The sequence below is a fragment of the Oncorhynchus gorbuscha genome, linkage group LG09 (assembly GCF_021184085.1).
Source record: "Oncorhynchus gorbuscha isolate QuinsamMale2020 ecotype Even-year linkage group LG09, OgorEven_v1.0, whole genome shotgun sequence".
Lineage (NCBI taxonomy): Eukaryota > Metazoa > Chordata > Actinopteri > Salmoniformes > Salmonidae > Oncorhynchus > Oncorhynchus gorbuscha.
The window spans coordinates 19,305,261-19,376,198 of NC_060181.1; the positions used below are offsets into that span (position 1 = coordinate 19,305,261).

At 44.4% G+C, this 70,938-nt stretch overlaps 3 protein-coding genes across 7 annotated transcripts in view; 1 reads left to right on the forward strand and 2 right to left on the reverse strand.

Moving 5' to 3' along the window:
- LOC124043248 (epsilon-sarcoglycan-like) overlaps positions 1–2,978 on the forward strand; it is a 37,081-nt gene extending 34,103 nt beyond the window's left edge. For 2 of the 3 annotated variants that reach the window (XM_046361621.1, XM_046361620.1), the window contains 3 exons: positions 792–835; positions 1,684–1,727; positions 2,112–2,978. In XM_046361621.1, coding sequence (XP_046217577.1) covers positions 792–835; positions 1,684–1,727; positions 2,112–2,162 — 139 coding nt within the window. In that variant the 3' untranslated portion in view covers positions 2,163–2,978. The remainder of the gene's footprint in view (positions 1–791; positions 836–1,683; positions 1,728–2,111) is intronic. The other variant, XM_046361622.1, reaches the window with a different exon arrangement.
- A 5,377-nt stretch (positions 2,979–8,355) lies between these two features.
- LOC124043249 (N-acetylneuraminate 9-O-acetyltransferase-like) lies at positions 8,356–33,123 on the reverse strand. Its single transcript, XM_046361624.1, has 19 exons — positions 32,815–33,123; positions 31,463–31,559; positions 31,066–31,186; positions 29,023–29,067; positions 28,758–28,820; positions 20,900–20,944; positions 20,669–20,792; positions 20,221–20,435; positions 18,813–18,993; positions 16,518–16,774; positions 16,236–16,325; positions 15,865–15,984; positions 15,028–15,184; positions 14,769–14,848; positions 14,419–14,520; positions 13,722–13,862; positions 11,864–11,941; positions 9,508–9,600; positions 8,356–9,382 (listed from the first exon to the last, which is right to left on the reverse strand). The coding sequence occupies exons 1-19, from the start codon at positions 33,056–33,058 to the stop codon at positions 9,107–9,109; spliced, it is 2,529 nt and encodes an 842-aa protein (XP_046217580.1). The 5' UTR covers positions 33,059–33,123; the 3' UTR covers positions 8,356–9,106.
- Positions 33,124–52,398: 19,275 nt separating this feature from the next.
- LOC124043250 (collagen alpha-2(I) chain) overlaps positions 52,399–70,938 on the reverse strand; it is a 25,336-nt gene continuing 6,796 nt past the window's right edge. For 2 of the 3 annotated variants that reach the window (XM_046361626.1, XM_046361625.1), the window contains 40 exons: positions 70,861–70,914; positions 70,168–70,221; positions 69,691–69,735; positions 69,232–69,330; positions 68,896–68,949; positions 68,411–68,509; positions 68,173–68,217; positions 67,709–67,807; positions 67,526–67,579; positions 67,310–67,417; positions 67,131–67,184; positions 66,906–67,004; positions 66,710–66,763; positions 66,386–66,484; positions 66,047–66,100; positions 63,982–64,035; positions 63,769–63,876; positions 63,460–63,504; positions 63,110–63,208; positions 62,723–62,830; positions 62,383–62,436; positions 62,217–62,270; positions 61,284–61,337; positions 60,115–60,168; positions 59,664–59,771; positions 59,265–59,318; positions 59,111–59,164; positions 58,477–58,638; positions 58,047–58,154; positions 57,653–57,760; positions 57,464–57,517; positions 56,996–57,103; positions 56,562–56,615; positions 55,733–55,840; positions 55,392–55,445; positions 55,191–55,298; positions 54,800–55,046; positions 54,255–54,439; positions 53,716–53,958; positions 52,399–53,456 (listed from right to left, as the gene is read on the reverse strand). In XM_046361626.1, coding sequence (XP_046217582.1) covers positions 53,310–53,456; positions 53,716–53,958; positions 54,255–54,439; positions 54,800–55,046; positions 55,191–55,298; positions 55,392–55,445; positions 55,733–55,840; positions 56,562–56,615; positions 56,996–57,103; positions 57,464–57,517; positions 57,653–57,760; positions 58,047–58,154; positions 58,477–58,638; positions 59,111–59,164; positions 59,265–59,318; positions 59,664–59,771; positions 60,115–60,168; positions 61,284–61,337; positions 62,217–62,270; positions 62,383–62,436; positions 62,723–62,830; positions 63,110–63,208; positions 63,460–63,504; positions 63,769–63,876; positions 63,982–64,035; positions 66,047–66,100; positions 66,386–66,484; positions 66,710–66,763; positions 66,906–67,004; positions 67,131–67,184; positions 67,310–67,417; positions 67,526–67,579; positions 67,709–67,807; positions 68,173–68,217; positions 68,411–68,509; positions 68,896–68,949; positions 69,232–69,330; positions 69,691–69,735; positions 70,168–70,221; positions 70,861–70,914 — 3,603 coding nt within the window. In that variant the 3' untranslated portion in view covers positions 52,399–53,309. The remainder of the gene's footprint in view (positions 53,457–53,715; positions 53,959–54,254; positions 54,440–54,799; positions 55,047–55,190; positions 55,299–55,391; positions 55,446–55,732; positions 55,841–56,561; positions 56,616–56,995; positions 57,104–57,463; positions 57,518–57,652; positions 57,761–58,046; positions 58,155–58,476; positions 58,639–59,110; positions 59,165–59,264; positions 59,319–59,663; positions 59,772–60,114; positions 60,169–61,283; positions 61,338–62,216; positions 62,271–62,382; positions 62,437–62,722; positions 62,831–63,109; positions 63,209–63,459; positions 63,505–63,768; positions 63,877–63,981; positions 64,036–66,046; positions 66,101–66,385; positions 66,485–66,709; positions 66,764–66,905; positions 67,005–67,130; positions 67,185–67,309; positions 67,418–67,525; positions 67,580–67,708; positions 67,808–68,172; positions 68,218–68,410; positions 68,510–68,895; positions 68,950–69,231; positions 69,331–69,690; positions 69,736–70,167; positions 70,222–70,860; positions 70,915–70,938) is intronic. The other variant, XM_046361627.1, reaches the window with a different exon arrangement.

The following is a 70,938-nucleotide window of genomic DNA, read 5'->3' on the forward strand; positions in this document are numbered from 1 at the left end:
CACAGCCATGAATAAAGAATGGTACCAACACATTCTCAGAGAGCAACTTCTCACAACCATCCAGGAACAGTTTGGTGACAAACAATGCCTTTTCCAGCAAGATGGAGCACCTTGCCATAAAGCAAAAGTGATAACTAAGTGGCTTGGGGAACAAAACATTATATTTTGGGTCCATGGCCAGAAAACTCCCGAGACCTTAATCCCATTGAGAACTTGTGGTCAATCCTCAAGAGGCGGATGAACAAACAAAAACCCACAAATTCTGACAAACTCCAAGCATTTATTATGCAAGAATGTGCTGCCATCAGTCAGGATGTGGCCCAGAAGTTAATTGACAACATGCCTGGGCGGATTGCAGAGGTCTTGAAGAAGAAGGGTCAACACTGCAAATATTGACTATTTGCATCAACTTCATGTAATTGTCAATAAAAGCATTTGACACTTATGAAATGCTTGTAATTATACTTCAGTATTCCATAGTAACATCTGACAAAAATATCTAGACACTGAAACAGCAAACTTTGTGAAAATTAATGTGTCATACTCAAAACTTTTGGCCATGACTGTAGACCTTACCGTGAAATGCTTACTTACATACAAGCCCTTAACCAACAATGCAGTTCAAATAACCTAAAGTAAAAACAATTGGGGGGGGGTCAATGTAAATAGTCCAGTGGCCATTTGACTAGTTGTTCAGCAGTCTTATGGCTTGGGGGTAGAAGCTGTTAAGGAGCCTTTTGGTCCTAGACTTGGCGCAAATGTCCTTATAATCTGTTGACCTCTAATTTCAGAAACCTGCAGAACCAGATTCAGATACCACAGCAACAGCCATCAGGTTAGTATTGAGTTCTGCTTTAGTACGATTGGTCTATTATCTCATGGACCAATGAAAATGTATACAGTAAAGTCCTCACTAAGTAACATAACTACCTTGGACATAGATTAATCATGGTCATCCTCAATCATCTAACCTATCACATTTTAGATTAAATAACATGGAGGCTCACTTCTGATAACATAGTTAATGTTGACTGCAATAGTTTTCTTTCCTGATTTTTCCTTTTTATTCACCTCAATCAAATACATTCTTCCACCCACCTACTGTTCTGTAGTTACTGTGTCTAACTAGAATATGGCTCCCGCTTGTGTGCATGTCAATGAACTACAAGAGGGCCCTCTTAATTGCTCTGTCTAACTGCTCTGTCTAAATCATCGCTCTGTTTAACTAGCTACTCGGTCTAAACCACTGCTCTGTCTAAATATCTGTTCTTTCTAAATCACTGCTCTGTCTAACTAGCTACTCTGTCTAAATCACTGCTCTGTCTAACTGCTATCTAAATCACTGTTCTGTCTAAATATATGTTCTTTCTAAATCACTGCTGTCTAAATCACTGCTCTGTCTAACAGCTCTGTCTAACTAGCTACAGTGTTTAAACCACTGCTCTGTCTAAATATCTGTTCTTTCTAAACCACTGCTCTGCCTTAATCACTACTCTGTCTAAATCACTGCTCTGTCTAACTAGCTACTCTGTCTAAATCACTGCTCTGTCTAAATATCTGTTCTTTCTAAACCACTGCTCTGTCTAACAGCTCTGTCTAACTAACTACTCTGTCTAACTGCTCTGTCTTAATCACTACTCTGTCTAAACCACTGCTCTGTTGTTCTTTTTACTGCTAACAAAGGAGATAGAGAGAATTATTGTATGTCGACATTTCGGAGACTGGAGGCAAGTATACTGGTCTGGTTTTGTTTAAAGGAATCTCTGAACTATAGGAGAGAATATTTTATTTTGCACTTAATATAACAGTAGTAGACTAGTTGAAAAGGAGAAGGTGCTACGCTCGCTCAGCATTCAGATCATAATATTTTACTTAAACAACTATTATGAGTTGGACGTTCTGGCCTTCACTCAATGATCACATTTTTGGGTTGCACCTCGACTCAAGTAGTTTGAGTGCCCTCATCTTTCCACAGTTACAATATAGTGACCATATTCCCATGTAGTTACAATATTCCCTCTCAGAACCTGTAAACAGTCTATATTTATCTTATATCCCAATACATTATATTATGCAATATATTGATTCATGTATTTTATTCTCCATTCTAGGTAAATGGTATTCCTGAGGAGAGGAAAGTGGCTGAAGCAGTGAATTTGTGACGAGAGAAAACCCCCAGAGTGCTGGAGCTGCTGTCTGTCTCTATCCTTTTTAGCCAAGTGTTTTTCTATGTCTAAGTCCCAAATAGCACACCATTTCCTATATAGTGCACACTTCTGACCAGGGCCCATAGAGTAGTGCACTATGTAGGGAATAGGATGCCATTTGGAACAAACACTACATCTGTGCCAATCTGCATGCCCAAGCAGTGCTTTCATACTCAACGCTATTGTCTTTCCGTGTGCACTTATATATGTGAGTGAGTGTTGCAGAGTACAGTAGACTCCTGATAAGCGCACGTAGTATTGGTTAAAAAGATGACCAATTGATTGGGCCTGAAAAAACAATTACACTTCAGATCTTGCACTATATGATCTTTGGGGCAGCAGGCAGTCTATCAGTTAGAGTTGGGACCAGTAACCGAAAGGTTGCTGGGTCAAATACTTGAGCTGTCAAGGTGAAAAATCTGTTGATGTGCCCGTGAATAAGGCACTTCACCCTACTTTACGATACATATTTTTGTGCACACTTTCACCACAATGCCAAGCAGTTGCATTTATCAGTAGTCAACTATACATGTTGATGAGTTTATGAATGTGTGTATTCAAGCTTAATAAATATTAAAATGCTATGTTTATAGGATTTTATTTAAATATTTTGTTCTAGAAATGATATGCCATTAACGATATATCTGTATTTTTACTGGCCTTGTACTCTTTAGATGAAGAGACAGAGATGCTTTTATGTTTAATGTCTGACCATGTATGTGTAACTGTTCATTTTCTGTCACATAACAGTAAAAATACATTTGATTTAAATTTGCTGTTTGGTGTCAATTGTAGAACCAGGCCTGTGGCAGGCCAGGAGGACCCACTCTCTCTTCATCGTTCTCCAGCTTGTCGTATGAATTAGGTACTTCCTTAATCCTCTTAGTCCCGGGTCAGACATAAAACACTGGAGCCTGTCTTTCGCCACAGCTTGTGTCCTGTTCTATGAGAGACCCGTCTTCCAGCTCAGCCACCACTGTCCTTTTCTAAGAGAGACCAGTCTCTTCCAGCTCAGCCACCACTGTCACGCTTTAAGAGAGACCAATCTCTTCCAGCTCAGCCACCACTATCCCGTTCTAAGAGAGACCCGTCTCTTCCAGCTCAGCCACCACTGTCCCGTTCTAAGAGAGACCCATCTCTTCCAGCTCAGCCACCACTGTCCCGTTCTAAGAGAGACCAGTCTCTTCCAGCTCAGCCACCACTGTCCCGCTCTGAGACCCATCTCTTCCAGCTCAGCCACCACTGTCCCGTTCTAAGAGAGACCCATCTCTTCCAGCTCTGCCACCACTGTCCCGCTCTAAGAGAGACCCATCTCTTCCAGCTCAGCCACCACTGTCCCGTTCTAAGAGAGACCCGTCTCTTCCAGCTCAGCCACCACTGTCCCGCTCTGAGACCCATCTCTTCCAGCTCAGCCACCACTGTCCTGTTCTAAGAGAGACCCGTCTCTTCCAGCTCAGCCACCACTGTCCCGCTCTGAGACCCATCTCTTCCAGCTCAGCCACCACTGTCCCGTTCTAAGAGAGACCAGTCTCTTCCAGCTCAGCCACCACTGTCCCGTTCTGAGACCCATCTCTTCCAGCTCAGCCACCACTGTCCTGTTCTAAGAGAGACCCGTCTCTTCCAGCTCAGCCACCACTGTCCCGTTCTAAGAGAGACCCGTCTCTTCCTGGTGGGAGTTCCAGCTCAGACTATCCCTTCCTCCCCCTTCCAGCTCAGCCACCACTGTCCCGTTCTAAGAGAGACCCGTCTCTTCCAGCTCAGCCACCACTGTCCCGTTCTAAGAGAGACCCTTCTCTTCCAGCTCAGCTACCACTGTCCCTTTCTAAGAGAGACCCGTCTCTTCCAGCTCAGCCACCACTGTCCTGTTCTAAGAGAGACCCATCTCTTCCAGCTCAGCCACCACTGTCCCGTTCTAAGAGAGACCCGTCTCTTCCAGCTCAGCCACCACTGTCCTGTTCTAAGAGAGACCCATCTCTTCCAGCTCAGCCACCACTGTCCCGTTCTAAGAGAGACCCGTCTCTTCCAGCTCAGCCACCACTGTCCCGTTCTAAGAGAGACCCGTCTCTTCCAGCTCAGCCACCACTGTCCCGTTCTAAGAGAGACCCGTCTCTTCCAGCTCAGCCACCACTGTCCTGTTCTAAGAGAGACCCTTCTCTTCCAGCTCAGCCACCACTGTCCCGTTCTAAGAGAGACCCGTCTCTTCCAGCTCAGCCACCACTGTCCCGTTCTAAGAGAGACCCTTCTCTTCCAGCTCAGCCACCACTGTCCCGTTCTAAGAGAGACCCGTCTCTTCCAGCTCAGCCACCACTGTCCTGTTCTAAGAGAGACCCATCTCTTCCAGCTCAGCCACCACTGTCCCGTTCTAAGAGAGACCCGTCTCTTCCAGCTCAGCCACCACTGTCCTGTTCTAAGAGAGACCCATCTCTTCCAGCTCAGCCACCACTGTCCCGTTCTAAGAGAGACCCGTCTCTTCCAGCTCAGCCACCACTGTCCCGTTCTAAGAGAGACCCGTCTCTTCCAGCTCAGCCACCACTGTCCCGTTCTAAGAGAGACCCGTCTCTTCCAGCTCAGCCACCACTGTCCTGTTCTAAGAGAGACCCGTCTCTTCCAGCTCAGCCACCACTGTCCTGTTCTAAGAGAGACCCATCTCTTCCAGCTCAGCCACCACTGTCCCGTTCTAAGAGAGACCCGTCTCTTCCAGCTCAGCCACCACTGTCCCGTTCTAAGAGAGACCCGTCTCTTCCAGCTCAGCCACCACTGTCCCGCTCTGAGACCCATCTCTTCCAGCTCAGCCACCACTGTCCTGTTCTAAGAGAGACCCGTCTCTTCCAGCTCAGCCACCACTGTCCCGTTCTAAGAGAGACCCGTCTCTTCCAGCTCAGCCACCACTGTCCTGTTCTAAGAGAGACCCGTCTCTTCCAGCTCAGCCACCACTGTCCTGTTCTAAGAGAGACCCGTCTCTTCCAGCTCAGCCACCACTGTCCCGTTCTAAGAGAGACCCATCTCTTCCAGCTCAGCCACCACTGTCCTGTTCTAAGAGAGACCCATCTCTTCCAGCTCAGCCACCACTGTCCTGTTCTAAGAGAGACCCATCTCTTCCAGCTCAGCCACCACTGTCCCGTTCTAAGAGAGACCCATCTCTTCCAGCTCAGCCACCACTGTCCTGTTCTAAGAGACCCGTCTCTTCCAGCTCAGCCACCACTGTCCCGTTCTAAGAGAGACCCGTCTCTTCCAGCTCAGCCACCACTGTCCCGTTCTAAGAGAGACCCATCTCTTCCAGCTCAGCCACCACTGTCCTGTTCTAAGAGAGACCCATCTCTTCCAGCTCAGCCACCACTGTCCTGTTCTAAGAGAGACCCATCTCTTCCAGCTCAGCCACCACTGTCCCGTTCTAAGAGAGACCCATCTCTTCCAGCTCAGCCACCACTGTCCCGTTCTAAGAGAGACCCATCTCTTCCAGCTCAGCCACCACTGTCCCGTTCTAAGAGAGACCCGTCTCTTCCAGCTCAGCCACCGCTGTCCTGTTCTAAGAGAGACCCGTCTCTTCCAGCTCAGCCACCGCTGTCCCGCTCTGAGAGACCCATCTCTTCCAGCTCAGCCACCACTGTCCCGTTCTAAGAGAGACCCATCTCTTCCAGCTCAGCCACCACTGTCCCGTTCTAAGAGAGACCCATCTCTTCCAGCTCAGCCACCACTGTCCCGCTCTAAGAGAGACCCATCTCTTCCAGCTCAGCCACCACTGTCCCGCTCTGAGACCCATCTCTTCCAGCTCAGCCACCACTGTCCCGCTCTGAGACCCATCTCTTCCAGCTCAGCCACCACTGTCCCGCTCTGAGACCCATCTCTTCCAGCTCAGCCACCACTGTCCCGCTCTGAGACCCATCTCTTCCAGCTCAGCCACCACTGTCCCGTTCTAAGAGAGACCCGTCTCTTCCAGCTCAGCCACCACTGTCCTGTTCTAAGAGAGACCCATCTCTTCCAGCTCAGCCACCACTGTCCCGTTCTAAGAGAGACCCGTCTCTTCCAGCTCAGCCACCACTGTCCCGTTCTAAGAGAGACCCGTCTCTTCCAGCTCAGCCACCACTGTCCTGTTCTAAGAGAGACCCGTCTCTTCCAGCTCAGCCACCACTGTCCTGTTCTAAGAGAGACCCGTCTCTTCCAGCTCAGCCACCGCTGCCATGGTGTTTTTAGTCTGCCTCGCTTCCACTTTCTTGCTGGTGTCCACCTGAGGGCAATTTTAATAGTGTTAACATAAAGACCAAAAACGAAACAGTCGGGGCCGGCTTCCCGGACACAGATTAAGCCTAGTGATTAACCACACGGTGTTGACAAGGAAGGGACAAAGAAGTCAGACAATATTTTTATGAAGGTATGTATTATTGACAATGTACAACAGAATAAAGGCATTTATAAATAAAATGGGTACATTTCACATTTTTAAGACGTCACAAAATAATTTACATAAAACTTCTCTGGGTATATATAGTTGTTGCTTCTTTTAATTTGACCAAAACTAATTTAAACAGAAAAATCTAAAATTGTGAATAACATACTGTAAGATACTTTAAATCAAGGTAGATAACCATTTTCCTGACAACCAAATTCAGAACAATTGCCGTCCATTTCCAGTCGGTGCAATTTCCTTGATCAATCCAATTTTCAAAATGTGTAATGTTTTGACTTTCAAGCAAATCGTAACAAACAAATGGTACCCTATTCCCTGCAAAGTGTACTACTTTTGATCAGAGCTCTATGGGCTCAGGTTTAAGAGGTTTGCATTACATACGGAATAGGGTGCCGTTTGGGATACAGACTTCTGAATAGTGCCAAGACCTGTCAGACCAATCTATGGTATTGAATTAATTTAATTGAGAAGCTACATAAACCTGTAATAATTCTACAGTGTACACCCCATTCAGTTACCTTTCCACGGCACAGAAAATATACAGATAAAATTTATATGCGATTAAACTAAAATAACTAACTCATTTGCAGTCTTCTTAATGTACACTTACAATATCTGCTAAGTTGCCTTAACATCCAGCTTTAAGCAGGTGATTTACACATTGTGAAGGGTGTTAAATAATGGGCACTATAACGAATGGAGCAAAGTGGTATCTAAATGCTTCAACAACTGGATATGAAGCGATTCAGTGTTTCCTTAAATCCATACAATTTTGGCTGTTGTATTTAGGCTACCGCCAATGTGAGGTACAAAATGGATGAAGTAGCAGATATACAAAAATCTTAGTTTTACTATGCCATTTAAAATGTTTAATTAAATAACCTTCCCTTGTAAAAACCTTACATGGCAGAATTGGAAAATACACACAAAGAACATGGGTTTGACTCGTTGGCTGAAAGAAGGCTTAACGGTTGGTGTATATTGTCCATCTGTAGGTAAATGACAGGCTCAACATGAAGTACTGCTTTTTATTCTTTAGCAATAATTCCCATTCAACCCCCCTTTAAACTACATCATGAAGTATCATGACCAAGGATGGAAATTAAGCTAGCCCCGATGTTAGCGCTTTTCAGACTGGGCTAGTAGAAAATATGCTTAACTAGCCCGGCGGCGAGTGAAATTAGGTGTTTTACAATATAGCACAGAATACCAACCGGGATAGTAGAAATGACAGTCTACTAGCCCAGCAAGCCACTGCCCAAAATCCTTAAGTTCCAACCTTGATCACAACGCGTCAGATTTCAATGCAAACTTAGCACTGATGCTGTGTGGCAACTGAAGAGAAAACTGTAGGGAGTAGAACGAAGGCATTAAGTCAGGTGCATATCATCCACTCATTAGCAGTGGCTTCGTTATAGTGGTAAGTATGCTTTGACGGATGTCCTGCCACGGTATGTTAGATGTATTTACAAAGCAGTGCCTGTTCTGTTGTAGCTCTGAGAAGCCTGCTTTAAGATGACTAGCACAGAAACAACATCCACACTTCTCATTTAACATACTAGTAGAAATTGGTGAAACTGAACCTGCGCAAACGGATGCACACAGACACCAGTGGTTGTTCACCCGGATAGGATAGGCTCATGTCACACCCAGAATGCAACAGGATTCTGCAATGAAAATTCATTACTGCATCTTCTCCATGGCCTGGCTGTGGTCTGAGGTGGTGACAAAATAAACAGAAAATATCTAGGCAATACTTCATTCACAAACAAACAGCAGTCATGGGCACATACACAACAAATGGAAAAACAAAAGCAACAACAAAAATAACCCTGTATAAAATAGAAGCTTCATTTAAATAATTAAATAATGTGCATAAAACATAGATTTCAGAGCTAGGTGACTGCTGACCTCACTTTTCAGCACAAGGCAAACTTTATTTGTTTCTACCTGCATCCCAAATGGCACCCTTCTCTATATAGTGCACTACTTTAGACCAGAGCACAGTCAAAGCTAGTACACTGCATAGGGAGTCATCTGGGTAGCAATTTGTTTAAAAAATCCACACATCATCAAACCCACCATTACTCCCGATCCTCCACCCCCACCTCACCCTTCTTCCATTGTAAATGTCTATAGTATGGAGTCAGTACCTTATTAATGAGCTGTTCAGTGATGTGTGGGCCCAAGTTGGGACCTCGTCCTCTTCAGTGTATGACTTTCACCCCAGTACTCAGAGCAGAGCAGTCAAGAGAGACAGACAGCAGTGCCATATCCTTGACTTGGCCTGTTCAACTCTGTCGTATTCATTGATGCAAACCGTAGCAAAAGGTTTTAAAAGGTTTGCAATGGAACACATCTATCAGTCAATTTTCTTCAGTTTGGTGCCAAATGAATACGACCCTGGGGTCATGGAAGACTAACCAGTCAGTCACTCTTATTAGTCTAGAAATCAGTCTACCTCTCCCCCACAGTGATACCCCCTCCCCTCATCTCAGTGGCCTTCTCCCTGGTTCCCTTCAGCGCTCTTGGACATCAGAAGTAGACCCAGGGTGAAGACCCCGGCAGCCAGCAGCCTCTTGAGCAGGGCGGCCCCGTCCTTGGGGATGACCACCTGGGCCAGGTCGTTGGTAATCAGGGAGATCTCATGGGCCACACACACAAAGATGAAGGTGCTGAGAATTATGTTGAGCGAGGGGTTGCCTGGGATCAGCACCAGGATGCCCTTGGTGTCCGCCGCCAGCCAGATGTGGTACTGGCAGATGAACAGCTGGGGGTCGGAAAGAGAGGGAAAGGGAGGGAGTACGATGCAATAAATTAAATTTACAAGTATCATACAGAGATTCTGCTGATGAACAGTGAGTGCAGCATCCTTGCAAGTGGCATCCATCTTACCTCTAGGGAGATCTTCCCGAACCATGCGAAGAATGAGCTGTATAGAGAGCGGGCGTATCCGGGAATGTTTCTGATTAGGATGAAGGCTAGGATCTGAGAGGAGGAGAAAGACATTCCAGACAGTCAGTGCATGGCATGGACCAACTGTATTAAGGGTGGGGGGTGGGGGGTTAAGCACATGCCAATGCTAACAGGGGCTGGACCAAAAAGACGATCCAATACATAGAAACAAGAGAATGACGGCTCACTGTTTCATTTGGGAACAGCAAAGCATCTTTATTTGGCTGAGCTACAGTAAACTACACCCCTCCTGTTATTGTAGAAGGCAACTAATTCCATCGTCATTTTGGGCTATGTATCGTAAACTCAGCAAAAAAATAAATATCCTCTCACTGTCAACTGAGTTTATTTTCAGCAAACTTAACATGTGTAAATATTTGTATGAACATAACAAGATTCAACAACTGAGACAAAAAACGAACAAGTTCCACAGACATGTGACTAACAGAAATAGAATAATGTGTCCCCGAACAAAGGGAGGTCAAAATCAAAAGTAACAGTCTGTATCTGGTGTGGCCACCAGCTGCATTAAGTACTGCAGTGCATCTCCTCCTCATGGACTGCACCAGATTTGCCTCTTCTTGCTGTGAGATGTTACCCCACTCTTCCACCAAGGCACCTGCAAGTTCCCGGACATTTCTGTGGGGAATGGCCCTAGCCCTCACCCTCCGATCCAACAGATCCTAGACGTGCTCAATGGGATTGAGATCCGGGCTCTTTGCTGGCCATGGCAGAACACTGACATTCCTGTCTTGCAGGAAATCATGCACAGAACAAGCAGTATGGCTGGTGGCATTGTCATGCTGGAGGGTCATGTCAGGATGAGCCTGCAGGAAGAGTACCAGGAGGAGGAGGATGTCTTCCCTGTAACACACAGCGTTGAGATTGCCTGCAATGACAACAAGCTCAGTCTGATGATGCTGTGACACACCGCCTCAGACCATGAACCCTCCACCTCGAAATCGATCCCGCTCCAGAGTACAGGCCTCGGTGTAACGCTCATTCCTTCGACAGTAAACGCAAATCCGAACATCACCCCTGCTGAGACAAAACCGCGACTCGCCAGTGAAGAGCACTTTTTGCCAGTCCTGTCTGGTCCAGCGACGATGGGTTTGTGCCCATAGGCGACGTTGTTGCCGGTGATGTCTGGTGAGGACCTGCCTTACAACAGGCCTACAAGTCCTCAGTCCAGCCTCTCTCAGCCTATTACGGACAGTCTGAGCACTGATGGAGGGATTGTGCGTTCCTGGTGTAACTCGGCAGATGTTGTTGCCATCCTGTACTTGTCCCGCAGGTGTGATGTTCGGATGTACCGTTCCTGTGCAGGTGTTGTTACACGTGGTGTGCCACTGCGAGGATGATCAGGTGACCATCTATTTTATTGCCCTGGCCACATCTGCAGTCCTCGTGCCTCCTTGCAGCATGCCTAAGGCACGTTCACACAAATGAGCAGGGACCCTGGGCATCTTTCTTTTGGTGTTTTTCTGAGTCATTAGAAAGGCCTCTTTAGAGTCCTAAGTTTTCATTACTGTGACCTTATTTGCCTACCGTCTGTAAGCTGTTAGTGTCTTAGCGATTGTGCCACAGGTGCATGTTCATTAATTGTTTATGGTTCATGGGAAACAGTGTTTAAACCCTTTACAATGAAGATCTGTGAAGTTATTTAGATTTTTACTAATTATCGTTGAAAGACTGTCCTGAAAAACGGACATTTCTTTTTTTGCTGAGTTTATATCACAGTGTTGTGTTCGAGACCACCTAAAGCGAGACCGAAACAAGCCCAATACCAGAGCAAATCAAGTCAAGACCGGGAGGGAGAACCGAGTCAAGACCGAGACCAGAAGAATGCAAGCCCAATTCAAGACCATGATTGTAATTTTGTCAAATCACCACCATAAGAGTTGAAAATGTTCATTATTTCTGTGTTCATATTTCAGAACAACATCTGGATTCTTTAGACATTCAGAATAGTGAATAAATGCATGCTAGGGGAAAATATAGCCCCTCTACAAATGATTACTAACCCAAACACAGTTGGGAACAATGGGCCTTCAGTGAAGGGCTAAGGATTTATAAAATAATGAAATCCATGTCTGTGTCAACTACAGTACGTTCTGTACTGTTTAAAGGTAGAAGGTGTGCATTAACTGTTTAAAGATGTTCACTAACTCCTTAGCTTCGGGGTAACTGCCTGACAAGTAACAAAACTTAAATATGTGTATGGGAAAACTACTGTGAGCATGGCTTTGTCTGTGAGACCAACAGTAAGCAAGGCCTGACTTCCTGCTCCATTTACCTGGAGCCCTGAGATGTAGGGATGCATCTCGTTGCACTCTGTCTTGTTTTTACAGCTGCTGGCCCATATGGAGTAGGTCTGGAACAGATGAAACAAGGAGAGGTTAGGAAAGTGTTGTTCAAGGATCAATGTACAAGGAGAGGTTAGAAACGTGTTGTTCAAGGATCACAATGTACAAGGAGAGGTTAGGAAAGTGTTGTTCAAGGATCAATGTACAAGGAGAGGTTAGAAACATGTTGTTCAAGGATCACAATGTACAAGGAGAGTTTATGAAAGTGTTGTTCAAGGATCAATGTACAAGGAGAGGTTAGAAACTTGTTGTTCAAGGATCACAATGTACAAGGAGAGGTTAGAAATGTGTTGTTCAAGGATCACAATGTACAAGGAGAGGTTAGGAAAGTGTTGTTCAAGGATCAATGTACTAGGAGAGGTTAGGAAAGTGTTGTTCAAGGATCAATGTACAAGGAGAGGTTAGAAACGTGTTGTTCAAGGATCACAATGTACAAGGAGAGGTTAGGAAAGTGTTGTTCAAGGATCAATGTACAAGGAGAGGTTAGAAACGTGTTGTTCAAGGATCACAATGTACAAGGAGAGGTTAGGAAAGTGTTGTTCAAGGATCACAATGTACAAGGAGAGGTTAGGAAAGTGTTGTTCAAGGATCAATGTACAAGGAGAGGTTAGGAAAGTGTTGTTCAAGGATCAATGTACAAGGAGAGGTTAGGAAAGTGTTGTTCAAGGATCAATGTACAAGGAGAGGTTAGGAAAGTGTTGTTCAAGGATCAATGTACAAGGAGAGGTTATGAAAGTGTTGTTCAAGGATCACAATGTACAAGGAGAGGTTAGGAACGTGTTGTTCAAGGATCAATGTACAAGGAGAGGTTAGGAATGTGTTGTTCAAGGATCAATGTACAAGGAGAGTTTAGAAACGTGTTGTTCAAGGATCGATGTTCAAGGAGAGGTTAGGAAAGTGTTGTTCAAGGATCGATGTTCAAGGAGAGGTTAGGAAAGTGTTGTTCAAGGATCAATGTACAAGGAGAGGTTAGAAACGTGTTGTTCAAGGATCACAATGTACAAGGAGAGGTTAGGAAAGTGTTGTTCAAGGATCAATGTACAAGGAGAGGTTAGAAACGTGTTGTTCAAGGATCACAATGTACAAGGAGAGGTTAGGAAAGTGTTGTTCAAGGATCAATGTACAAGGAGAGGTTAGGAAAGTGTTGTTCAAGGATCAATGTACAAGGAGAGGTTAGGAAAGTGTTGTTCAAGGATCAATGTACAAGGAGAGGTTAGGAAAGTGTTGTTCAAGGATCAATGTACAAGGAGAGGTTAGGAAAGTGTTGTTCAAGGATCAATGTACAAGGAGAGGTTAGGAAAGTGTTGTTCAAGGATCAATGTACAAGGAGAGGTTAGGAAAGTGTTGTTCAAGGATCACATTGTACAAGGAGAGGTTAGGAAAGTGTTGTTCAAGGATCAATGTACAAGGAGAGGTTAGGAAAGTGTTGTTCAAGGAGTACAAGGTAAAAGCTAAGGTTAGTAACAAGGAGCACAATGTGCACCAGAAAGGGATAGAAGGGACATCTTCCATCTGAGATTTGCATTGACCTCAGAGTGTGAATGTTCACAAATAAAAAATAAATGAGGTTAACTTTATGAGAATAGGTGCTCAATACACTCACCTGACTGATTAAAATGAATACTACAAAAACACATCATCATGACAGTTTTTTACTCTTCAAAACTGGACTGCTGACAAGCACAATGGTTTGGAGATTGACGTACTAATAAAGTCAATACTAGAATATGGTTTTAGAGTGTAGTATTAGTAATGGTTAAATAAATACATCAAAAATGGTCTTCTTACCATGAATGAGACCACAGAGATGAGGAGTAGGATGTTGGAGATTGTTGTGGAGAAGAGAGACTCTCCTTTCCCCTCAGAGAGGACCTGGCACTTCTGCAGCAACAGGTAGACAAAGGCAAACAGCATCCCGTGGATAATGGCCTGAACGACACACACACACACACAAAGTCAAAACACACACATTCAGATACAAATATATATAATAATAACAATAAAAAATGCCATTTCACAGATTATTTTATGCTAAACAACTTAGTAGTGTGTGTATTCCAGTGGGAATCAAACCCACACTCTTGATGTTACAAGCACCCTGCTCTGCCGACTGAACCACACAGTACCACTTACTCACACTGACCAACCAATAGAACCATCTAGATCACCAACATTAAACATCAACCAACAGATTCATCTAGGGTGGCAGTTAGCTTAGCGGTTAGAGTGTTGGGCCAATAACCGAAAGTTTTCTGGTTCTAATACCAGCAACACCAAGTAGAAATGTACTACTATGGCTGACCCTACAAAACACATTTCACTGCACCTATCAGGTGTATGTGAGAATAAAAAAAAACATTTGACAAGTTATTGGTGCAACTTCCTAAAGAGATGTGATACTGTGATATTTTGATACCTTATCAAGAAAATCTGATAGGAGAGAGACACTTAAAGGGTGTAAAAACATGTTCAAATATCTACTTACAAATCGATCCAGCTTCCACCTAAACCACCACTCGTGAATGCTTCCGTTCAGCTCAAAGAGCTTGGAGACGGGCCAGACTGAGAAAATGTTCTCAAACAACCCCTGGAAGAGATAGACAGTTAAACATCCTCTGATTTAGGATCAGTTTAGCCTTTTAGATAAAATAAGGTAAGCTTACATGGACATGGGGGCCCTGATCCTAGATAACTATTCCTGCTCTGAGACGCTTTATGAATACAGCCATTGGTCTTAAACATTGACCCATACCAGTTGAGAACTTTTAGTTCCATTCAAAATATCAAGAGAGTTAAAGGCTCTAAATGAGTGAATAAACTGGATAATGAACTCACCTGTGAATACGCAAAGAAGCAGATGAACAGGAGTAGCCCAAGCAGCTTCACTAGAATTCCAATGTGCCACATCCCACTACCTGTAAAAAGACAAATGACTAAACACTCACTGTGCTGGACAGAAGTTCTTCACAATTCAACACTAGTATGAATCACTTCTGAATTAATCACTTTTAAAATCAAAGCATTTCTTAGCTTTTAAAACACTGGTTTATTTACTATCTTTACTTCTACCACTACTTGGCTGACCCATACGGACCATTGGCTTTCTTCTGCAGTATCTGGGGCCACATGGCCATGGTGGCGTAGATTATGACGAACCAGAAAGTGACCAGAGGCACAAAATAGTAGAACTGGTACGGCCGATCCATCACCAGACACAAAACTATGACCAGGAAGTTGAGACGGAATAGGACCTGGAAACAGACAGGAATACGGTGAAGTTGCACCTAAACGCTGATCTGTGGTAAGTTTTGCATTTATTTTTTATTTTACCTTTATTTATACAGGTTTTTTCCTCATTGAGATATCTCTTTTCCAAGAGAGACCAATAATTTCCCCCACTAATGGTAAAGGTTAGGATTGGGGGAAGGGAAGCTAATCCTTGTTCTGTACCTAGGGGAATCTTCACCCCGGAGATACAGATACAGGAAACAGGAAATGGCCATTCTCACTTTTAACAAAGCATTCTAAAAGAACAGACATGGAACGTGCTTAAAAAATAATGATATTTATGTAAATGAAATAGTTTGGCATGGTGGAACAGAATTGCTTTTAACAATGACACACAGAGGGTGACTTGAGATAAGGAACTTGATACTGCAGCATAACCAAAGTACAACCTGTGTGAAGTAAGCTTGGGCCAGACCATACCTCTTATCAAGGGGTTCCTTATCAATACCTCTACATATGTGATCAATACAGTTGTTGCTAACTATCCATGTTTTGGTTTTTGATTTAAAAAATGTGGTGCCATAGAAACAATGACATGTCAGCAGTTGTGTATTTTACGTTACATTTAGTCCCTTTGGGTCTAAGCAGCTCGAATCAGTATCACAGTAACATTTTATTAACTCTAATAAAACCTATTAGTTACCTGGCACACTCTGTAGAGTCCAAAGTCCCCTTTGAGCCAGAAGAAGGAGAAGTGTCCATATCCTGTCTGGAAGAGGTATGCTGCCACCAGGACCCGAACATGCATGTACACCGGGATGAACTGGGAAGGAAGATTGACTTTTAAAACACACCCCCCCTTCACTTGATCACACATCGCAGTAAATAAAAAAAATAAAAAAAATAAATAGGTTACATGGTCACAGCTAGCGCTGTGATGCAGTGCCCTAGACCACTGGGCCACCTGGGAGGCTGTAAATGCTTTCTAATGCAATTATACATGTGGTCAATGAGTTTATATCCATAGCGACAGTTAACACATCAATATAAATCAAAGGTAATGGTAAAACTCACGGCGCTGGCTCCAGATATGTGGTAGATGAGGATGACCAGCTGCATCCAGCCCTTCCACTCGTCGGTCTGCTCTCTGTTCAGCAACTTGGTCTGAGTGGGAAATAGAACATCACTGAGATAGAGCCTTCTATCAGGTCACACATGGACGATTGAGTTTAGCAGTCAACAACAACATATTTAAAACAGAAGCATCTCTGAATTCATGTAGGCCTAAGCTTCCACCTCCAAGAAACATACCACTTTTTCCAACTCCCTTAAACATTCCATCCCAAACCGTCTCACCTCCTTGCTGTTCTCGCTGTAGAAGATTCCCAGGACAAACACATAGATGAGGGGGATGAAGAAGGTGGAGTGGGTGTAGAACTTCTGCTCCTTCATGAAGACGTCGGCCCGGTCACACAGGTAGAAGTAAGCCATGATGAGGCCCATCTTACACATGGCCTGGAACGGAGCCTTGTGGCTGAGAGGCGACGCCGCCGTGGCCGGCTTCTCCTCGCCACTCTCCACGTCGGGGGGGAGTGGGCCGGGACTTCCAGTGCCTGTTAATATGTTTAAACGTCACTGCTTGACATGTATGATGAAATCCTTTGTGAGAATGAAACGATTCAACAAATAAACAACGAAAAGGCGCGGCAGCAAGTAAGTGAAAGAAATAGGTTTTGACTATGTTTTACTAGTAATGGGGACATATGTAAATGCCAACAAAATAACTTTTTGGTCAGTGTGTGTGTCTGTCTGTCTCTGTGAGAGAGATGCGTTGTATTTTCATTTTCTGTTACTACATCAGCCAACATTTGCCAATGTTGATCTATGCCTAATGATCCTTTGGAATGCAAGAATAATGCAATATGGTGTATTAAATGTACTAACCCCCTCTTTCCCATTATTTGCAGATCCTAGGATACCTGACAGAACCTACCAGGAATGAAGATGCACTTGGATACTGGAGAAGTAACAAGCACAGTTTCCCCATCCTAGCTAAAGCTGTGTGCAAGTATCTTGGTTCTCCCTGTACTAGTGTGGACAGTGAGCGCCTTTTCAGTGCAGCTTCACACATTGTAGACAAAAATAATAATAATAATAAATGCCATTTAGCAGACGCTTTTATCCAAAGCGACTTACAGTCATGTGTGCATACATTCTACGTATGGGTGGTCCCGGGGATCGAACCCACTACCCTGGCGTTACAAGCGCCATGCTCTACCAACTGAGCTACACAGGACCACAAAAAAAGAAACAGACTCTCGTGACAAAGCCGGGCAGGTCCTCTTTGCGAAGAAAAACCTCCCCCAAATGTTAAAATTGTAAATGGGCAGTCATATTGTAACCCAGCCATCTAAAGGCACTGGAAAAATGGACTAAGCCCAGTGGCTTTTCTGTTGTTCATTCATGGCTGGTATAATAGGTCAAGATTTTTATTGAATTTAAAACAAAGCAGTTTTGTTCTTTTGTAAAAAATAACAATTTCCTAAATAAAAGATGAGATGTGTTGTAAATTTCACATTTGCTAGTCAAGTCAGTGAAGCACATTTGAAAAGTTATAGCAGTTTATGACAGCCTAGAGACAGCACTTTTATCAAGCAATTGATTAACTGCATTTTAGTTTCCACCAATATTTAATTTAATTGTTTAAGTTTGTCCACACAGTAAATATTGATGAAAATATATATATAAAATATATGCCATTTAGCAGACGCTTTTATCCAAAGCGACTTACAGTCATGTGTGCATACATTCTACGTATGGGTGGTCCCGGGAATCGAACCCACTACCCTGGCGTTACAAGCGCCATGCTCTACCAACTGAGCTACAGAAGGACCACCATATTGGATAGTAAGAAGAGCCACCAACAACTTAACCATCTTTGTAATACGGGGCAGCTAAAATAATTGTGTCATGAATAACTGTTGTGCGATTAAATGCATTCATGGATTTGTCATTTTCCTCATTTACAAGTTATTAAACAATCTATTCCTAACTGAACAAATTAACATTTGACACCTTGTTTCAACTATTTAGCTGTACTAGAATGCTTAAAAGGCTGATACATTTTTAAATATCGCTATCTGTATCTGTTGTTTTTGGCAAGTCAAATATTGGATATCGGTATGAGCCAAAAATGTCATATCGGTGCATCCCGATCACAAACCGGACATTTTTTTTAAAGAGACAGTGAATAAATTTGAATGTAATGCATCTCAATCGGAAAATAGTGCTTTTAGACAATGTAGAAACCTAATATTCCTCAAATTACTTTAATTTTAATGACAGGGATTCGTATCAACAATTGAGTTTTTATAATAAAAACATGTGTTTACAGTGTTCCATATTTTCTAGGGCTCAACATGTGCTTCAAAAGCAGCTAGAATTCATATAGGCTCAAAGTAAGCTGCATCTCAATCAATAAACACACTTTCTGGTGCTACTACATTTCATGGGGTTCTCCTAACATTGTTTACGTTGGGAGCACCAGTGAAATGTTTTCATTTAGAGCCCTGGATCTGAACAACACAAAATAGTCAAGGTGTATATATTTCAGTATATGTGGCCCCAGCGGGAATAGAACCCATGACCCACAAGGGAGCGTGTACCTGTTGTGGCCCAGAGCATGAAGCACCAGGAATACCAGTGTTGAGCCCAGGAAGACACAGGCCGTCAGTTTCTGGAGGAGGCTGGGGGCCGGCAGGGCCTGGCAGCAGGAACCGTGGATGGGCCGCAGGACCTTGTTGCACACAGCGTTCATCAGGATCATGGCACCCTGGTGGAGGGTAGAGGGACATTATTATAGAGCGCCAGACTCCAGCACAGTGCAAGCCTTGTCCTGGCTCCGGATTAAGGGTAAAGGTTAGGTTTACTGTGACAGAGTTATCAGGTATAGGGTGAAGTTTTCCTTAGACATGGATCTTGTGTCAGTTTTGCGTTTTCCCCACTAACGGTTAGGATTATGGGGAGGAGAAGCTGATCCTAGACCTGTACCTTTGGGAAACTTCATACCCAGGGCAGGTTAGAATGAGCTATGCGCGGCTCGTGCTGTAACAGACTCGCAGGTTACCGCAGTCTTAAGGTATGTAACCTTATACGTACGGCCCAGTACATCACTGGGGCTAAGCTGCTGGACCTCTTCACCTGGAGGTGTCAAAGACCCCAGCCACCCCTGTCATAGACTGTTCTCTCTACTACCACATGGCAAGCGGTACCGGAGTGCCAAGTCTAGGACCAAAATGCTTCAACAGCTTTTACCCGGACTATTTGCATTGTGTGTCCAACGCCTCTTTTACACTGCTGCTATTCTCTGTTTATCATATACGCAGTCACTTGAACTATTCTTTCATGTATATACTACCTCAATTAGCCCGACTAACTGGTGCACCCGCACATTGGCAACCCAGACTATCTGCATTGTGTCCCGCCACCCCCTCTTTTACGCTACTGCTACCCTCTGTTAACCATATATGCATAGTCACTTCAACCATACCTACATGTACATACTAGCTCAATTAGCCCGTCTAACCGGTGCCTGTATACAGCCTCATTACTGTATATATATTTTATTTCCTTACTTATCTATTGTTCATCTAATACCTATTTTTTTTTACTTCAAAATTACACTGTTGGTTAGGGCATTTCACTGTAAGGTCTACACCGGTTGAATTCGGCGCAGGTGACAAATAAAATTGGATTTGATTTCTGTTTGTACTTTGAACCCTGTCCTCAAAGACTCTGTTTCTATAAAGGGGAGCACACCAATCTACTAACTAGGTAAATGCAGATGACCATAGAAGCTGTCAAGGTATACAGGATGGACAGTGTAATTTGACATGGTGCTGGTTAAGAGAGTCATAAAGCCGGACGATTTTTCAGCACTAAACTGTTTCAAACCATACATATTTCATTTTTGTTTCTATTTTAGTCTTAAACCAGCTGTTATTTGATCATACAGATGCAGGTAGAGGTGCCAGGCCAGACAGACCACCTGAAAGCCTACCACGTTCCGGGTGTTCTCGGGCAGGTGCAGGCCATCAGCTGATTGGGCAATGGTTTCCATGGCAGCCTGGCGCGAGGCGCCCAAGAACCTGACTCTGGCCTTGGCGTTCTTCCTGTTGCTGTTCAGAGTGCCGAGCGCCGCCTCGTTGTACAGCTCCAACTGCTCGTTAGTAATCATCTTCCTGTTATCACTCAAAACTTCCTCATGGACAGGGTCTGGAGGAGAGAGAGAAAGTGAGTGAGAGGGGGCATGAGAGAGGGGGGGTTGAAAGAGAGCGATGGAGGGGGAGAAGGACAGTGAGATTGGAAAGAGATGGAAGAAGAAAGAAAATAAAGAAAGATGGAGCGGAGGGGAGAGAGAAATGCTTAATTCATATAAATTCCTAATTTTCAAAGCACTCAATCAATCTCCTTTTGATTGACTGGTAGATGAACAGTAAAGCACTAACCCTGTAAGACCCAGTAGACCTCCCCATCCTCAGCCAGTTGTTCCAGAGGCAAGGAGATGGCTGTGAGGTTGGCCCTGTACTGCTGCAGCGCCTCACTGCTGCCACTACGCAACTTGATGGACCACTATGGGAAAGATTGAAATCTCTATGATGAAATCCTTCTAAACTATGCTGGAGGAAATGTGATAAATATGTGGTAAACAGAGTTGAGAATGAGCATATTTCACTAACAGTGGCAGCTCCGATGATGACTACATCTGGTTTTACAGAAGGATCCTGAAACACAGTCAAGAAGTCATATTAAAATCATGCCATGTTACCATTTTGGAATGATCTTTAAAATTGCAGTAAACTGTTGCTATGTATCGTCTGCTTACGGGCAACAGAAATAGCCTAATGCTGAGGGCTCTTCCAGGGGCTCAATTCAATCAAACCTGATTAAATCACAGTATTTATACAGTAGCACTTAAATATGATCTCTATTGCATATGCATTGTCAAACAAAAAAATACATTTTAAAAATCTCTCATTAAGTACACACCTTCACAAATAAGAAGCGGATGTTTGAGGACAGAAGAGGTGTAAACAAAGATGTTATTCCGATTATGTGGGATTAGACCAGTGCTTCAAACTTTTTATAGTCCTGTACCCCTTCAAAACATTCAACCTCCAGCCGCGTACCCCCTCTAGGACCAGGGTCAGGGCACTCTCCAATGTAGTTATTTGCCATCATTGTAAGCCTGCCACACACATTGTACGATACCTTTATTAAACATAAGAATGAGTAGGAGTTTGTCACAACCCGGCTCGTGGGAAGTGACAAAGAACCTTTATAGGACCAGGGCGCAAATAATAATCAATAATTACATATAAAACTTTATTTGTTCATCAAAAATGGTGATTAACTCATCACAGGTTAATGAGAAGGGTGTGCTTGAAAAGATGCCCATAACACTGCAATGTTGGGTTGTATTGGACAATCTTAAATAATTTTCCACACACAGTCTGTGCCTGTATTTAGTTGTCATACTAGTGAGGGCCGGGAATCCACTCTCACATAGGTATGTGGTTGCAGAGGGCATCAGTATCTTAACAGCGAGATTTGCCAAGGCAGGATACTCTGAGCGCAGCCCAATCCAGAAAATTGGCAGTGGCTTCTGATTAAATTCCATTTGCAATTTCGATGAGGCTCTCCTGTTCAGATATCGGTAAGTGGACTGGAGGCCGGCCATGGAGGACGGTCCTTGTTAATGCAGACAGAGAAGAACTCCAACTTCTTAATCATAGCCTCAATTTTGTCCAGTACATTGAATATAGTTGCATAGTCCCTGTAATCCTAGATTCAGGTCATTCAGGAAAGAAAAAACACCACCCAGATAGGCCAGTCGTGTGAGAAACTCAACATCATGCAAGCGGTCAGACAAGTGAAAATTATGGTCAGTAAATAACTAAGCTCGCCTCTCAATTTTTAAAAAACACGTCAATACTTTGCCCCTTGATAACCAGCATAGTTCTGTATGTTGTAAAAGCATTACATGCCCACTGCCCATATAATTGCATAGTGCAGAAAATACACAAGAGTTCAGGGGCCTTGCTTTAACAAAGTTACCCATTTTCACTGTAGTGTCCAAAACGTCTTTCAAGCGGTCAGGCATTCCCTTGGCAGCAAGAGCCTCTTGTGGATGCTACAGTGTACCCAAGTGGCGTCGGGAGCAACTGCTTGCCACCAGAAGAGGATGTCTTCCTTAATTGACCCCCCATAAATGTAACGGACATATACGAGGCCCGCCAAGTCTGTTGACTCATCCAGCTGTAACGCATAGAATTGACTGAATTGTATGCGAAGCAGTAATTGTTTCAAAACATCTCTTGCCATGTCACTTATTTTTAAAATTAGCAGGTTTTGTTTCTAAATGTCTGCGCAAGAGGGAATGTTTCATCGAGTTCTGAGATAGTACTTTTGCACATATAAATGCACTGTGGCTGAGGAAAGGCACTACTCCCAATATAAGTGAACCCCAAATCAATGTAGTTCTCATATTTACGCCTCTTCGATGGTCCAACGTCCCTGTCTGTTGTTCTGTGCTTTCCCAGGTAAGTAAGCAGTCACTCTTTGGCTGCATCATATTCACAACTGTCAGTGTCCATGCTAGCTGGGCTAACAAAAAATGTAGAATTACTGATGCTAAAAGTCAATACGTTGTAGAGCCATCTTTGGCAGCTGCAAGTCTCTTGGGGTGTCTCTATAAGCTTGGCACATCTAGCCACTAGGATTTTTGCCCATTCTTCAAGGCAAAACTGTGCCTGCTATTTCAAGATGAATGGGTTCTGCTGGTGTACGGCAATCTTTAAGTTGAGACTGGAACCTCCGTCCCAGTCTCAAATCTCTGGAAGACTGGAACAGGTTTCCCTCAAGAATTTCCCTGTATAAAGCGCCATCCATCATTCCTTCAATTCTGACCAGTTTCCCAGTCCCTGTCGATGAAAAACATCCACACAGCACGATGCTGCCAACACCATGCTTCACTGTGGGGATGGTATTCTCGGGGTGATGAGAGGTGTTGGGTTTGCGCCAGAATTTGCGTTTTCCTTGATGGCCAAAAAACTACATTTCAGTCTAATCTGACCAGAGTACCTTCTTTCATATGTTTGGAGAGTCTCCCACATGCCTTTTGGTGAAGACCAAACGGGTTTGCTGTTTTTTTCCCTTTAATAACCTCTTAGAGCTACCCCTCTATACTGCCCCCGTTGGAGAAAGTGCGTACCCATAGTAAACTGAAAATATTTTTTCCCAAAATTGCTAATATATGCATATAAAAATTATTATTGAATAGAAAACACTCTAAAGTTTCTAAAACTGTTTACATTATGTCTGTATGTAAAGCAGAACTCTCAGGGCAGCCTTTCTCCCAAATTCTCTCTTGTGAAGAGAAAAGTTGGGTCAACTTTGACGTCATGGCCCCCACCCTTCCCAGGCACCTACGGATCCAGGAACAGTCTCTATCTGTTCAGCGCGATGTCAGCTTTCAAATGGCACGTTCATTGTGAGAATCCCACGAGCCCTGCACGTTTGGCGGGCGAAATTGCTCATGTCCCTCTGAAAAATAGGCACTCTTTTGCACGAGGCCGATTTGGAGTACGTCTTTTTCCATGATGCAGCATTTCAAGCCGGATTGTCTGTTAGCGTTGCTCTTTGTTCTACATGCTAAAAACATCATAGAGCTCGATTTTTCACATTGTTTGACCAGTTTAGTGGACATATAATATGTAAATTGGAAGTTTTGATGCGCAAGAGTGCTGGACCAGAAGTCATTTTGGATGCATTTCAGCCGAAGCTGTTAACATGTGCTAATACAGAGATACACAACGTGAAACCAAACAATGTATTGGGTAAGTATGACTCCTTCTACGTCTCCTGATGGAAGAACATCAAAGGTAAGGGAATATTTATTTGGTTATTTGGTGTTTGTGGACTCCAAACGTAGAGGAGACATACTGCTAATATCTGAGCGCTGACTCATAGTATAGCCCAGTGAACGATGTCTAACGTTAAAAATAAATGTAATACACTTCTTATTAATGCAACCGCTGTATCTTTGTAAATATATGTAGAACATGTATATTTAGTCATGTTTATTGCTTGTTATCTGACGTTATCTGTCGGAGCTATCATCATTTCTCCTGAAATTTGAGTAGCATTTTTTGAAATGTCGTCATTGTAAACAGAGATTTATGGATATAAATGGCATATTATTGAAAAAAAAAATGTACTGTGTAACATGTAATATTACTGTCATCTGATGAAGATTTTCAAAAGGTTAGTGAATTATTTATTTTTTAATCCTACTTTTACATTTTATTTTTTCTGAGACAAAATGGCCGCCGCTTGCCTTTTGTTTCGGTGGTGATCTAATATAAATATGTGCTATGTTTTCGCCGTAAAACATTTTAGAAATCTGATTTGCTGGGTAGATAAACAGGGTGTTTATCTTTCATTTGAGCCATTGGACTTGTTAATGTGTGGAGGTTAAATATTTTTAGGAATATTTTTGTGTTCCATGCGCCACCTTCCAGCTGAACGTGGGGGGGGGTTCCCAAATTGGAACCCTAGTCCCCTTCTGGTTAAGGAACGGCTTTTTTCTGGCCACTCTTCTGTAAAGCCCAGCTCTGTGAAGTGTACGGCTTAAAGTGGTCTTATGGACAGATATTCCGAATCTCCACTGTGGCGCTTTGCAGCTCCTTCAGGGTTATCTTTGGTCTCTTTGTTGCCTCTCTGATTAATGCCCACCTTGCCTGGCCCATGAGTTTTGGTGGGCGGCCATCTCTTGGCAGGTTTGTTGTGGTGCCATATTTGTTACATTTTTTAATAACGGATTTAATGATGCTCCGTGGGATGTTCAAAGTTTCTGATATTTTTTATAACCCAACCCTGATCTGCATTTCTCTACAACTTTGTCCCTGACCTGTTTGGAGAGCTCCTTGGTCTTAGTGGTGCCCCTTGCTAAGTGGTGTTGCAGACTCTGGGGCCATACAGAACAGATGTATATACAATTTAAGTCAGAATTTTACATACACTTAGGTTGGAGTCATTAAAACTCATTTTCAACCACTCCACAAATTTCTTGTTAACAAACTATAGTTTTGGCAAGTCGGTTAGGACATCTACTTTATGCATGACAAATCATATTTCCATCAATTGTTTACAGACAGATTATTTCACTATATCACAATTCCAGTGGGTCAGAAGTTTACATACACTAAGTTGCCTGTGCCTTTAAACAGCTTGGAAAATTCCAGAAAAGTATGTCATGGCTTTAGAAGCTTCTGATAGCCTAATTGACATCATTTGAGTCAATTGTCATTTCCGGAGACCTTCTCCCTTACCTCACCTCGCTCATCAACTTATCCCTGACCGCTGGCTACGTCCCTTCCGTCTTCAAGAGAGCGAGAGTTGCACCCCTTCTGAAAAAACCTACACTCGATCCCTCCGATGTCAACTACAGACCAGTATCCCTTCTTTCTTTTCTCTCCAAAACTCTTGAACGTGCCGTCCTTGGTCAGCTCTCACGCTATCTCTCTCAGAATGACCTTCTTGATCCAAATCAGTCAGGTTTCAAGACTAGTCATTCAACTGAGACTGCTCTTCTCTGTATCACGGAGGCGCTCCGCACCGCTAAAGCTAACTCTCTCTCCTCTGCTCTCATCCTTCTAGACCTATCGGCTGCCTTCGATACTGTGAACCATCAGATCCTCCTCTCCACCCTCTCCGAGTTGGGCATCTCCGGCGCGGCCCATGCTTGGATTGCGTCCTACCTGACAGGTCGCTCCTACCAGGTGGCGTGGCGAGAATCTGTCTCCTCACCACGCGCTCTCACCACTGGTGTCCCCCAGGGCTCTGTTCTAGGCCCTCTCCTATTCTCGCTATACACCAAGTCACTTGGCTCTGTCATAACCTCACATGGTCTCTCCTATCATTGCTATGCAGACGACACACAATTAATCTTCTCCTTTCCCCCTTCTGATGACCAGGTGGCGAATCGCATCTCTGCATGTCTGGCAGACATATCAGTGTGGATGACGGATCACCACCTCAAGCTGAACTTCGGCAAGACGGAGCTGCTCTTCCTCTCGGGGAAGGACTGCCCGTTCCATGATCTCTCCATCACGGTTGACAACTCCATTGTGTCCTCCTCCCAGAGCGCTAAGAACCTTGGCGTGATCCTGGACAACACCCTGTCGTTCTCAACTAACATCAAGGCGTTGGCCCGTTCCTGTAGGTTCATGCTCTACAACATCCGCAGAGTACGACCCTGCCTCACACAGGAAGCGGCGCAGGTCCTAATCCAGGCACTTGTCATCTCCCGTCTGGATTACTGCAACTCGCTGTTGGCTGGGCTCCTGCCTGTGCCATTAAACCCTACAACTCATCCAGAACGCCGCAGCCCGTCTAGTGTTCAACTTTCCCAAGTTCTCTCACGTCACCCCGCTCCTCCGCTCTCTCCACTGGCTTCCAGTTGAAGCTCGCATCCGCTACAAGACCATTGTGCTTGCCTACGGAGCTGTGAGGGGAACGGCACCTCAGTACCTCCAGGCTCTGATCAGGCCCTACACCCAAATAACGGCACTGCGTTCATCCACCTCTGGCCTGCTCGCCTCCCTACCACTGAGGAAGTACAGTTCCCGCTCAGCCCAGTCAAAACTGTTCGCTGCTCTGGCTCCCCAATGGTGGAACAAACTCCCTCACGACGCCAGGACAGCGGAGTCAATCACCACCTTCCGGAGACACCTGAAACCCCACCTCTTTAAGGAATACCTAGGATAGGATAAAGTAATCCTTCTCACCCCCCCCCCTTAAAATATTTAGATGCACTATTGTAAAGTGGTTGTTCCACTAAATGTCATAAGGTGAATGCACCAATTTGTAAGTCGCTCTGGATAAGAGCATCTGCTAAATGACTTAAATGTAAATGTAATTGGAGGTGTACCTGTGAATGCATTTCAAGGCCTAACTTCAAACTCAGTGCCTCTTTGGTTGACATCATGGGAAAATCTAAAGAAATCATCCAAGACCTCAGAAATAAAATTTCAGACCTCCATAAGTCTGGTTCATCCTTGGGAGAAATTTCCAAATGCCTAAAGGTACCACGTTCATCTGTACAGACAATAGTATGCAAGTATAAACACCATGGGACCACGCAGCCATCACACCGCTCAGGAAGGGGACATGTTCGGTTTCCTAGAGATGAACGTATTTTGGTGCGAAAAGTGCAAATCAATCCCAGAACAGCAGCAACGGACCTTGTGAAGATGCTGGAGGAAACAGGTACAAAAGTATCTATCACCACAGTAAAACGAGTCCTATATCGCTGCTATAAGGCTGCTCAGCAAGGAAGAAGCCACTGCTCCAAAACGGACATAAAAAAGCCAAATTACGGTTTGCAACTGCATATGGGGACAATGATCATACTTTTTGGAGAAATGTCCTCTAGTCTGATGAAATAAAAATAGAACTGTTTGACCATAATGACCATCGTTCTGTTTGGAGGACAAAGTGAGAGGCTTGCAAGCCGAAGAACACCATCCCAACAATGAAGCACAATGTTGGCAGCATCATGTTGTAGGGGTACTTTGCTGCCGGGGGGCTGGTGCACAATAGATTGCATCATGAGGTAGGAAAATTATGTGGATATATTGAAGCAACATCTCAAGAGGTGTACCTGTGGATGTATTTCAAGGCCTACCTTCTCAAGAAGTTAAAGCTTGGTCGCAAATAGATCTTCCAAATGGACAATGACCCTAAGTATACTTCCAAATGGCTTAAGGACAACAAAGTCAAGGTATTGGAGTGGCAATCACAAAGCCCTGACCTCAATCCTATAGAAAATGTGAGGGCAGAACTGAAAAAGTGTGTGCGAGCAAGGAGGCCTACAAACCTGACTTGGTTACATCAGCTCTGTCAGGAGGAATGGGCCAAAATTCACCCACCTTATTGTAGGAAGCTTGTGGAAGGCTACCCGAAATGTTTGACCCAAGTTAAAGGCAATGCTACCAAATAGTAATTGAGTGAATGTAAACTTCTGACCCACTGGGAATGTGATAAAACATTCTCTCTACTATTATTCTGGCATTTCACGTTCTTAAAATGAAGTGGTGATCCTAACTAACCTAAGACAGGGAATTTTTACTAGGATTAAATGTCAGGAATTGTGAAAAACTGAGTTTAAATGTATTTGGTGTATGTAAACTTCTGACTTAAACTGTATACTGAGATCATGTGACAGATCATGTGACACTTAGATTGCACACAGGTAGACTTTATTTAACTAATTATGTGACCTCTGAAGGTAATTGGTTGCACCAGATCTTATTTAGGGACTTCATAGCAAAGGGGGTGAATAGATATGCACGCACCACTTTCCCCACCATAAAATGTTTCATAAAATAAATGTTTTCATTTCACTTCACTAATATTTACTATTTTGTGTATGTCCATTAAATTAAATCTAAATAAAAAGATATTTGAATTACAGGTTGTAATAGGAAACAATACTTTTGCAAGGCACAGTACAGTACATGTGCTTGCCTTTACCTCTGTCCATGACATCAAGCGCTCCTTCAGAGAGTTATTCACCTCTGCATACCACAGGAAGTCCTAACAACAAAACAGGAAACAATCGATCTTATCAGGACAATCCCCAAAATAAACATGCTGTTTGCCTTGAAGGAAGAAAAAAAATAATTGGGAGGTGAATCTACATCGCCAAATTAAAAAAAGGAATTGTTGGGCTTTGACATTGTTATTGTTGACTGAAACAGAGGAGATGTGAAGAGAGAGAGATACACAAATAGCTCACCACATTGACTGAAGAGCTCCTATCTTCGAAGGGAATGTTCTCGTGCTGGTGGACAGACATCACAACAGGGGATAAAACAGTCACTGTCCCTCTATTTCTCTACTCAAGATTAGAGCATTGACTGAGTGCAGCAACTACCCATCTTATTTTAGGAATACCATGGCAAAAGATCATATATATACAGTGGGGGAAAAAGGTATTTAGTCAGCCACCAATTGTGCAAGTTCTCCCACTTAAAAAGATGAGGCCTGTAATTTTCATCATAGGTACACTTCAACTATGACAGACAAAATGAGGAAAAAAATCCAGAAAACCACATTGTAGGATTTTTAATGAATTTATTTGCAAATTATGGTGGAAAATAAGTATTTGGTCACCTACAAACAAGCAAGATTTCTGGCTCTCACAAACCTGTAACTTCTTCTTTAAGAGGCTCCTCTGTCCTCCACTCGTTACCTGTATTAAGGGCACCTGTTTGAACTTATTATCAGTATAAAAGACACCTGTCTACAACCTCAAACAGTCACACTCCAAACTCCACTATGGCCAAGACCAAAGAGCTGTCAAAGGACACCAGAGACCTGCACCAGGTTGGGAAGACTGAATCTGCAATAGGTAAGCAGCTTGGTTTGAAGAAATCAACTGTGGGAGCAATTATTAGGAAATGGAAGACATACAAGACCACTGATAATCTCCCTCGATCTGGGGTTCCACGCAAGATCTCAACCCGTGGGGTCAAAATGATCACAAGAACGGTGAGCAAAAATTCCAGAACCACACGGGTTGACCTAGTGAATGACCTGCAGAGAGCTGGGACCAAAGTAACAAAGCTTACCATCAGTAACACACTACGCCGCCAGGGACTCAAATCCTGCAGTCCCCCTGCTTAAGCCAGTACATGTCCAGGCCCGTCTGAAGTTTGCTAGAGAGCATTTGGATGATCCAGAAGAAGATTGTGAGAATGTCATATGGTCAGATGAAACCAAAATATAACTTTTTGGTAAAAACTCAACTCGTCGTGTTTGGAGGACAAATGCTGAGTTGCATCCAAAGAACACCAAACCTACTGTGAAGCATGGGGGTGGAAACATCATGCTTTGGGGCTGTTTTTCTGCAAAGGGACCAGGACGACTGATCCGTGTAAAGGAAAGAATGAATGGGGCCATGTATTGTGAGATTTTGAGTGAAAACCTCCTTCCATCAGCAAGGGCATTGAAAATGAAACGTGGCTGGGTCTTTCAGCATGACAATGATCCCAAGCACATCGCCGGGGCAACGAAGGAGTGGCTTCGTAAGAAGCATTTCAAGGTCCTGGAGTGGCCTAGCCAGTCTCCAGATCTCAACCCCATAGAAAATCTTTGGAGGGAGTTGAAAGTCCATGTTGCCCAGCAACAGCCCCAAAACATCACTGCTCTAGAGGAAATCTACATGGAGGAATGGCCAAAATACCAGCAACAGCGTGTGAAAACCTTGTGAAGACTTACAGAAAACATTAGACCTCTGTCATTGCCAACAAAGGGTATATAACAAAGTATTGAGATAAACTTTTGTTAATGACCAAATACTTATTTTCCACCATAATTTGCAAATAAATTCATTAAAAATCCTACAATGTGATTTTCTGGATTTTTTTCTCTCATTTTGTCTGTCGTAGTTGAAGTGTAACTATGATGAAAATTACAGGCCTCTCATCTTTTTAAGTGGGAGAACTTGCACAATTGGTGGCTGACTAAATACTTTTTTGCCCCACTGTGTGTGTGTGTGTGTGATATATATATATATATATATATATATATATATCACACACACACACACTTACATTTGAGCAATTCAGCATACGCTCTTATCCAGAATAATCTCCAGGAGTAATTAGTTACACACTTAAGAGGTGAATCCTGACTTAACTGACTTTTGAAGAATTCTGCATTGATGTCAATGGGAGCTTTGAGAGTCACTTAAGGGCAGAGATCTCAAGTTAAGATTCAGCCATAAGCTCAGAGATTCAGATTTGTGTGTGCTTTATGCCAGGGGGATTTAGCTTACCTTTCTTCCATTCTCTTTTTGTGTAGGATCGATTATTTGTATGTATGAATAAAATAGCTGCCGTATTCTGGAATCGCCAATGAAGGCCACCCTTTTCTCAGCAAGGCAAGTCTTTGCTTCACTGTGGAAAAAAACAACAAATAATGACTCACTCGCACATAGTAACAACAACTGACAAACAATTTGATAATTGTGTAGTTTTGGGCTTGTTTAAAATGCTCTCAAAAGTATGTAACACATTTTACACACACACACACACACACACACACACACACACACACACACACACACACACACACACACACACACACACACACACACACACACACACACACACACACACACACACACACACACACACACACACACACACACTCCCCCCATTGGTGTGACTCACATGCTTTTATATTTGTGCATCATACAGCCATAGGGCTGCCATACGTTTTCTCCTAAGAACCGACCACTGGACAGCAACCACTCACATGTGTCTCCTCCTGAGGGGGAAGACAGAGAGAACATTCCAGTAAGCCACACCAAAAAAACACACACAATGAAACCTGCTGCCTCTACACGGTTTTCAACACTACAAATGCAGTGTGCGCAATGCAAGGTTCAGCCAAGACACCATTGCAGCCTGCAGTACAAATTAAGCCATCAACATTTTCCACTAAAGCACACACATCTCATGACGTTCACTTGTGTTCTAATTGAATAGAACCATCTGGCAATTAATCAATGCAAACGAGCAAAAGATGTGGGGTGACAAGAGAAGGCGTCAAGAGCAGTCAATGTCAACACCAGCCAGACAACAGCAGCAGCTGTTCTCAGTGTACACACAGAGAGCCCACTGTGTCCTATGCCTTCCATAAACAGAGATCACTGTATGCAAGCCATCATCCCGGAGGCGAGCGCTTGCCTGCCAGATACAAACAATAATTTATAAATGGCCAGCTAGGCTCCTGCCTCCTCTGTGGCTGTATGTGCATACTTGACAATCATAAGACATACATTAGATTACATAGTTAGCCACAGACAGCTATGGCTTTATTATCCCCACTATCAAATCAACAGTAATGTCAAATTTGAGCTTCCCGTAAAAATGTAAAATAAATGACGCTCTATAGTAACTAGCAAGCGTTAGCTAGTTATGCGCATGCGCAGTAGGTTACTTACGTTAACTCATTAGCTAACGTTAACTAACGTTTGCTTAGGTTGATGACAGATGAGAGACATATTCACTAACAAGCTAGTTGCAATCAGCTAATACAGTAGGCTAGTTTGCCAGTAAGATCTTAACGTTACTAGCCAGCTACTACAATGATGTAATTAAACATGGGTTAACTCGCGACGATGCCACTAGGATACTTTACACGTTGTGCTTGACTGTCTCTTGGTTGAATGCATCACAGCAATGCACCAAATATGTTATATATCATTGTTCTATCTGTGCTAAAACGATGTAGCTAACGTTAGGTAGTTAATTCAGGCTCCTGTAAGTGTATTCATGCTTCCTTGCAATTGCTTGGCTGTAGCTAAGTCTTTGCGGTTTTATTATTATGTTTTCTCAATTTGCAAATACCATATTGTTGTAACTAGTAAGATTGTGTTAGTAAACGCCCTAACAGCGAGCAAAGAGGGAAGCTATCGTTAGCTAGCTACAAGTTCCCCGAACACAGTTGAGTCAAGTGTCTGTTAGCTAACGTAACGTTACCTGGCTATCTAACAAACATATTTAAGCCAGTCGCTTACCTCCATAATACCGAGAAACTGTGTGAAACACGGTGAGTAGGATGACGGCAGCGAGAGATAATAATTTAGCATTTTTAATGCAAAAATACTGATTTATTTCCCGTTTGCCTAGGCTATAGGCCAGGACCGCCATCTTGGCTCCTCCATGACAACAAGTAGACAAATAGGATACAGCGGGGTGGTCGGGGGCTGAGTACACCCGCGCGTCCACGCATCCGCTGTCTGGCACTGTTGTGTGGGGCATAGCCGGTGCGCGATTTCCGACGCTGTACTAAACCTGCGGTTGATCCAGACACCTGCATCTGCTTTTCACCTTCCATCGTCAATGCAAACATGATTTAAATAAATCAACAGTGCAATTAAAGAATCCTGAAAACGTATCCTGCAAAATCGTATCAGTTGTTTGAATTGTATTCATTGTGTTGTCATCAGGGGCTCCAGAGTGCTGCAGCGGTCTAAGGCACTGCAGGGATAGGGTGGCGCACAATTGTCCCAGCGTCGTCAGGGTTTGACCGGATTAGGCCATGATTGTAAATAAGTATTTGTTCTTAACTGACTTGCCTTGTTACATTTTAAAATCATTCCGTTCCTGGAACTATAGAAATTGTGGTGATTTGACTTTCTGGATTGCCATGGCTTTTTGATATCAACTGAGGGTACAATGATCTGAAAGACTGATATCAACTGAGGGTACAATGGTCAGAAAGACACATAAAGAAATTGTCTGCAATGAAGATCAAATCAAATTGGGGATGTAGTGAAATTCTTGTGCTTCTAGCCTTGCCAGTGCAGTAATATCTAACAAATTCCACAACATATACCCAATACACACAAATCTAAGCAGGAATTAATTAAATATGGACGAGCGATGTCAGAGCAGAACAGACTAAGATACAGTAGAATAGTATAGAAAAACAGTATATACATATGAGATGAGTAATGCAAGATATGTAAGAATTATTAAGTGAATGAGATACCATAGATTAGTCTAGAAAACAGTATGTACACATGAGATGAGTAATGCCAGATATGTAAACATTAAGTGACTAAGATACTGTAGAATAGTATAGAATACAGTAGATACATATGAGAGGAGTAATGCCAGATATGTAAACATTATTAAGTGACTAAGATACTGTAGAATAGTATAGAATACAGTAGATACATATGATAGGAGTAATGCCAGATGTAGCTCAGTTGGTAGAGCATGGCGCTTGTAACGCCAGGGTAGTGGGTTCGATCCCCGGGACCACCCATACGTAGAATGTATGCACACATGACTGTAAGTTGCTTTGGATAAAAGCGTCTGCTAAATGGCATATATTACAATTATTATATTATATGTAAACATTATTAAAGTGACTAGTGTTCCTTTCCTTAAAGTGGCTAGTGATTCCTAGTCTATGCCTATTGGCAGCAGCCTCTAATGTGCTAGTGATGGCTGTTTAACAGTCTGATGGCCTTGAGATAGAAGCTGTTTTTCAGTCTCTCTGTCCCAGCTTTGATGCACCTGTACTGACCTTGCCTTCTGGATGATAGCGGGTGAACAGGCAGTGGCTCGGGTGGTTGATGTCCTTGATAGTCTTTTTGGTCTCCCTGTGACATCGGGTGCTGTAGGTGTCCCGGAGGGCAGGTAGTTTGCCCCCGGTAATGTGTTGGGCAGACAGTTTGTCAGTGATGTGTACGCCAAGGAACTTGAATCTTTCCATCTTCTCCACTGCAGTCCTGTTGATGTAGATAGGTGGGTGCACCCTCTGCTGTTTCCTGAAGTCCACGATCATCTCCTTCATTTTGTTGACGTTGAGTGAGAGTACAGGAGGGGGCTGAGCATGTACCCTTGTGGGGCCCCAGTATTGAGGATCAGCGAAGTGGAGGGGGCGGCTCGTCAGGAAGTCCAGGACCCAGATGCACAGGGCAGGGTCGAGACCCAGGGTCTCGAGCTTAATGACGAGTTTGGAGGGTACTATGGTGTTAAATGCTGAGCTGTAATCGATGAACAGAATTCTTACATAGGTATTCCTCTTGTCCAGATGGGTTAGGGCAGTGTGCAGTGTGATTGCGATTGTGTCGTCTATGGACCTATTGGGGCGGTAAGCAAATTAGAGTGGGTCTAGCATGTCAGGTAGGGTGGAGGTGATATGGTCCTTGACTAGTCTCTCAAAGCACTTCATGATGACGGAAGTGAGTGCTACGGGGTGGTAGTATCGGTGTGTATCGGCCATTGGGCATAAACATTACACAAGTTGGAAATCGCAAATTCAACAATGAGTGGTTTGGAAGGAACCAGTGAGAGTGGCTAACTGCAAGCATTGCAAAGCAATCTCCAAACTGCTATTCAGTGGAGTGGCTGTGTGGTCCCAAATCTGGGATTAAGTGTCTCTTTTCCAAGTTTAAAATGATAAACATTCAACATGGGCCATGCTGTCAATGAAGCATGATTTGTGCCTCGCTCAAGACTACGGTTAACTCGGAACTGCAAAAAACTTGACTTCAGTGAGTTCAAGACAACTGGGAATTCGGGGGAAAACGAGCTCCAGCAGGGAAATACGTTTTTGAACGGTCATCCAACTCGAAATTGTAAGTCAGAAACACGGGCCTCTTGCTAGAGCTACGACCTGAAGATCAATGACGTCATCATGATTCAGCTCTTTCTAGTGCACTGCTCGGTGATGTAAGCCATACCGATTTAATAAGAACTGTCTACCGATTACCTTCCGAAGAACAAGTGCTGCTAAAAAGGGACTGTCATTTGAGGGTGACTTAACTTGAATGCTTCTCCTGTGTTATACACTGAGATGGTAGGCCTAATCAATACTCCCGTCAAACTTGTGGGGCAACTTGGTCTAGTGCTATTGTCTGGATCAGACGGCCTGCAGGCCAATTGAGCACTCTGCTGCGTTTCATTCAATTAATTAGGTTTAGTGACCTATGTGTGAAGAATTGGCCGTTTTTTTACTCCTTTCCCAAATAAATGATTGTACAGTGCCTTGCGAAAGTATTCGGCCCCCTTGAACTTTGCGACCTTTTGCCACATTTCAGGCTTCAAACATAAAGATATAAAACTGTATTTTTTTGTGTAGAATCAACAACAAGTGGGACACAATCATGAAGTGGAACGACATTTATTGGATATTTAAAACTTTTTTAATAACTCAAAAACTGAAAAATTGGGCGTGCAAAATTATTCAGCCCCTTCACTTTCAGTGCAGCAAACTCTCTCCAGAAGTTCAGTGAGGATCTCTGAATGATCCAATGTTGACCTAAATGACTAATGATGATAAATACAATCCACCTGTGTGTAATCAAGTCTCTGTATAAATGCACCTGCACTGTGATAGTCTCAGAGGTCCGTTAAAAGCGCAGAGAGCATCATGAAGAACAAGGAACACACCAGGCAGGTCCGAGATACTGTTGTGAAGAAGTTTAAAGCCGGATTTGGATACAAAAAGATTTCCCAAGCTTTAAACATCCCAAGGAGCACTGTGCAAGCGATAATATTGAAATGGAAGGAGTATCAGACCACTGCAAATCTACCAAGACCTGGCCGTCCCTCTAAACTTTCAGCTCATACAAGGAGAAGACTGATCAGAGATGCAGCCAAGAGGCCCCTGATCACTCTGGATGAACTGCAGAGATCTACAGCTGAGGTGGGAGACTCTGTCCATAGGACAACAATCAGTCGTATATTGCACAAATCTGGCCTTTATGGAAGAGTGGCAAGAAGAAAGCCATTTCTTAAAGATATCCATAAAAAGTGTCGTTTAAAGTTTGCCACAAGCCACCTGGGAGACACACCAAACATGTGGAAGAAGGTGCTCTGGTCAGATGAAACCAAAATTGAGCTTTTGCAAAACTTTATGTTTGGCGTAAAAGCAACACAGCTCCTCACCCTGGGTACACCATCCCCACTGTCAAACATGGTGGTGGCAGCATCATGGTTTGGGCCTGCTTTTCTTCAGCAGGGACAGGGAAGACGGTTAAAATTGATGGGAAGATGGATGGAGCCAAATACAGGACCATTCTGGAAGAAAACCTGATGGAGTCTGCAAAAGACCTGAGACTGGGACAGAGATTTGTCTTCCAACAAGACAATGATCCAAAACATAAAGCAAAATCTACAATGGAATGGTTCAAAAATAAACATATCCAGGTGTTAGAATGGCCAAGTCAAAGTCCAGACCTGAATCCAATCGAGAATCTGTGGAAAGAACTGAAAACTGCTGTTCACAAATGCTCTCCATCCAACCTCACTGAGCTCGAGCTGTTTTGCAAGGAGGAATGGGAAAAAATGTCAGTCTTTCGATGTGCAAAACTGATAGAGACATACCACAAGCGACTTACAGCTGTAATCGCAGCAAAAGGTGGCGCTACTAAGTATTAACTTAAGGGGCTGAATAATTTTGCACGCCCAATTTTTACGTTTTTGATTGTGTCGCACTTGTTGTTGATTCTTCACAAAAAATACAGTTTTATATGTTTATGTTTGAAGCCTGAAATGTGGCAAAAGGTCGCAAAGTTCAAGGGGGCCGAATACTTTCGCAAGGCACTGTATATAATATATTAACACAACTGTAAGTGATATTGTGTTTATTTTTTATAGAAGAACACACCATCATGTTGATGTGGCAAGTGACACTTTGCTTCTTGAAAATACTATATCCTGAAAACTTGACTGCTGACATATAAAACATTTTGGGACTGTATCAACAGTGGACTAATGAAAACGATTCTTAAATAGATGTAGATTTTTTGTTATACATTTTTGTCATTGTTCAGAGCCCGCAAGTTGTCATGACATCATCATCAAGTTCACCACCCCTGTCATGTTTGTCATTTATTATCATGTCTTGTCCCTGTGCTCCCCATTCTATTCGTTTCCCTCTGCTGGTCTTATTTGGTTCTTTCCCTCTTTCTATCCCTCTCTCTCCCCCTCCCTCTCTCGCTCTCTCTTCTCTCTATCGTTCCGTTCCTGCTCCCAGCTGTTCCTATTCCCCTAATCATCATTTAGTCTTCCCACACCTGTTCCCGATCCTTTCCCCTGATTAGAGTCCCTATTTATTCCTTTGTGTTCCGTTCCTGTCCCGTCGGTTCCTTGTTTAGTATTCACCATGCTGTGATTGCGTTTCGCCCTGTCCTGTCGTGTTTTTGCTGTGATTGTGTATCGCCCTGTCCTGTCGTGTTTTTTGCCTTCATCAGATGCTGCGTGTGAGCAGGTGTCTCTGTCAACTACGGCCTGCGCCTACCCGAAGCGACCTGCAGTCTGTGGCCGCTTCTCCAGTTATTCCCCTCTACAGACTAGAGGATTTCTGTTATTCCCTGTTTGGACTTAAATAAACTCTGTTTCTGTTAAGTCGCTTTTGGGTCCTCTTTCACCTGCATGACAGAAGGAACCGACCAAGGAATGGACCCAGCGACTTCAGACGCTCGTTACACTGCCGTCAAGATCCAAGGAGCCATGCTCGGCAGACACGAGCAGGAATTGTCTGCTGCTCGCCATGCCGTGGAGAACCTGGCCGCTCAGGTTTCCGACCTCTCTGGACAGTTCCAGAGTCTACGTCTCGTGCCACCTGTTACTTCCTGGCCTGCCGAGCCTCCAGAACCTAGGGTTAATAACCCACCTTGCTACTCCGGGCAGCCCACTGAGTGCCGCTCCTTTCTCACGCAGTGTGAGATTGTGTTCTCTCTCCAACCCAACACATACTCTAGAGAGAGAGCTCGGGTTGCTTACGTCATTTCACTCCTTACTGGCCGGGCTCGAGAATGGGGCACAGCTATCTGGGAGGCAAGGGCTGATTGCTCTAACAAGTTCCAGAACTTTAAAGAGGAGATGATTCGGGTTTTTGACCGTTCAGTTTTTGGTAGGGAGGCTTCTAGGGCCCTGGCTTCCTTATGCCAAGGTGAACGGTCCATAACGGATTATTCTATTGAGTTTCGCACTCTTGCTGCCTCTAGTGAGTGGAACGAGCCGGCGCTGCTCGCTCGTTTTCTGGAGGGACTCCACGCAGTGGTTAAGGATGAGATTCTCTCCGGGAGGTTCCTTCAGATGTGGACTCTTTGATTGCTCTCGCCATCCGCATAGAACGACGGGTAGATCTTCGTCACCGGGCTCGTGGAAGAGACCTCGCATCAACGGTGTTTCCCTGCTCCGCATCGCAACCATCTCCCTCCTCTGGCTTTGAGACTGAGCCCATGCAGCTGGGAGGGATTCGCATCTCGACTAAGGAGAGGGAACGGAGGATCACCAACCGCCTGTGCCTCTATTGCGGAGTTGCTGGACATTTTGTTAATTCATGTCCAGTAAGAGGCCAGAGCCCATCAGTAAGCGGAGGGCTACTGGTGAGCGCTACTACTCAGGTCTCTTCATCTAGATCTTGTACTACTATGTCGGTCCATCTACGCTGGACCGGTTCGGGTGCTACATGCAGTGCCTTGATTGACTCTGGGGCTGAGGGTTGTTTCATGGACGAAGCATGGGTTCGGAAACATAACATTCCTTTCAGACCGTTAGACAAGCCTACGCCCATGTTTGCCTTAGATGGTAGTCATCTTCCCAGTATCAAATTTGAGACACTACCTTTAACTCTCACAGTATCTGGTAACCACAGTGAGACTATTTCTTTTTTGATTTTCCGTTCACCGTTTACACCTGTTGTTTTGGGTCATCCCTGGCTAGTATGTCATAATCCTTCTATTAATTGGTCTAGTAATTCTATCCTATCCTGGAACGTTTCTTGTCATGTGAAGTGTTTAATGTCTGCCATCCCTCCCGTTTCTTCTGTCCCTACTTCTCAGGAGGAACCTGGCGATTTGACAGGAGTGCCGGAGGAATATCATGATCTGCGCACGGTCTTCAGTCGGTCCCGAGCCAACTCCCTTCCTCCTCACCGGTCGTATGATTGTAGTATTGATCTCCTTCCGGGGACCACTCCTCCTCGAGGTAGACTATACTCTCTGTCGGCTCCCGAACGTAAGGCTCTCGAGGATTATTTGTCTGTGTCTCTTGACGCCGGTACCATAGTGCCTTCTTCCTCTCCGGCCGGGGCGGGGTTCTTTTTGTTAAGAAGAAGGACGGTACTCTGCGCCCCTGCGTGGATTATCGAGGGCTGAATGACATAACGGTTAAGAATCGTTATCCGCTTCCCCTTATGTCATCAGCCTTCGAGATTCTGCAGGGAGCCAGGTGCTTTACTAAGTTGGACCTTCGTAACGCTTACCATCTCGTGCGCATCAGAGAGGGGGACGAGTGGAAAACGGCGTTTAACACTCCGTTAGGGCATTTTGAGTACCGGGTTCTGCCGTTCGGTCTCGCCAATGCGCCAGCTGTTTTTCAGGCATTAGTTAATGATGTTCTGAGAGACATGCTGAACATCTTTGTTTTTGTCTATCTTGACGATATCCTGATTTTTTTCTCCGTCACTCGAGATTCATGTTCAGCACGTTCGACGTGTTCTACAGCGCCTTTTAGAGAATTGTCTCTACGTAAAGGCTGAGAAGTGCTCTTTTCATGTCTCCTCCGTTACTTTTCTCGGTTCCGTTATTTCCGCTGAAGGCATTCAGATGGATTCCGCTAAGGTCCAAGCTGTCAGTGATTGGCCCGTTCCAAGGTCACGTGTCGAGTTGCAGCGCTTTTTAGGTTTCGCTAATTTCTATCGGCGTTTCATTCGTAATTTCGGTCAAGTTGCTGCCCCTCTCACAGCTCTTACTTCTGTCAAGACGTGTTTTAAGTGGTCCGGTTCCGCCCAGGGAGCTTTTGATCTTCTAAAAGAACGTTTTACGTCCGCTCCTATCCTCGTTACTCCTGACGTCACTAGACAATTCATTGTCGAGGTTGACGCTTCAGAGGTAGGCGTGGGAGCCATTCTATCCCAGCGCTTCCAGTCTGACGATAAGGTTCATCCTTGCGCTTATTTTTCTCATCGCCTGTCGCCATCTGAGCGCAACTATGATGTGGGTAACCGTGAACTGCTCGCCATCCGCTTAGCCCTAGGCGAATGGCGACAGTGGTTGGAGGGGGCGACCGTTCCTTTTGTCGTTTGGACAGACCATAAGAACCTTGAGTACATCCGTTCTGCCAAACGACTTAATGCCCGTCAAGCTCGTTGGGCGTTGTTTTTCGCTCGTTTCGAGTTTGTGATTTCTTACCGTCCGGGTAGCAAGAACACCAAGCCTGATGCCTTATCCCGTCTGTTTAGTTCTTCTGTGGCTTCTACTGATCCCGAGGGGATTCTTCCTTATGGGCGTGTTGTCGGGTTAACAGTCTGGGGAATTGAAAGACAGGTTAAGCAAGCACTCACGCACACTGCGTCGCCGCGCGCTTGTCCTAGTAACCTCCTTTTCGTTCCTGTTTCCACTCGTCTGGCTGTTCTTCAGTGGGCTCACTCTGCCAAGTTAGCTGGTCATCCCGGTGTTCGAGGCACTCTTGCGTCTATTCGCCAGCGCTTTTGGTGGCCGACTCAGCAGCGTGACACGCGCCGTTTCGTGGCTGCTTGTTCGGACTGCGCGCAGACTAAGTCGGGTAACTCTCCTCCTGCCGGTCGTCTCAGACCGCTCCCCATTCCTTCTCGACCATGGTCTCACCTCGCCTTAGACTTCATTACCGGTCTGCCTTTGTCTGCGGGGAAGACTGTGAGAGCCGCCAATAAACGCAGGATTAAGAGTCCAAGGTATTGTTGCGGCCAGAGAGTGTGGCTTTCCACTCGCAACCTTCCTCTTACGACAGCTTCTCGTAAGTTGACTCCGCGGTTCATTGGTCCGTTCCGTGTCTCCCAGGTCGTCAATCCTGTCGCTGTGCGACTGCTTCTTCCGCGACATCTTCGTCGCGTCCATCCTGTCTTCCATGTCTCCTGTGTTAAGCCCTTTCTTCGCACCCCCGTTCGTCTTCCCTCCCCCTCCCGTCCTTGTCGAGAGCGCACCTATTTACAAGGTACATAAGATCATGGACATGCGTTCTCGGGGACGGGGTCACCAATACTTAGTGGATTGGGAGGGTTACGGTCCTGAGGAGAGGAGTTGGGTTCCGTCTCGGGACGTGCTGGACCGTTCACTCATCGATGATTTCCTCCGTTGCCGCCAGGATTCCTCCTCGAGTGCGCCAGGAGGCGCTCGGTGAGTGGGGGTACTGTCATGTTTGTCATTTATTATCATGTCTTGTCCCTGTGCTCCCCATTCTATTCGTTTCCCTCTGCTGGTCTTATTTGGTTCTTTCCCTCTTTCTATCCCTCTCTCTCCCCCTCCCTCTCTCACTCTCTCGCTCTCTCTTCTCTCTATCGTTCCGTTCCTGCTCCCAGCTGTTCCTATTCCCCTAATCATCATTTAGTCTTCCCACACCTGTTCCCGATCCTTTCCCCTGATTAGAGTCCCTATTTATTCCTTTGTGTTCCGTTCCTGTCCCGTCGGTTCCTTGTTTAGTATTCACCATGCTGTGATTGCGTTTCGCCCTGTCCTGTCGTGTTTTTGCTGTGATTGTGTATCGCCCTGTCCTGTCGTGTTTTTTGCCTTCATCAGATGCTGCGTGTGAGCAGGTGTCTCTGTCAACTACGGCCTGCGCCTACCCGAAGCGACCTGCAGTCTGTGGCCGCTTCTCCAGTTATTCCCCTCTACAGACTAGAGGATTTCTGTTATTCCCTGTTTGGACTTAAATAAACTCTGTTTCTGTTAAGTCGCTTTTGGGTCCTCTTTCACCTGCATGACAACCCCATCCGTTGGTTGCGCCCGTTTGTTGGTTGCACCTACAGAGCTTGCATGGCCCGGTTGGGCCTGTTTCCCAGTCTGCCCTGCACAGAGATTGCATGCGCCTGGTATCCAAACCTGAATGGCTTGAGAGATGCGGTCACCGGTAGAGTGTGTGTAGGTAGCTACCTAGTTTAAATATCAACAGTACTGCCACAGCAGCATAACATTTGATCAACACTTGATAACACTTGATTTAGCCTATATCATCAGAAAAATCACTGGGGAATCCAAAACCAGGGGAAAAAAGCCCTATGGCAACCTATGTGTTGTGATTATTGCATTGTTTGCTCTATAACCTGTTAGTTCTTATGCCTTGCCACAATAATATATAGGCTAAGGTCGAGACAATAAGAAGACACAGTGGCAAAATACATTCAACCACACCTTTTTTTCATCATAAAACAGGAGAGCCACATCTGTCCATTGAAGTCCACAAAGTATAATAAACAGTTACATGCAGGGGCGCAACTTGTGTTTTAAAAGTGTTTTTTAAACACTTCAAACAGCCTACCTGACTGCTTGGAGACGTACACATGGTCTTAAAGCACACGTTGGCTCGTTTTGTATCACATTCCAATGACAAAACTTGGAGGGACAAAAATGCAATTTCAGAATGTGTGTGTGTGTGTGGGGTGGCATGTCCCCCCATCCTCAGTGAAAGTTGCGCCCCTGGTTACATGACCTACAGCATGGCCAAGCAAGTTCATGTTTCCAATGTTTTCAGACTACCAAACAACCATTGATTTAGAACTACGGAGAGATATCGCAAGTCAAAGAGAAAGCAGTATTATGCCTTCATTATTCCAGCACCATTTCAACTTACACATTTCAACATCATCAAATCACCTATGCTTATTTTAATACAGTGGCATTTTCTTGATTGCTTATTCTTGATTGCTTATATAGCTCGTTGAGTGCGGTCTTACTGCCAACTTCAGTTTGTGGTGTGTCACGAGAATTTTCAATCCCAATGATGATAACTGAACAATTATTTAAGCTTTGACCAATCCCCGAGGTTTGTAAGACCCTGGGTTTAATAATATTTAGGCAAAGACTCAGCTTCAGCAAAAGGCCTGTAAAGTTTATTCAGAGAAAGCAAAAATGCAAAGACATGTAATTTTATAACCCCCACCCACCTACTCACACACACACACACACGCACGCACGCACGCACGCACGCACGCACACACACACACACACACACACACACACACACACACACACACACACACACACACACACAGTAGGGGGATTACACACACACACAGACACACAAACAGTAGGTGGGATGAATCTTTCCCCACAGTTCGCATTCCTCGTATATCACTACCAAGCTGGCAGTCCCATACCGATCCCTCCCTCCCGAGATTAGAGGGACCTTGACAGTGTCTCTTTCCTGTCGGAAGTTTTTCAAAGTTCCAACCAGGTCAAGTCATGTATAGTTTAATTGTCCTCTGTGTTTTCTTAGTCACACACACACATTTCTCTCCCTTACTTGTCTCGACCAAACCTTATTGGACTTTAGTCTAATTATTCTTAATACATTTGACATAGTCTAATAATTACGTTAATCTAATTATTGTTATACGTGTTACATAATCTAATAATTATGTTTCAGGGTGGAATACTTTAGTCATTACCTTAAACAAAATTCCCTTATCATGGTGGCAAATAGATGGCTACAAAAAAATATTGTTTTCATCTATATTTTTCGTAGCCGTCTATTTACCACCACAAACCGACACTGGCACTTAGATCGCACTCAACAAAATGCTCATCCAGAAGAGGCACTCCTAGTGGCCGGAGACTTTAACACAGGCAAACTTAAATCTTTGTTACCTAATTTCTACCAGCATGTCACATTTGCAACAAGAGGGAGTAAAACTCTAGACCACCCTTTACTCCACACACAGAGACGTGTACAAAGCTCTCCCTCGCCCACCATTTGGAAAATCTGACCATAACTCTATCCTCCTGATTTCTGTTCACAAGCAAAAACTAAAGCAGGAAGCACCAGTGACTCGGTTAATAAAAAAGTGGTCAGATGAAGTTGATGCTAAGCTATAGGACTGTTTTGCTAGCACAGACTGGAATATGTTCCGGGATTCATCCAATGGCATTGAGGAGTATACCACCTCAGTCACCGGCTTACAGGCAACATCTACACCGAGCTAAAGGCTAGAGCTGCCGCTTTCTTTCAAGGAGCAATGCCCTCCGACGAACCATCAAAAAGGTAAAGCGTAAATACAGGTCTGAGATTGAATCTTACTACACCAGCTCTGATACTCATCAGATGTGGCATGGCTTGCAAACTATTACAGACTACAAAGGGAAGCACAGTCGCGAGCTGCCTAGTGACACGAGCCTACCAGACAAGCTAAATTACTTCTATACTTGCTTAGAGGCAAGTAACACTGTGATCATGCTCTCCATAGCCGATGTGAGTAAGACCTTTAAACAGGTCAACATTCACAAGGCCGCAGGGCCAGACGGATTACCAGGACAATAACACCGAGCATGCACACACCAACTATCAAGTGTCTTCCCAGACATTTTCAATCTGTCCAATCTAAGTGTTACTGAGTCTTTAATACCAACATGTTTCAAGCAGACCACCATAATATATAATATAATATATGCCATTTAGCAGACGCTTTTATCCATGGGCCCTGTGCCCAAGAACACTAAGGTAACCTGCCTAAATGACTACCGACACGTAGCACTCACGTCTGTAGCCATGAAATACTTTGAAAGGCTGGTCATGGCTCACATCAACACCATTATCCCAGAAACCCTAGACCTACTCCAATTTGCATACTGCCCAAACAGATCCACAGATGACGCAATCTCTATTGCACTCCACACTGCCATTTCCCACCTGGATAAAAGTAACACCTATGTGAGATTGCTGTTCAACACCACAGTGCCCTCCAAGCTCATCACTAATCTAAGGACCCTGTTCACCAACAACTAAGTGGCCACGCAGGACTAAAACACCATCATTAAGTTTGCTGATGACATGACGGTGGTAGGCCTGATCACAGATGACAATGAGGCAGCCTATAGGGAGGAGGTCAGAAACCTGGCAGTGTGGCACCAGGACAACAACCACCTTTATTTGTTTATATAACCTTTATTAACTAGGCAAGTCCATTAACAACACATTCTTATTTACAATGACGGCCAACTCCGGCCCAATTTTGCAGTGCCCTATTTTATTTTATTTAACTAGGCAAGTCAGTTAAGAACAAATTCTTATTTTCAATGATGGCCTAGGAACAGTGGGTTAACTGCCTTGTTCAGGGACTGAACTGCCAAACCAGGGACCTCGCGCACTGAGATGCAGTGCCTTAGACAGCTGCACCACTCGGGTACACCTATCCCTCAACGTCAGCAAGACAAAGGAGCTGATTGTGCTGATTGTGGACTACAGGAAACAGAGGGCTGAGCACTCGACGAGGCTGTAGTGGAGCGGGTCGAGAGCTTCAAGTTCCTCGGTGTCCACATCACTAAGGACCTATCATGGTCCAAACACACCAACATAAATCAAATCAAATCAAATCAAATCAAATTTATTTATATAGCCCTTCGTACATCAGCTGATATCTCAAAGTGCTGTACAGAAACCCAGCCTAAAACCCCAAACAGCAAACAATGCAGGTGTAAAAGCACGGTGGCTAGGAAAAACTCCCTAGAAAGGCCAAAACCTAGGAAGAAACCTAGAGAGGAACCGGGCTATGTGGGGTGGCCAGTCCTCTTCTGGCTGTGCCGGGTAGAGATTATAACAGAACATGACCAAGATGTTCAAATGTTCATAAATGACCAGCATGGTCAAATAATAATAAGGCAGAACAGTTGAAACTGGAGCAGCAGCACAGTCAGATGGACTGGGGACAGCAAGGAGCCATCATGTCAGGTAGTCCTGGGGCACGGTCCTAGGGCTCAGGTCCTCCGAGAGAGAGAAAAGAAAGAGAGAATTAGAGAGAGCATATGTGGGGTGGCCAGTCCTCTTCTGGCTGTGCCAGGTGGAGATTATAACAGAACGTGGCCAAGATGTTCAAATGTTCATAAATGACCAGCATGGTTGAATAATAGTAAGGCAGAACAGTTGAAACTGGAGCAGGAGCATGGCCAGGTGGACTGGGGACAGCAAGGAGTCCTCATGTCAGGTAGTCCTGGGACATGGTCCTAGGGCCCAGGCCAGTTGAAACTGGAGCAGCAGCATGGCCAGGTGGACTGGGGACAGCAAGGAGTCATCATGTCAGGTAGTCCTGGGGCATGGTTCTAGGGCTCAGGTCCTCCGAGAGAGAGAAAGAAAGAGAGAAGGAGAGAATTAGAGAACGCACACTTAGATTTACACAGGACACCGAATAGGACAGGAGAAGTACTCCAGATAAACAAACTGACCCTAGCCCCCGACACATAAACTACTGCAGCATAAATACTGGAGGCTGAGACAGGAGGGGTCAGGAGACACTGTGGCCCCATCCGAGGACACCCCGGACAGGGCCAAACAGGAAGGATATAACCCCACCCACTTTGCCAAAGCACAGCCCCCACACCACTAGAGAGAAATCTTCAACCACCAACTTACCATCCTGAGACAAGGCCGAGTATAGCCCACAAAGATCTCCGACACGGTACAACCCAAGGGGTGGGGGGAACCCAGACAGGCCGACCACAACAGTGAATCAACCCACCCAGGTGACGCATCCCCCCCAGGGACGGCACGAGAGAGCCCCAGCAAGCCAGTGACTCAGCCCCGTAACAGGGTTAGAGGCAGAGAATCCCAGTGGAAAACGGGGAACCGGCCAGGCAGAGACAGCAAGGGCGGTTCGTTGCTCCAGAGCCTTTCCGTTCACCTTCCCACTCCTGGGCCAGACTACACTCAATCATATGACCCACTGAAGAGATGAGTCTTCAGTAAAGACTTAAAGGTTGAGACCGAGTTTGCGTCTCTGACATGGGTAGGCAGACCGTTCCATAAAAATGGAGCTCTATAGGAGAAAGCCCTGCCTCCAGCTGTTTGCTTAGAAATTCTAGGGACAATTAGGAGGCCTGCGTCTTGTGACCGTAGCGTACGTATAGGTATGTACGGCAGGACCAAATCAGAGAGGTAGGTAGGAGCAAGCCCATGTAATGCTTTGTAGGTTAGCAGTAAAACCTTGAAATCAGCCCTTGCTTTGACAGGAAGCCAGTGTAGAGAGGCTAGCACTGGAGTAATATGATCAAATTTTTTGGTTCTAGTCAGGATTCTAGCAGCCGTATTTAGCACTAACTGAAGTTTATTTATTTATTTAGTCGTGAAGAGGGCACGACAACACCTGTTCCCCTTCAGGAGGCTGAAAAGATTCTGCATGGGCCCTCAGATCCTCAAGAAGTTCTACAGATGCACCATTTAGAGCATCTTGACTAGCTGTATCACCGCTTGGTATGGCAACTGCTTTGGTATCCGACTGCAATGCGCTACAGAGGGTAATGCATATGGCCCAGTACGTGACTGGGGCCGATCTCCCTGCCATCCAGGATCTCTATACCAAGTCATAGACTATTCTCTCTGCTACCCCACGGCAAGCGGTACCGATACACCAAGTCTGGAACCAACAGGACCCTGAACAGCTTCTACCCTCAAGCCATAACACTGCAAAATAGTTTGTTAAATAGTTCACCAAATAGCTACCTGTACTAACTGCGTTGACCCTTTTTGCACTAACTTTGACTCATCATATGCTGTTTACTATCTGTCACTTTATTCCAATTTATATGTACATATCTATCTCAATCAGCTCGTACCCCTGCATATCAACTCAGTAATGGTACCCTGTGTATATAGCCAATTTATCGTTACTCATTGTGTATCTATTATTACGTGTTACTACTTTTCTATTATTTCTCTATTTTCTTTCTCTCTGCATTGTTGGGAAGGTCCCTTAAGTTGGATGAATTTCGATGATACCAGCCAGAATATAGCATGAGCTTAACGTATGGCAACTTGGTATGAACTTTGAACTCTTATTCACTAAAGAAATGATACCTTCTAGCTGTTGCGTTAGAGCAGCATCTGTAGACGTGGGCTAGGAGAGGATGGACAGAGTATCTGACCCACCACACGACGACGGTACTACCAAGTATCCGTTCTACCACCAGACATTCTTCAAAGGAAAAACCGGCCTTCCATCTACAACCAACCAATCGAAGCGCAGCTCAGAGTAAATATTTATTGCATTTTCCTTTTCCAAATGGCCGGTTATTTAGAATGCATAAGATTCTGTGTTTACAATAGAGTAGCTGCCTACAGCCCGATAGCATAGCTTCTCCCTTTGTTACTCAGTCTTCCCGCTCTTTCATTCAAAACTCAACCCCCTTTCTTTGTGTAACCAGCCGTCATATTTGTTCAGTCCGCTAGGGATGTTTTCCTTTATGACATAATTTGTAATCAATGTATGATCCATTCTGTGTAGATGTAATTCTGTGTGATTATTTAGGTATTTAGTAAATAAATAATTAAACCAAATTTTGCATTGCTGATTCAACTTGTTAGCCAGGGTTCGTCAAGATAACCAAGAATTTACAACTTTCAGATGAGACTGAATAAGGCGACGATTAAATATTGACTGTTATTGATGTAAAAGATTACCAGGTCTTTAAGAGTTTATTCGGAAGATAACAGCTCTATAAACATTATTTCGTGGTGCCCCAACTTTCTAGTTCATTACATTTACATGATTAGCTTAATCAGGTAATATTAATTAGAGATCAATTATTTTATAGAATAGCATGTCATATCACTTAATCCGGCATAGCCAAAGACACGACACAGGTATAGCCCTTTTGGGTTTCATGTAGAACCCTTTCCACAGAGGGTTCAACATAGAACCCAAAATGGTTCTACCTGAACCCAAAAAGTATTCTACCTGGATCCAAAAAGTGCTCTGCTATGGGGACAGCCAAAGAACACTTTTTTCTGAGTGTATGCAAGATAGTCACATTAATAACAATAGGCGGAACAGACTCCAAAAGACACTCATTTCACTCACTGCCCTGCTCACGCCAGACAGCGCAGCATAAGCACACATTTTTGACAAATTTATAGAAAATTGTTTGTTCTTCTTACAAGGACTAACATGACCAAGAATGATCAATTCCCTACTCTGGTGATGTGAGCAAAGCACAGACATTTTAATTTGTCTGTGATGTGGTGAGGTTGGACCCAGGTACAGAGAAGAGACCAGACGAGGAAATCAGTGGTTAAGGATAAATGTAATACTTTAATGAGAAACGGTAGCCACACAATCACAGTATACTTGAAAAACAACAAACGCCACATCTCAAAAACTCACTCAAGAAACAACCACACACAGTAAACAATTCAAGCTTCTCAGGGAAACCATGAGAAAACAGCATTCACCTGAGTGTCGTTAATGTCTCGAGGATGGTCTCTGCCGCCCTCTGGTGACAGGTGGAACCATAACATAATCATCATTATCCAATGGCAATCCATAGTTGAGTTCATTGTAACCATATTACTGTTAGCCGTGGTGGATGTTTTAGGCCTGTGTTAGCTGTGGTGGATGTTTTAGGCCTGTGTTAGCTGTGGTGGATGTTTTCGGCCTGCGTTAGCTGTGGTGGATGTTTTAACCTACTGCAGGTCTTTGTTAGCTGTGGTGGATGTTTTAGCCTACTGTAGGCCTTTGTTAGCTGTGGTGGATGTTGTAGTCTACTGTAGACCTGTGTTAGCTGTGGTGGATGTTGTGGCCTAATGTAGGCCTGTGTTTGTTGTGGATGTTGTGGCCTACTGTAGGCCTGTGTTAGCTATGGTGGATGTTGTATTCTATTCTACTGTAGGCCTGTGTTAGCTATGGTGGATGTTGTAGCCTACTGTAGGCCTATGTTAGTTGTGGTGGATGTTGAAGGCTACTGTAGGCCTGTATTAAGAGTGGTGGATGTTGTAGTCTTCAGTACTGTATGCCTGTGTTAGCTATGGTGGATGTTGTATTCTATTGTACTGTAGGCCTGTGTTAGCTATGGTGGATGTTGTAGCCTACTGTAGGCCTGTATTAGCTATGGTGGATGTTGTAGGCTACTGTAGGCCTGTATTAAGAGTGGTGGATGTTGTAGTCTACAGTACTGTATGCCTGTGTTAGCTATGGTGGATGTTGTAGCCTAATGTAGGCCTGTGTTAGCTATTGTGAATGTTGTAGCCTACTGTAGGCCTGTGTTAGCTATGGTGAATGTTGTAGCCTACTGTAGGCCTGTATTAGCTATGGTGGGTGTTGTAGCCTAATGTAGGCCTGTGTTAGTTATGGTGGATGTTGTAGCCTACTGTAGGCCTGTGTTAGCTATGGTGGATGTTGTAGCCTACTGTAGGCCTGTATTAGCTATGGTGGATGTTGTAGGCTACTGTAGGCCTCTATTAAGAGTGGTGGATGTTGTAGTCTACAGTACTGTATGCCTGTGTTAGCTATGGTGGATGTTGTAGCCTAATGTAGGCCTGTGTTAGCTATTGTGAATGTTGTAGCCTACTGTAGGCCTGTGTTAGCTATGGTGAATGTTGTAGCCTACTGTAGGCCTGTATTAGCTATGGTGGGTGTTGTAGCCTAATGTAGGCCTGTGTTAGCTATGGTGGATGTTGTAGCCTACTGTAGGCCTGTGTTAGCTATGGTGGATGTTGTAGCCTACTGTAGGCCTGTGTTAGCTATGGTGGGTGTTGTAGCCTACTGTAGGCCTGTGTTAGCTATGGTGGATGTTGTAGCCTACTGTAGGCCTGCCTGTGTTAGCTATGGTGGATGTTGTAGCCTACTGTAGGCCTGTGTTAGCTATGGTGGATGTTGTAGCCTACTGTAGGCCTGTGTTAGCTATGGTGGATGTTGTAGCCTACTGTTGGCCTGTGTTAGCTATGGTGGATGTTGTAGCCTACTGTAGACCTGTGTTAGCTATGGTGGATGTTGTAGCCTACTGTAGGCCTGTGTTAGCTATGGTGGATGTTGTAGCCTACTGTAGACCTGTGTTAGCTGTGGTGGATGTTGTAGCCTACTGTAGGCCTGTGTTAGCTATGGTGGATGTTGTAGCCTACTGTAGACCTGTGTTAGCTGTGGTGGATGTTGTAGCCTACTGTAGGCCTGTGTTAGCTGTGGTGGATGTTGTAGCCTACTGTAGGCCTGTGTTAGCTATGGTGGATGTTGTAGCCTACTGTAGGCCTGTGTTAGCAATGGTGGATGTTGTAGCCTACTGTAGGCCTGTGTTAGCTATGGTTGATGTTGAAGCCTACTGTAGGCATGTGTTAGCTGTGGTGGATGTTGTAGCCTACTGTAGGCCTGTGTTAGCTATGGTGGATGTTGTAGCCTACTGTAGGCCTGTGTTAGCAATGGTGGATGTTGTAGCCTACTGTAGGCCTGTGTTAGCTATGGTGGATGTTGTAGCCTACTGTAGGCCTGTATTAGCTGTGGTGGATGTTGTAGCCTAATGTAGGCCTGTGTTAGCTGTGGTGGATGTTGTAGCCTACTGTAGGCCTGTGTTAGCTGTGGTGGATGTTGTAGCCTACTGTAGGCCTGTGTTAGCTGTGGTGAACGCTACATTTGTAAACAGACAACTGTTTTCATGTACTTGTTGGGCTATTTGATTCTTAATCTATTGAAAAAAGGTGTTTGGTTTACTGATAGGAAATACATAATGATGATTAAAGAAGCTACTTGCATACTGGCAGGGTCTTTGTATTCTCCTCTTGGTCGCGAAGATGATGTGGAAGGAAGAGTTAAGTTCTATATATCACCAAAAACACAAAACAATCTTTCAACTCCAACCTCATTTAATAATATCATCATCGTAAAACATGAAAGCACTTTAGTCATTGAATGGTGTCGTTTTGGAACATTGGACATGCTTTATTTCAGAACTTTCACACTTTATTTAAACATCTCACATATACAAAATAGGTACAATAAACTTTGTGGTTTTGAGAGAGAGAGGCCGCCTAAAATCCATTAAAAATGGATAAAATAATGTGCTGTCAGCATGAACACTGCATTGATAGGGGGAATTGAAGGAGTAAAATGTCTGAACAAAAAAGAAAAGAAAACTTCCGAGACAAAAAAAAAATATTTAAAAAACCAGAAACAAAGTCAAAACCAGACAAACAGACCAGATTTAGGAAAATTCCACCTGCTTAAAATGGAGTTTATCAGTGGGACCTGTGCAAGACTCATCAAAGTCAATACAAAGTAACACAGTGAGAATGAGTGGTTTCCTGCTTTTCCACAGCTGCATGTTTAGCACCATAGATCTCTGCTTCAAGTAATTCAGCACCTTTGATACAGGACAGAGCTTGAAGCCGTAGAGTTCGTAACATCTACGTTGTGGATCAGACAGCTTCTCAATAGAATTTTCTAAAACACAGGCATGAGGTAGCTTCAACCTTTTTTTTTTATAAAAAAAAAAATTGTGGTTTTAAACCTCCTCTTTGGAAGATATACAAAGACCACAAAGTGATGCATACTTTCAGCGTTTTTATTACACTTATTAGATTTTTTACAAAATGTTGACATGTTCCACAACATGGTGTTTTCCCGCGTCTCTTTGGGCTGCTGTATTAATTTGCATTGCACAACGCTCCGTTCAGTCCATTGGTTCTCTCCGATAGAGCCCAGCTTAAGCAAGTGGATGCGCAGAGGAAATGAGCATTCAGTATAAAAAAAAAACACACAAAGAAGGGCAGAGATTCTTTTTTTCTTTCTTTCTCCCTATTTTTTAATTTATCATGAGTCTATTTATTTGAAACAGACTGGGCCAATGTCCAAACCAAACTCTTGATCAGCTTCACCAATGTCCAAAGGTGCAATGTCGAGGATGGGCAGGCGAGATGGTTTATTTGTTCTGTATTCAATGACTGTCTTGCTCCATTGGCCAGTGTGTCTCTGCAGAGGTAGGACAAAAAGAGAAACCATGTATCAGAATAGTGCACTCAGTATATCATATCTTGATATCAGTAGAAACCTATGATACTTTAAATAAAGAGTCAGGTTCCTAACTCTTTCACTAACCAGGAAGTTACAGAAAAATACCCTGAGTTCACCCTTCTACCATGCACTGTATCTACTTGTGGGAGTGAACACAGAGAGAGAATGAACAAAGCTATTGTTCCAGACATTGCAGTGTAAAAGAAAGGGGACTTACAGTGCAGCCATCCTCCAGAACGTTGAAAGTGAAGCGACTGTTGCCCTCGGCCCTCAGCTCCACGTCGTTGGAACCCTGCAGGAGCACAGCCTTCTTCAGGTTGCCGTTCTCTCCGTCCATGTACGCCACGCTGTTCTTGCAGTGGTATGTGATGTTCTGTGTAGCCTGGTTGGCCAGGAGACGCATGAAGGCCAGTTGTGTGGCCATGCTCTGAGGGCTCAGGGTCTCGTCGTTGTAAGCAAACTGAGAAACAACATAGGAGGAGTTAAGACAGGATCACTGTCAAGGTGCAGTATCAAGCATTTAGAGAAAAACCTGGGTGAAGAATCAGAGATCTGATGATCTCTTTCAAATGAAACCAATGCAATCAGGTTTATGGTGCTGGAGATGAATGTAAGCCAATAACATGGGTCTATACAATACTACTAAAATATGCCTAGAATCAAACTGGTGTACCAATCAAATCAATGTATCTTCCTCTCAGATGTTCAAACTGTCTGCTCTTGTCATTAGAATCAGTGCAGGTTCAGTCCGCTCACCTCAGTACCACCGTTAATGGTCTCGCCGAACCAGACGTGCTTCTTGTTCTCAGAGCTCCTGTACCAGTTCTTGCGGGCGATGCTCTCTGGGTGAGGGTGGATGCAGGTGTGTCCGGTGGAGAAGTCGCAGTAGGCCTTGATGGCGTCAGCGATGCAGCCCTGGTTGGGGTCGATCCAGTAGAAACCTGCAGGAGAGTACAAGAAAGAATGACATTGATTATCATTGATAATGCTATGATTTCTAGTAGTAATACTTCACTGGGGTTATGCTGTGTTTAGGTGTTGTTTGTGTTTTGAGTTTCAGGTTATTATTACTATTCAACATGATACTGTCTATTGTATGGGTTTGATCGCTCAAGGAGAGTATTGATAGTGACATGTAGGGTGATAGATAAAGATATGGAAAGTTAGTCTGTGTTGAGACGAGAACAAATTACAGATTTTAGTGGTTAAGAGTTTACAAAGAGAGTGTGAGGGTTCTGTGGCAACTCGGTGAGTCAAACTATCAATGAAGAGAAAGACCGATGTTTGTGCCACCAACTCACCGCTGCTCCATTCGGGGTGGCTGAGTCGGATGTCTCTGCAGGTACGGGCGGGGTTCTTCTTGGATCCCTCGGGGGTGAGCAGGTTCTCGATCTGGGAGTTCAGGGATTTGATGGTGGCGTCCACCTCGTAGTCCTTGGCCCTGAGAGAGGGCTGATCGGCTCTGTACTCATCGTATCCACCAGACTGGTCATATCCACCACCAGCGGGACCTGCGGGTCCGGGAAGACCAGGAGAGCCGGGTGGACCCTGTGGGCGAGAGAAGAGAGTTGCTATGTTAACAACTAGTGTCTGCCTTCACACCTTAAACAATCATTCCCCTTTGTCACCAATTCTGTGGCATTTGGCTGACTGACTGACTGAGGCAGTTATGTGAGCACTAGATATACTCACAGCAGGTCCAAGATGTCCAGGGGAACCACGGTGTCCAACAGGTCCGATAGCACCATGACCTCCAGCTCTACCATCCTTACCAGGGGGACCATGGGGTCCGGCGGGGCCCTAGAGACAATGAGAGGTGTCAAATACATGTATCTGTCTAGTTGGAAGATACAATGGAGGAAGCATTTGATGTGGATAGTAATAGTTACTTACTCTGGGTCCAGCAGGTCCAGTGATACCAGCAGAGCCAGTCTCACCAGATGGTCCCTGTAGGGGAGAGATATGATTAGACAGGAGAGCTCAGGGGTAGCTAAAGTTGGTCCCTGTAGGGGAGAGATACGGTTAGCTCAGGAGTAGCTACAGCATAAGAACATTGTCGTACAGCAAATTATTCAGATATTTACGTGAAGTGGCTATAAGGCGTCTCTAAATGAAATGGTGAAGCCAATACAAACTTGGGCATATGGGATGGGATATTTAAGGATATGAGATTAGATCATATTGAATTGATCTTGATGGATGGAGAATGGATGGTCACAGCAGTCATGACTTACATTAGGTCCGGGCATTCCCTGGAGACCACCATGTCCACGCAGACCCTTCATTCCTCTGTCTCCCTTCTCTCCAGCGCCACCCTTCTCTCCACGGGGACCAGCAGGGCCCTACAACACAGAGACACAGAACCATAACACAGGTGTGTTATTTCACATTTAGTATAGGCACAACTAGGCTATGGCTACAGTATAGGCACAACTAGGCTATGGCTACAGTATAGGCACAACTAGGCTATGGCTACAGTATAGTCTTACAGTATAGGCACAACTAGGCTATGGCTACATTATAGGCACAACTAGGCTATGGCTACAGTATAGTCTACAGTATAGGTACAACTAGGCTATGGCTACAGTATAGTCTACAGTATAGGCACAACTAGGCTATGGCTACAGTATAGTCTACAGTATAGGCACAACTAGGCTATGGCTACAGTATAGTCTACAGTATAGGCACAACTAGGCTATGGCTACAGTATAGGCTACATTATAGGCACAACTAGGCTATGGCTACAGTATAGTCTACAGTATAGGCACAACTAGGCTATGGCTACAGTATAGTCTACAGTATAGGCACAACTAGGCTATGGCTACAGTATAGTCTACAGTATAGGCACAATGAGGCTATGGCTACAGTATAGTCTACAGTATAGGCACAACTAGGCTATGGCTACAGTATAGTCTACAGTATAGGCACAATGAGGCTATGGCTACAGTATAGTCTACAGTATAGGCACAACTAGGTTACGGTGATGCACTAAGATAGTTGAAATGATTAGTGGAGTTCTAATTCAGCAGTCCGAGTCAAGATGAGGTTGGACAGGGTACTCACGGGGGCACCACGGGCACCAGCAGCACCGACGGGACCGCCATTTCCAGTGGGGCCCTATAGAGGCAGAGAGGGAGAAGATATATCCACATCAGCATGCTAGCGCTAGAACCACAGGAACCATTCTTCTGTGTAGAGTAGAAGTGATGTTTCTGTTTCATGTGAATGCTTTTTTTCTATAATTATTGTAGTATTTATTTAACCCTAATTTTACCAGGTAAGTTGACTGAGAACACATTCTCATTTCCACTAATGACCTGGGGAATAGTTACAGAGGTTATATGGGTATGTGAAGAAGGAGCCTCTCATGGGAAATACTGTAACACCATGACATTACTAACATGGACTCCACCGTCCTCCTTCTAGAAACCAGGTAAAACGTGCCCTTCGTCAACCCTGTTCATGGGGTCCAATTTGGGTAGGGGGGGGGCACTTACAGACTCTCCACGGTTTCCAGGTCTGCCAGCGGAGCCAGCGGGTCCGTTGGGTCCAGGTTGACCAGAGCTTCCAAGGGCTCCAGGAGAACCAGGCTCACCACGGTCACCCTGCAAGGGGGCAAAGTTAAAGATTCAAAGTTGAAAGTTCAAGACATTATAGTTTTAACTGATATTCATATGAACTTAACATGTTCCTGAGATGAAGTTTGTCAAATGGAAGCCCAAGGGAACATTTCCACTCCACTACAAGATGGATTTAGTCCTGAATTCACCTCAGGTGAACAGTGCCTTCAGTACTGTGAGGTATAAATTACACTCCGGGGTGAAGTTTTCCCAAGGTAGCAATCTAGGATCAGTTTCCCCTCTACCAAACGTAACCTTAACCATTCGAGGGGAAAATGCTAAACGGACCCCAGATTAGCGTCTAGGGGAAACTTCACCCTACAGCATAACTGACAGAGAGTGTACCTTGAAGCCAGCAGCTCCGGGACGACCGGGAGGTCCATCGTTGCCAGAGTTACCCTGTGGGGTGACACAATAGCATGTTAATTGTGTTGCCATGGGAACTATGGGTGAACTAAAATGTAGGATTTGGGCCATGTATCTAGCATACAGGCTCAGAGTACTTGTTTAACACATCAAACAATCAAACCTTACCTCACGTCCAGCTTCTCCCTGAGTACCAGTCATACCGGGCATACCAATGTTACCAGAGGGACCACGGGGTCCAGAGGCACCAGCAGGTCCAAGTCTACCAGGCTCACCCTGAATGGCACAGAGTATCACAGGGTCAACACAGTACAAACACATACCATAGTAAGTAACTATGTACTGTATCCATAACTCAATGGATCGCAGCACAAACACATCTGGTTGTCTGGGCTCCACCTGTCTGGAATAGAACTGTAATTTGCCCCATTTGATCAAAATCATTCCCATAAAATATGACAAATTGCTATTTTTACAGAGCTCTCTTGTTTGTTCTGTGGCCAGATTTGTCTGCTAGGGCAGTTTGAATAATGTTTTGAAACAGAAGGTGTGATGTTCTCACCACAGCACCAGGACCGCCAGGAAGACCCTTGTCACCACGGGAACCAGGCAGACCAACGAAGCCAGAGGGTCCAAGCACACCTTGGGGTCCAGCGGTACCAGGAGCACCCTGAACAGGGACAGGAGATCAGGTGGTGAGAGTGGAGAAAAGCAGAGAACAGAGAAAGAAACACAATCACTTTCCCCCGTCATCGCCATTAGTGGTGAATGGGGGTGTTTTGTTATGCAGCCCAAACAATGTACAATGCTTTGAGACCTAATGAAAAGCTAGCCTGGTCCCAGAATGGTTCTGTGCTGTTTTGCCAACTCCTATGGTCCTATGACGAAACAGCACAAACAGATCTGGAACCAGGCTAGTGAAAGCCACAGCATAAATCCTTAATCGATGAGAAGCTTACTGAGAGGCCTCAATGGGAGTTATGATGACTTACGGGAGGACCGCTCTCTCCACTGGGTCCCTTGTCTCCAGCGATACCAGCGGGTCCAACAACTCCCTGCTCTCCCTGAGGTCCACCGGGGCCAGGATCACCACGGAGACCACGAGGGCCATCCTTGCCAGCGGGACCGGCGGAGCCAGGGGGCCCAGAAATACCCTGTGTGTAGGGAAGAGGACAGGTGGTTGTTGAGAATAAAAAGTGGGAGGAGTATCTATGTATGTTTGTTCAGAATCAGCCAGGATGTTATCACTGATAAGAGACTGACATGAGTGAAATATGAACACAAGGGGTTTGAATAACTACATGATGTCTAGACAACATGATATTGCTTCTAAGTACAGATGTAGGCTCTTAATTCTAGCCAATTTGCTATAGCAAGAAAATAAACCTGCAGCAATAGGAAATGTGGATTATTATGAATGCACATTTTTGTAGAGGTTGATCATTTCTTTGTAAGGGAATGTCAAAGTCTAAATTGACAAACTTAAGAAGCCTTTTTAAACCTCAAACACACCACACGTTTTAAATGTGTAAAAGTTATCTTGCAACAGGGTGATCAAATTAAGATCCTACATCTGTACAAAATGGCACCTCCGTGTGTGTGTGTTAACACTACTGCCGCACTTACAGCGGGACCGGGGCCTCCAACTCTACCGGCAGCACCAGGGAAACCGGTCAGACCCTGAAGAGAAAGACCACACACAAAGGTCAAAGGTTAGAAAGCAGCCAAGGTCACAGAGATATGGGGTGTCGTTGTGTGTGATATCAGTGACAGTACTTACAGAAGGTCCAGCATCACCACGACCACCAGGAGGACCAGCGGGTCCGCTAGCACCCTAGACAAGCACAGGAAGTCAGTTTGCATCATCTTCACAAGTAGAGGATATCATTCCCAGTGAGGATGTACATCTTGTAATAATAACATTTGCCACTTAGCAGAGGCTTTTATCCAAAGTGACTTAGTCATGCCTGCATACATTTTACATATTGGTGGCCCCTGGATCAAACCCACAACCCTGGCAGTGCAAGCACCATACTTTACCACCTAAGCCAAACAGGACCATGTACTGCATATAATTGTCTGTGTGAATGATTCAGTGGATTCCCATTGCAGTAGGTGGTAAGAATGGGCTGTGTGTCGCACACTGGAATTAAGAGGGCCAACTAAGTAAGTGACTTACAGAAGGTCCAGATTGGCCAGAAGGTCCAGCAGGGCCGGCGGGGCCGACATCTCCCTTTCCACCAGCGGGTCCCTTCTCTCCTCTAGGGCCAGACTGACCATCAGAACCCTGCATGGGATGCACAGATATGGGTCAGAACAGAGCCCACAGAACAAAGGCTGCAGAAACACAAGGTAGTGTGTGTATATGTGTGTAAAGGTGTGTGCACACAAGTTTGTGTATGTGTGTGTATGAGTCTGACACTGAGAGTTAGTTTGTGTATGTGTGTGTATTAGTCTGTCAGACAGTGAATTAGTGTGTGTGTTTGCGTGTGTGTTTCCATGCATCGGTCAGTGAAGGAGTGAGTTTGCGTGTATGTCTCCATGTTAAAGAACATCACTATATTTTGATGCATACATGTATGTGACGTGTTTGTGTGTGGTTTCAGGGTATCAACCGAATGAGTACTTACAGGGGGTCCGGCGAAGCCGGGAGGCCCAGCAGGTCCACCCTCTCCACGCTCTCCCTAAATCAGAGCAGGACAACAGAGGCAAACGGTCAGAGGAGCCCATCCATGTACAGTAGAGATCTACACATCCATCCAACCATCCAGACAGATGATCAAGCATCAACTAGACACTGATATAACATGACATTGTTGGATTCTATCTTGAAATATACTTATTTCTGTCACCATACTAGAATTTATTGATTACTTTACATCTATAAGAAATGTATATGTTGGGGTCAATGAAGGGTGACTAGGAACTCTGTGTACAGAAAGTTACTGTGTCAGACAAGGGGCAGTACAGAAAGTTACTGTGTCAGACAAGGGGCAGTACAGAAAGTTACTGTGTCAGACAAGGGGCAGTACAGAAAGTTACTGTGTCAGACAAGGGGCAGTACAGAAAGTTACTGTGTCAGACAAGGGGCAGTACAGAAAGTTTCTGTCTGTTCAAACATTTTATTGCTGAAAATTAATATTTCTACAGAAGGAGGTAAAGAGCAAAAGTCTAGTCTCAGTTCCTGATAAAGGCAGGCCAGTTCCTGTAGAACTAGGATGTGGAACTCAACTCGAGATAAGGTAAACAGTTGGAGAGAAGAAACCTCTGGGAGGGGGGCCACACACACACACACACACACACACACACACACACACACACACACACACACACACACACACACACACACACACACACACACACACACACACACACACACACACAGCTATGACAACAGCAGTAAGAGGAACAGGCTGAGTTCCTGCCTAGCAACAGAGACAGATTGTTTATCTTAGACATACTAGGAGGTGACTCCGCCTAGTCAGAAGGCATAAATATGCTTGTGTGACTTGTATGTTGTGTTTATTGCTGTAACACCCAGTGGGTTGAATGAACTTGGTATGAGATTTTTCTAGTCGTCTGTTTGAGTTTTTACTCTGTTTGTTTAGAACCTAACAACATGATAGTGTTGACTGATATAGCGTCTATATTGGGTAGATATTCTGAATATTAGATCATGTTAGTCCTTAATTCCTTTGATGAGGGATGATGAGCAGACGTGTTATAATATATTATAGATGTGTGATAATGTGTTATAGATGTGTTATAATGTGTTATATAAGTGTTTGTAGGTACTTACACTGGGTCCACGAAGACCAGCAGGTCCGGCAGGGCCGAAGGAGCCAGACTCACCCTGAAAGCAAAGATGAGAATGTGTGGGCTGAATCAATCCAGTCTGTATAACTTTGATCAGTCAACCCTAGACCTTCAAGTTCCACAGAATATCCAGTATTTAAGTGTATTGACTAATTGTTTCCAAAAATGGCAAAATAGTTGTTACTATGACTACCATCATCAACTGCCATATGCTGGTAGATGAGTTTGAAGTATGATCATGTATAATGGAGCAGGTGTCCAGGCAGTGTGCTTTCTGCCAGGTTCATGTCCAGCGAAAACGTTTTGAAACAGGGTGGTGATTGTCCAATTAGAAATGCTACTTTCTGTTTTCCGATGCAAAATGTTAAAAAAAACATGGTTGAGCGGTATGGTGTACCCTCCTGAACATGACCCTGGTTTCCATCCTTTGGAGATGACATCAGCTGTTGTGACCTCAGCAGTGTGCAACTGCAAACTGCCCAGCAGATGGCGAGGTTGAGATTCTAGCTTCACAAACTGTGGCAGGTGGTGTGCTCATAGTCCTTCTCTTTGGTTTGGAGTAGACAGGCATTTGTTGTCCAAATATTCAGAATGACCACACTCGACAATATGGTCCAGTCCATATCTTGATCACTTTTGGAGAGCCAAAGAGTGAAATGGCCATTGACATCATTGCTCCTCCTCTGAAGGTCAAGCCAAAGAGTCTTGAAATGGCCATGGGCATCATTGCACCTCTGAAGGTCAGTGAACATTAGGCCTACTCCATCTTGGATGTCTTGGAAATGCACAATCGTTGACAAATCTTCCCTAAGTGAGCCCCACAATATTTCTCATCATCTGAACCAACGTATTTCCTTCATCCTTAGATATCCTTTCATGTGTTGAAGTTAAAGGAGCCGATATTCAGGCTGTTTACCTTTTCACCATTAGCACCGGAAGGTCCAGGGGGTCCACTTGGTCCGGCGGCACCCTAGAAAGAAACACAAGGTAAAGTCAGACTAAAACCCAATAGAGACAGAATAACAATGAATTGGATGTTGTTTTCATTGTGAAAGTGACCACATTAGGAGAGAGGAACTTACACGGGCGCCGTCTCTTCCCATGTTACCCTCAAGTCCTCTGTGTCCGCCCTCACCCTAGATTGGAAAGGGGGAAAAGACATGTTACAGTCACTCCTTTAAAATAGCCATTATATACAGTTGTTTTTAGTCTAGGTCTATCAGATAAAATCAGTATTTCAAATTCTCCCAGTGTTTGTACTGTAGGACAACTTTATCAAGCACTGCATTTCACATCAGCATACCAGAAATTATAATTGACATCAATTATAGCTTTTATACAACTTTTCACATGATTTCTGTTTTTCTTGTGAAATGTAACTTTTTTATATGTTTGCAGGCGGCATATTCTGGGGGGACTTACCTTCTCACCCTTGGGTCCGGGAGTACCACCAGCTCCACGCTCACCGGGCATACCACCGGGTCCTTGGTGTCCGGCGGCACCAACAATGCCGACAGAACCAGGCTCTCCCTGAAACAGAGACATTGGTGAAGAATGGTTCCACCTATAAGCGATCCAACTCATGTAGCAAGCTCGTGAGTGGTTAGGAGCTTCATCTGACTACAGTGCTTAAAAGAACAGTGGTCTATTTCTCATACAGAATACACCAGTACTATCAGATCTATCGTACATATATTTTGTTTATACCGACTGTAGGGCCAGGAGGATTTCCAGACCATATGATCTGACCAGGTGAACAGGACAAACTCTGGGCCTTGTTTACTAAGCCCTTCATAGAGCTGTGCTCACCTTGCCACCATCGGGGCCAGGAGTTCCAGCAGGTCCACGAGCACCGATGGCTCCCTGAGATCCGGCAGAACCAGCAGGACCAGAGTTTCCACGCTCTCCCTAGGTACAGACATAGAGAGAGAGGGCAACAGTCAGCTCCAGGGCTCTGTCATGGGCACACCACAGTATGTACACATTACAAGTGTGTGGATGTGAATTGTAAAAATAGGGTCTAGTTAAGGCCTATATAGGGCCTTCGTCCTACTTAAGAGTACAGGTAAATGGGTGAACAGAAACATGTGTTTGGTTGACCAGCTGTTAGAAGATCATACTTAATGTTCTGTGAGAGGGATTCATGAGTGAGGATATACCTTGACACCAGCGGGTCCTGGGAGTCCCTGGTCTCCGGGCATACCCTGTTGAGAGATGAATGCTTTGTTAGTTAAAAATATTACAAAACAATGCTTTGTTAGGTCAAAATATTACATAGTGAGAATATTATTAAAATAAAATATACTGAAATAAACAGTAAGAGGTAACATTTCTATAAACAAAAACATATTTTGCTGTTAGTGATTGTGGAAATATATATATGCATTTGTGGATGTTGGTTTGTTATGGCTTTGTGGATGTACACTGGGTTTGTGTTACAGGTCAAGGTTTTAGGTTTGGTTACTCACTTGGTTGCCAGCTTTGCCTGCCTCACCGGCAGGTCCAGCAGGGCCGGGTAGACCCTGGAAACCTGGTGCACCAGAGGGCCCCTGCTCTCCCTTCTCACCAGCGTTACCCTGTAGAAGAGGATGGCATCAAGTTCAATCAAATACAGTTCACTGTAAGATAAGATTCTAATTATTACATGTGTGTATTTAAATGAAATAGTGCAGACTACTTACAACGACTCCAGCTGGGCCGGGAGCTCCATTGTTGCCATCAGCACCGGGGCCTCCCTAAGCAGAGACAGGGAGAGAGAGGTAGGTGAATGATCAATGATCCATGATAGTTTGGTCAGAGTTTATCCTGGAACTCATGATTTGAGGAAACACAACTCTATTGTAATGACTGACGATGAATCTAGAGTAAGTAATACATTTGTTTGGACTGTTTGGCTAGCGCCCTGTCAGTCCTACGAGGTCACAGATTTAGGATACTCAGCGTTACCAACCGCACATTTGTTTGGACTGTTTGGCTAGCGCCCTGTCAGTCCTACGAGGTCACAGATTTAGGATACTCAGCGTTACCAACCGCACATTTGAGAGATATCTACCATAATAGTAAATTAATTCCCTTTTACAGTAGAGAGTTGATAATGTAATGGATGTTGTCGGATGCGGGGGTATTTACTCTCAGACCAGTACAGAGTTGATAATGTAATGAATGTTGTCTGATGCGGGGGTATTTACTCTTAGACCAGTAGAGAGTTGATAATGTAATGAATGTTGTCGGATGCGGGGGTATTTACTCTCAGACCAGTACAGAGTTGATAATGTAATGAATGTTGTCGGATGCGGGGGTATTTACTCTCAGACCAGTAGAGAGTTGATAATGTAATGAATGTTGTCGGATGCGGGGGTATTTACTCTTAGACCAGTAGAGAGTTGATAATGTAATGTATGTTGTCGGATGCGGGGGTACTTACTCTCAGACCATTTGAGTTGATAATGTAATGAATGTTGTCTGATGCGGGGGTATTTACTCTCAGACCAGTAGAGAGTTGATAATGTAATGTATGTTGTCGGATGCGGGGGTACTTACTCTCAGACCATTTGAGTTGATAATGTAATGAATGTTGTCTGATGCGGGGGTATTTACTCTCAGACCAGTAGAGAGTTGATAATGTAATGTATGTTGTCGGATGCGGGGGTATTTACTCTCAGACCAGTACAGAGTTGATAATGTAATGAATGTTGTCGGATGCGGGGGTATTTACTCTTAGACCAGTAGAGAGTTGATAATGTAATGAATGTTGTCGGATGCGGGGGTACTTACTCTCAGACCATTTGAGTTGATAATGTAATGAACGGGGGTATTTACTCTCAGACCAGTAGATAATGTAATGTATGTTGTCGGATGCGGGGGTACTTACTCTCAGACCATTTGAGTTGATAATGTAATGAATGTTGTCTGATGCGGGGGTATTTACTCTCAGACCAGTAGAGAGTTGATAATGTAATGAATGTTGTCGGATGGGGTACTTACTCTCAGACCAGTAGAGTTGATAATGTAATGAATGTTGTCGGATGCGGGGGTATTTACTCTTAGACCAGTAGAGAGTTGATAATGTAATGAATGTTGTCGGATGCGGGGGTACTTACTCTCAGACCATTTGAGTTGATAATGTAATGAATGTTGTCTGATGCGGGGGTATTTACTCTCAGACCAGTAGAGAGTTGATAATGTAATGAATGTTGTCGGATGCGGGGGTATTTACTCTCAGACCAGTAGAGAGTTGATAATGTAATGAATGTTGTCGGATGCGGGGGTATTTACTCTCAGACCAGTAGAGAGTTGATAATGTTGATATTTACTCTCAGACCAGTAGAGAGTTGATAATGTAATGAATGTTGTCGGATGCGGGGGTATTTACTCTCAGACCAGTAGAGAGTTGATAATGTAATGAATGTTGTCGGATGCGGGGGTATTTACTCTTAGACCAGTAGAGAGTTGATAATGTAATGAATGTTGTCGGATGCGGGGGTATTTACTCTCAGACCAGTAGAGAGTTGATAATGTAATGAATGTTGTCGGATCAGACCAGTAGAGGTTGATAATGTGAATGTTTACTCTCAGACCAGTAGAGAGTTGATAATGTAATGAATGTTGTCGGATGCGGGGGTATTTACTCTTAGACCAGTAGAGAGTTGATAATGTAATGAATGTTGTCGGATGCGGGGGTATTTACTCTCAGACCAGTAGAGAGTTGATAATGTAATGTATGTTGTCGGATGCGGGGGTACTTACTCTCAGACCAGTTGCACCAGTAGGTCCCTTATCACCACCCTTGCCAGCCTCACCCTGGAGGGTGAAAGGGAAGAAGATAGCATGGAAATGTCAGATGAACATCATGTTGATGTACAGACCATCATCAAGATAAGTACAACTCTTTCTACTCCTAAAATCATTCTGTCCATATTTTATTTTATCCTTCAATATCACTTCTTTTTTACTCTTTAGATCATAATCTGTCCATAGCGAAGTGCAACAAGACCCTAGCTGTCTCTCTCATGGTCCAATCTCATGCTATCAAGTCATCCTCCAGCAGATCTCTACTTGCTGGTTCTACTTCCAGTTTCTACTTACTCCAGGTCCCTTGGGGCCGGGGAATCCGATGTTACCGGGCTGGCCTCTGGGTCCAGTTGGGCCAGGGGGACCAGTGCGGCCATCCAGACCAGCAGCACCCTGGAAGAGGAAACACACAAAACAACAGGGATCAGATATGACACACCACCACCAGGTGGGTGTTAACATTGGTGGTGGATGGGGTGGGTAACCGTACCACCAACACAATGTAAGTGTTTTAAACCAATCCATTACCATGGCACCAGTTTTATTGTATACTTTAAAAAAAATGATGTAGAGCATTTGAAAGGATCAATATTGGAGATGACATGTTTGATCACTTACAGATGGACCTTCTTTGCCTGGGGGTCCACCCTGTCCAGAGTTTCCAGGGAGGCCCTATAAACAGACAGAACTTGTTAGTCATTCAGCATCACAGCTAGAGAACACATGCTATATTTGGTTCAGAGATTAGACAATCAGAGAATCCATTACACATCTGATACAAATATTTTGATTGACGGGTGTGTGTAACACTTACTCTGGCTCCAGTCAGACCAGACTCGCCAGCACGACCGGCATCACCAGGGGCTCCACGGATACCACCAGGGCCGGTGGCTCCACGAGCTCCGGGCATACCCTGTCAGAGAGAGGAGGAGGAGCAACCCATGAGTACAAAACAGTCACTAAATTAAAAGGTAAAAGTCCGTTTTTTTCTGCTTTTGAACAATTGTCATCATGGTAAATCATATTTTTGGTAACTTACAATGGGACCACCTCTTCCCTCCAGACCAGGCAGACCACGAGTTCCAGCACCTCCCTACGACACACACAGAGAGAGACATTATTCAACCATAACCACTCATCTGCAACTTATATCAAACACACCACAAAATATTTACCTAGCCTGGGTCTGGTAAACTGAGTCTGGGATAATATACTCACTCTAGCTCCACGCAGACCAGCGGGCCCAGTGGCACCAGCCTCGCCAGTTGAGCCTCTCTTGCCCTCCTCACCAGCGGGACCAGCGGCACCCTGGACACCAGAGTGACCCTGAAGGAGAAAGCAGAGACATTAGAGACTGCCACAAACACACACCATGTACTGACATAATGCTAGAGCATACCTATACTGCTAAATAGCAGTAGTATGGATACTCACAGGCTCTCCCTTAGCACCAGAATCTCCCTTTTGTCCAGAGGGTCCAGGGTCACCCTGCATTCAAAGAAACACAGAAACATGATCAAATCACTCAATATTCATACCGATTGTGTGAATAAAGTAAATGTTCTGTGAATAAAGTTAAGTGTTGTTGCATTGGTTTTTAGGTCCAGCGGTACTCACACCAAGGCCTCTAGCTCCAGTGGATCCTTGGGGGCCCTGGGGGCCGGGACCTCCTCTTGGGCCAGGGAAACCAGGGGCTCCAGCAACACCGGGGAGACCCTAGAACACACACACACAGAATTGAAGAAATGACGAGTAAAGAGACAGCTGAAGGACCTACTGCATAAACATTACCCAACATCCAATGGTTTCACTATAACAGTTACCAATGGCTAATATCACATGTATGTAATGTGGGAACAACTGAAATAAGTTCTGTACATCATGAATTCCAAAGCTAAAGTGATTCATTGTTGATGTTATTTGAGTGATATTTGCTGTTGTGCTACATTCATAACTCATCTCTGTACAAGTTCAAGGATCAAGTGAGCAAGATTTTACATATTGACCCTTGTCTGGCCCTAAATTACCATTGAACTGTCAATCTAGTCTACCCACAATGCAACTCTGGCCAGAATACTTACAGCAGCTCCCTTGGCGCCGTTGATACCGTTGTTACCAGGGTTACCCTACAAGGAGAGGAGAAGGAAAGAGAGTGTTGCAGACAAGTGTGTGGAGGTGCCAAGACGACAAGAAACCATGATGCAAAATAATGACTCTACATACAGTACATCAGGAAAAGAGAACCAAGATAGAGCCTTCAATACGACATGTTTCACACTGTGAGAATGTTGTGGTTTATTGGTATCTGTGCATACTTACAACGGGACCGACGGGGCCAACAGCTCCATTGATACCGGGCTCTCCTCTGCCTCCCTGAGGTCCAGATGGGCCATTGGATCCAGCACCTCCAATCTCTCCCTGTAATAGAGTCACACCATCCAGTGAGCTGTTTTAGGATGCTATATAGATGTTGTATAGATGTTTTATGGTATATAAATCCTCATGGGAATGCTATGTTTGGAATCAGTAGTTTGGTCAATGTGATTGGCCCCTTTTCAGTAAACCAATCAGATTACCGGATAGTGATAACCAATTAGAGAGTTTTGGGTGTGGAGAAAGCTTCTTAGATGTGCCTTTACAGTTCCCAGAACTGTGAATCTGTGAATCTTCCTTGGTGTCCACACTAATAACGTACATGATATTCTACAGATGACATTTTACAGGTGATGTTCCAAGGATGATATACTAAGGATTGTGATAATGAAGAACTGCTCTGGAGATGACCATGATGACATCACACTTACCTTGGGGCCAGGGGCACCAGGGAAACCAGGGGGGCCAGCTGCTCCAAGAGGACCCTGTGAAACAGGAAATAGAGAGAGGACATAGTTAAATAGAGGTCAAGGGTTACAGTAAAGGGTGTTAGATGAAGCTACCCCTAGAAGCAGATGATTTAACTTCAGTTTTAGCATTTCCACCTGTAATGATTTAGGTTATGATTAGGGGAGGGATCAGATTTGGGCCTAAATGCACAGTGACTTCTATCTGGCATTATATTACACAACAGAGGGGTCACATGTATGTGATCCATTAGGTTAAGGGGTCAGAGGTTATTGGGTCAAAGGGGGAGCCGGACTCACAGCAGGGCCGGCGGGTCCAGTGCTTCCATCAGCACCGCGGGCACCAGCTGGTCCAGCAGGGCCGGCACGCCCTCTCTCACCATTCAGACCACGAGAACCCTGGGGGGAGGGTAAGAGAGAGAGAGAGAGAGAATGGTTGAGGACAAGTGCACTGGGATTTTGTCATGTGTCTGTATGTACTGAGAATGTGTTGTATATAATGTATTCCTGGTTGTACAATAGATGTCCTCATCTCCACTGTGTGTGTCCTTTGCAATCGGCTATGTGAATGTCTTTTGAATGTGACAAATGGTAAAGAATCATTGTGAGGTACATTCAGACTCTATGCAGGTGACATGTTTCATTAGTGATACATGTACATTTGCCTTGCCTGGCACCTGACAACATGCTGATGCTGACATTCCCCTCTAGGGAACAATACGAGGGAAAAGACAAGGGTGACGTCGTGTGTGAACTTACAGCTGGTCCGGGGGTTCCGTTAGCTCCATGGGCACCTGTCTCACCCTATGTGAGAAGCAGAAGAACACGTATTCAGATGACAGGCACTCATAGGAGGTAGAAAGTTACGATGAGTTTGAACTCTGGGACATATCTAGATTGGTAAGCATGAGTGTCCTAAAAAAATGTATTCTCTGAGATTTAGAAAAAATACGTAGTACTATGTATGTTAGTGGTTAAACAAGAACTGACCTTTGAGTAACTGCTATCAACATAGAGTGATCAAGACTAAACGTGTGCTACTGTATGTGAAACTCACTTTACTTTTAGGTGTTACGGGGCCTGTTTCCTGGACCCAGATTAATCCTATATGTGGAATAAAAAGCGTGCACAATGGATCTCTCCATTGAAAGTGTTTCCTAGTTCTGGACTAGGCCTAATCTGTGTCTGGGAAACTAGCCCACAAAGTGATGGAGGAAGGTGTGGCTGCAACGTTACCTTAGCACCAGCGGTACCAGACTCTCCCTTGCGTCCATCCAGACCATTGTAACCCTGGAGCACAACGAGAACAGGTTAGCATCCTGAGACAATACACAACTATTATAGTCTAAAATCAATTAAAACTGTAAAATATGTATATCAAATGATATTTTGTCCCCCATATCATTCAGAGCATATTGATTAACTGGTGAGGGAGTTTTTGGTTTGATCATTATCTAGAGATCTCTGCTTCTTGCATTCTATTTGATATGGGATGCATTTTCGCTCAGCTTCATGGGATACAACTCCTCCTAACTTCCCATAATCACCACAGTTTTACCTTCATATCACAAGCTATTCCCTTCATAGTGCACTTGACTGGGGCCACATAGGTTAGAAGTAGTGCTCTAAATAGGGAATAGGGTGTCATTTGAAATGAGGGATATGTGTGCAAGAGGAAGCAGGTGGAGATGTGGGATACATCTTTTCAGAACATGACGGGGTCACATTCAGTGAGGTGCAACATTACAGAACATCCAGATAGAAATGTATTACATAGAATAGACACACTTCTCTGTCATGTGGAATAGGGAATCACATCAGCTCTATATAAGTCACCTCTATATGTAACCTTCAGAGCATTGCACCCACCTGAAGGCGTTGGGAAGATATGAGTGGCAGGGCCTAGCATGTATTTATGTAAATACTCACTCTGTGTCCCTTCATTCCAGGAAGTCCAGGAGTTCCGGGGAATCCACGAGCACCCTACAGAAGGAGAGAAGCGATTAG

What these genes read in the sequence shown, in the direction of transcription:
- LOC124043249 (XM_046361624.1), bottom strand. Translation starts at nt 33,058, where the DNA reads ATGCCCCACACAACAGTGCCAGACAGCGGATGCGTGGACGCGCGGGTG. An exon ending in TCATCATCGGAGCTGCCACT is followed by an intron (nt 20,793 to 20,899) that starts GTTAGTGAAATA and finishes TCTTTCCCATAG; the next exon opens with TGGTCCATCAAGTTGCGTAG. An exon ending in CAACAGGTACACGCTCCCTT is followed by an intron (nt 16,775 to 18,812) that starts GTGGGTCATGGG and finishes ACATATTAACAG; the next exon opens with GCACTGGAAGTCCCGGCCCA.